The sequence below is a fragment of the Lactuca virosa genome, chromosome 7 (assembly GCF_052849685.1).
Source record: "Lactuca virosa cultivar CGN04683 chromosome 7, Lactuca_virosa_CGN04683_v6, whole genome shotgun sequence".
Lineage (NCBI taxonomy): Eukaryota > Viridiplantae > Streptophyta > Magnoliopsida > Asterales > Asteraceae > Lactuca > Lactuca virosa.
Window position 1 is genome coordinate 280321283 of NC_136432.1, and position 72089 is coordinate 280393371.

The 72089-nt window shown below is 42.9% G+C and overlaps 1 protein-coding gene across 1 annotated transcript; it reads right to left on the reverse strand.

Annotated features, from left to right (window-relative positions):
- Positions 1 to 38530: 38530 nt before the first annotated feature.
- LOC145125937 (LOB domain-containing protein 4-like) lies at positions 38531 to 43824 on the reverse strand. Its single transcript, XM_079061341.1, has 2 exons — positions 43560 to 43824; positions 38531 to 39111 (listed from the first exon to the last, which is right to left on the reverse strand). The coding sequence occupies exons 1-2, from the start codon at positions 43752 to 43754 to the stop codon at positions 38770 to 38772; spliced, it is 537 nt and encodes a 178-aa protein (XP_078917467.1). The 5' UTR covers positions 43755 to 43824; the 3' UTR covers positions 38531 to 38769.
- Positions 43825 to 72089: the final 28265 nt, after the last annotated feature.

Genomic DNA, 72089 nt, shown 5'->3' on the forward strand with positions numbered 1-72089 from the left:
TTTCGTGCCTACCAGCGCATCGAATCACAGAGCGTAGACGATTTAGTTTTGGTACGTTACGCAGATTCAGATTGCCTGTTATCACTTGATAATATCACTTCCCGTCACATCACCTACAAGCAAATCTATTCGCAACATATTTTTGATTTTCTGATTTTTTTTAATGTTTTTGGATTTTTGAAATTTTCAATTTGTTTGGTTTTTGTTTATTTCTCCCCCTAAATTTGTGCATGGGTGAGAATGAAATCACTAAAATGCGCAAATTTAAACTAACCTAACCTAAAACAAAAATTTAATCCTCAAAATGAATCATTTTCAAAAATCCCACAAGCACATCGAATCGAGCTTTGTTAAAAGGCTTGGTGAACAGATCCTCCACATTATTAGCAGAGGGAACCTGTTCCATCCAGATGAGCGAGCGCTCATAACAGTCTGTGATAAAATGAATTTTGATATCAGTGTGCTTGGTTTTGGAATGTTGGACAAGATTTTTAGCAATTTGAATCGCAACCTCATTATCACAGTAGATGGGGGTTTCTAGATAATTCAAACCATAATCCAATAGTTGATGTTGGATCCAGATAACTTGAGAGCAACAAGCAGATGCAGCAACGTATTCCGCTTCTGCTGTTGAGGTTGAGACGGTATGTTGTTTCTTGCACTGCCATGACACCAGCCTGTCTCCAAGGAATTGACACCCTCCTGATGTAGATTTCCTGTCAAGCTCACAGCCTCCATAATTACTGTCAGCAAAAGTATATAAATCAAATTCGGAATTTTTCGGATACCAAAGACCCAATTTTGGGTTGCCTTTAATATACCGAAAAATTCTTTTGACAGCAATAAGATGTGAAAGTTTAGGATTAGCCTGATAACGTGTGCATTGACAAACTGCAAACATGATGTCTGGACGGCTTGCAGTAAGATACATCAACGATCCGATCATCGATCTGTAGTGTGTCTGATCTACGGATTCGCCATCAGTATCTGGATTCAGCAGGGGTCTTTCGGCCATCGGCGTCGATGCAGGTTTTGCATCTTGAAACCCGAACTTCTCAAGAATATCCTCCACATACTTAGCTTGATGGTGCAGGATTCCGGTTGAATTTTGTTTGACCTGAAGCCCCAGAAACATGGTCATTTTACCCAACGAACTCATCTCAAACCTCTTTTTCATAACGCCTTCAAACTCTTTGCATAGCTGTGGACTGGTAGACCCGAAGATAATGTCGTCAACGTAGATCTGGACTAGAATCTAATCATTATCAACATGCTTGATGAATAAAGTTTGATCGATAGTGCCACGAGAGTATCCATGATCGAGGAAGTGCTTTGTGAGAGTCGCATACCACGCTCGAGGAGCTTGATGTAGCCCATACAACACCTTGTCCAACTTGTAGACATGATTAGGAAACTTCGAGTTAACGAACCCAGGGGGCTGATCAACGTAGATTTCTTCCTTCACCTTGGCATACAAGAACGCTGTCTTGACATCCATTTGGTAAACCATGAAGTTCATGTAGGAAGCATATGCAAGGAAGATACGAATAGCCTCCAAGCGAGCCACTGGAGCATAAACCTCAGTATAATCAAGACCCTCGACTTGTCGAAACCCGCGAACCACCAATCCTTCTTTATTGCGCACTATAATGCCAGAATTATCCTGATTATTTCGATAGACCCAGCGTGTGTCAAGAGACTTTTTTCCCTTTGGTAACTCAACCAATTTCCAAACCCCGAGCTTTTCAAATTGATTTAGCTCTTCATGCATAGCATCTACCTAGCTGGGCTCATTCAAATCCATTTCAACATTCTTGGTCTCTATTTAAGATATAAAGCAAGAATAGAGACATGTATTGACATCTCCACTCTGACTTCTGGTTCTAACTCCATCACCCAGCTGACCAATGATGTTTTCGATCGGATGATCGCGTTGAATTCTTGAAGGTATCTCTTGGCTGATATCATTGAGTGAAACAGGAAGATTATGAATGTTGAAACCTCCATCATTTGCTGATTGTTCCACATTAGATGAATCTGCTACAAACTCATTAGCAATTTCTTCAGGAAAGAGTAGTTCCATAAAAGTTGGAGTGACAGCGGAAGCATCTCTAGACATGAACTCTCTTTCAACAGGGGTAAGAGGTGTAGCATCAGCATCTGGAGTATCATTTTGAACTGGAGACTCTGGACTACCAAGTGGAACAGATGACTCCCCCTCAGGTGGAGCAGATGACTCCCCCTCAGGTGGTGAAGAGGATACCGTTGGAGGTCTGTAAACAACTTCTTCATCTTCGTCTTCAGAAACAATCTTCGAACCAGAGGAAGACCCAGATGAACCATCTGAAGACACATTAATGGACTTGAAGAGCGATGTGTAATCAAATAACCAATCAGGGCCCACTCGAGCATCCATCTCATTCTCCTCCAACCAGCGCACGTCGAAGGATTCTACAATCTGCTTCGTCTTCTTATTGTAAACCCTATACGCGGCGCGTGCAGCATATCCTACGAAATAACAATCATCAGCTTTGGCATTGAACTTCGGGTTGGACTCCAGGTGAAGAAGGGTGCAAGGGCAGCCAAATACACGAAAATGACTGAATGAAGGCTTATGACCATATAGAATCTCGTACGGTGTCTTCATCTGAGCTTTGTTGATTAAAACACGATTCTACACGTAGCAAGAAGTGTTAATCGCCTCAGCCCAAAAGAAAACAGGTAACTTGGAGTCACACAGCATCGTCCTTGCAGCGTCTTTTAATGTTCTATTTCTCCTCTCAGCAACACCATTTTGTTGAGGCGTGTGAACAGAGCTGTATTGACGCACAATTCCCTTTTATGCGCAAAAATGATCAAGAACTGCATTCTTGAATTATGTTCCATTATCAGTACGAAGCGCCTTCACCCGGTTATTGGTTTGATTCTCAATCATCACGATGAACTTCTTTATCAGATCAGCAACCCTAGCTTTGTTGGATAAGAAGAAGACCCACGTAAAACGAGAGAAATCATCAATCACAACCAGACAGTATGAACTTCTTTTGATGCTTAGGACGTTGACCGGACCACATAAGTCCATATGCAATAACTGGAGCACCTGACTGATTGAGTTAACTTGTTTTGGTAGGTGTGGTTTTCTATGATGTTTTCCCTAGGCACATGACACACACTTCTCAAAAGTTATAAAGTCTCTGACAGGTAAGCCTCGGACCATCTCATTCTTTGCAAGACAATTTAGGTTCTTAGCGTTAGCATGACCGAGTCTTCGGTGCCACAGCATTGCGTTCTGTTCTGAGACCTTCGAAAAGAGGCAAGTGACTTGTTCAGGAATGTTGCTGTTAATATCAATAATATATGCATTTCCATCCCGCTTTGATTTGACAAGAATCCACTCTTCTGGGATGACAATTCCTGGCTTGAGAATCATGCACTCTTTGTCGGTGAAATGTATAGAGTAACCTTTGTCACAAATCTGGGACACACTCAACAAACTGTGTTTTAACTCGGGAGCAAAGTTGACGTTCTCAAAACTCAGCACTCCATTTGTTACGGTTCCTCTCTGAGTGATCTTGCCACCTTCTCCGCCCGCAAAGGAAACATATCCCCCATTAAAGGATTGAATGTCGCTCAGTTGGGAGATGTCTCCTGTCATATGTCGGGAGCAGCCGTTGTCGACGTACCAAGGTCTGACGACATTCCTCCGCAACTGTCCCTGCAAAATGAGTGGGATCATTTAGATTTGGGAACCCAGGTCATCACTGTCCTGGGTTGGCTCTTCACTTTCTCTGATTGATCTTTCAAAATCTTCAATTCTGAATCATCATTTCTAATATTTTCAGTGGATGCTGATGATTGATTGGAAGTTAATTTAGGCATCCAATGATATTTAGGTTTCCTAACAGTCACAGGTGGTTTTGAAATATGTTTCTTATCAGTTTGCATTGAGCATCTGGATGTTCTACCAGAAGTGGTTGAAGATCCAGAACTGCTCTTTGACGAAACCGATCTTGGCGGAGCCTTGTTCGGTTTTGGCAAACTGTTTGGGACTTTGTTATGAAAAACCCTTTTATTCTTTTGAAAAACCGCCCTTTCTCTACTTCGATCATCCTTCCAATCATCATCCCGAGAACGAGTTCTTGAGGACTTTCTAGTTAAAGACCTTCCTCTAGATTCGTTCTCTCCTCTTGGTGACATATAATGTACAAAAATCCTATTTTGACAATTCCTAGCTATATGACCACCAATACCACAATTAAAACAAATCTGTTTATTATTATTAAAACTGGTACTGCCTTTCTCAGATTTACTTTCTTTACTGACACCCTTACTTTTCCCACAAGAACATGTGTAAGAAACAGGTTGTGAGATAAGTGAGGGTGCATAAGATGGTGTGACATGTGGAATTGGTGTGTTTTCATTAGAAGCATCACAAACATCAGGATTACCAAATAATTCATCAAACACTTCAAAAAAGTTTAATTCAGCAGGAGCTGATGCGGAAGTATCACAAAAAGCATAGTCATTTTTAACATCAGAAACAAAAGGTTTTTCATTGGAAACAAAAACATGAGGTTCAGACTCAGTTTTGTTATCAGAAACAGATCCTTCAACTTCGTGCTTTGACTGATCTAAGGATTGATCTGCAGGGGAAGTAGAAATGTTAGTACTTTCAACATTGATAAATCCTCCTGAAACAAAACTAGATGGCTTGCCATACACCATGAATGGTTCGTTGGCAATCTCCTCTTTAGTCAAAGGGTGATACTGATATGTATGATTAAAAGGAGGAGGTACATTATCGTATCCTAAACCCTTTTGTTGGTTTCGTTTGAACTGCAGGCAATGGTCAATCATGTTGGCAACTACCTCGCTTGATACATCAAACCATTTAAAATCAAAATTTGCAGTTTCAAATTGCCCTTTTAATGTTTCAAGCTCAGTAATTAACTCAGCATTCTGTCTCTTGATATAATCATAATTTTCACATTTGTTACTATAGTCTTCCTGAAGTCTCCTAAAGTCCTTTATTTTTGTTTCTAACTGGGCCTTTAGGGGTTTTTGTTCTTTTCTAAGTTGATAGCCCTCATATATAAGATCCTCTACTTCTGTACGAAATGATTCTATTTCGTCACGAAGAATTTTAACATAATCAACACATGCCTGAGAACAAGAAGGTAAACTTACCTCACTTTTCTTGGGTTCGGAAGTAGAAGATACCATCAGTGCAAACTGCAGCTCCATCATCTTTTCTTCAGGATCAGCTGCAACATTCTTCACGGGAGCATCATCATTGATTTGGACTAGGTGAGCATTTTCAGGTCTTGAAATATTCAGAGCCTGAATCTGGTCCTCCCAGTCAAATGATTGAGCAACCATAGCAGTCTCACCATTGACCATAGCACCTCCACGATTATTTCCCACCGCAACCATCGTCCTGTCATTGTTCAACCTTCGATCCGGTTTCGGGCACTCACGAGCAAAATGACCTGGCTCGTGACAGTTGAAACATCGCAGCTTTCCCTTGTTGAACCCTACCTTTTTATCAGCATTCATCCCCCAGTTATTCTTCCCTGTCTTTTTAGCAAACTGGTTCGCCCTGAATACTGCCATAGCAATTTGCCACGTAATATCCATCTCTTCCACATCTTGTGGATGAATCTGATCCAGATCAACAAATGACAACTGAGGTAGAAGCTCTCTAGCTACAAAAGCATTATAGCAGTTAACAAGTCCTGTGGCAAGAGCAAGATTGTCATCACTTTCCTTTGTGTTTGAGGAAGAGGCTACAACTGGCACATTGGAGGAGGGAACAGCTTGTGGAGTGACAAACGACTGGATTTGAGGATGAGGCATGGATGACGCAGTAGTAAAGGTTTGAATCTGAGGTTGTTGAACAGCAAATGCTTGACCTGAGGAAGAAATGATTGATGAAAGGGCATTGTTAGAAGAAATTCCGAGATTTGCAGTTGAATACGAGTTCACATGGTTAATCTCTCGCTGTTTATCATCAATATCACAAGCTTTGATGATCGCCATTGTTTCAGCAAGAGTGATGCGATTCAGATCCTTGGTCTTCTTAATAACAGCTACATTCATGTCCCATGACTTTGGAAGAGCATTCAATAGCTTTTTATTTATCTCGGACTTGGTTAAGAAGATCCCAGATATGTTCATCTCAGTAGTGAGGGCTGTGAATCGATGCAGCTGTGCCTCCAGGGTTTCTCCGGGAATGTAGTTAAACATGTTGAATTTCTGTCGCAACATATCCTGGTGGCTTTCCTTCATGTCTTCAATTCCTTCATACACCTCAATCAAGGCTTCCCACAAAGCTTTAGCTGAAGTATACTCTCTGAAACCTTGAGCTATATCAGGAGATAAAGCCATAGTCAGAGTGGCCAAAGACCTTTCCTGTTCTTCAACTTTCTCAAAATCTTCATCTCTATAGTTCTCAACTGCTTTGTCAACCAGTTGTCCTGCAACAGTGGTGGTAATTCGGACAGGACCCTTGATGATGCTTCTCGAAACTTTGAAGTCCTTCATTTTAATATACTTCTCAATCCGGTATTTCCATTCAGGAAAACCGTCTGCAGACAGCAGTCTTGGAATACGTGTGGTTGTGCCCATGACAGAATCTAGTCCGTGATGATGTGTTTGACTTTGAGAATCCATTGATTATTAAATTTTAAATCAAAAATTAAAACAAGAAGAATGTCAAAAATGTGTTTCCAGTCAGATAGTTTACGGCCGTAAACTGAGTTTACGGTCGGATTTTCGATCCAGTAGTTTACGGTCAATCAAGATGCACTGATTATGGTCTTTGAAGATGAGTTTTCGGTTATTGAAGATGCTCTGTTTACGGTCCAAGAACAAAGTTTACGGTCTTTGAAGATTCTTGAATTTACGGCTGTAAACTGAGTTTACGGCCGTAATCACTTGGTAGTAAACTCCCAAAAATTTACGTAAACACAAATTTTTATCAGATTCGATCCCTTTTAGCAGTGAAAGTACCAAACCCAATCTCGAACAATGATGAATATTAGTTTAAACGATCCGAAAACTCGATTGAATGATGCTTTGACACCGGTTTTGCTCTGATACCAATTGTAAGGTCCTGAAAACGGATATTACCAGTGATCAAACAATCAAACAATCAAATAGAACAAGAATTGGAGTAGAAGTAGAATAGAAAAAAGTTGAACACGCTTTACAACTGAAAAACGTCGGGTACAACTTGTTTACAGCGACCGTGAACTCTCTAGGATCAACAACTGATAATGACCTACACAACCCCTATTTATAGAAGACTTGGGCCGGAAATTGGGTTTACGGCCGTAAACACACTACAAAGCCGTAAACACCAAAATAACCTACTATTACATCATAAAGACTCAAAAGAACTGTTAAAATTGAAAGCCTAGACCAACCCACTAACTGGACCCTTCAGTTTGAGTCATAAAGACCCATTCTTGGGACCAAAAGTGTAACATCCGGTTTTCCAGGTATATTATTTTAAATATTTATTTTAAGGATTTTTTTTGGGGCGGGGGGACTCGACGAGTTGGTGCCTCAACTCGTCGAGTGGAATCGCGACTTGGTGACGTGTTTAATGAATGGACTCGACGAGTCAGCGCTGCTGAGCAAAACCCTAATTGCTCGGGTTTATGACCTATTTGAAGGCTCTTATGGCCTTCATTTGCGGCCACACATTCCCTTGAGAGACCCTAATCGATCCAGAGAGCTTAGAGAGAAAGAGGGAGCTAATTTCTTCATTTTGGTGCATTCTTGCAAGGAAGATGGAGAGGGTTCAAGCTTAACTGTCTAGAGGGACTCAGATCTTTCACTATATCATTCAAGGCTACTGTTGAAGGTATGAATCCATACCTATTTTCGTATGATTAGTATATCTCATGAATTTAGGGTTTCTTTACCCTTTTTTAAGTTGAGTTATGAAATATGTGAAGTCCCTTTGAGGCTTAGACATCAGATCTGGACCTTGAGAGGTCCAGAGAGTCCCAAGAACCCAGCTTTATGCAGTCACATAAGAATATTGAGCCTAAGACACCATTATGAGGGCTATTTAGTCAAATAGAGCTAGAAGAGTGATGCATGGACATAAAGGTCGAACCTTTACGTGATTAATGAGCCTTGAGTGCATAGATCTGAAGTTTGGGAAAGTATCTTGCACGAAATTGTCTGAATGCAAAAGAGTCTGAATAGACTCGCCGAGTCGAGCCGCTGACTCGGCGAGCAGCCCAGGGTTTTGTCCCGATGAACTGAGTCAAACGGTGTCCCGACGAGTTAGGGGTTAGCTCGTCGAGTTGGAGCTTGGTGGGGTTGCCATAAATCGACTGGACTCGACGAGTCTCCCGAGTGCACTCGGCGAGTCTGGTCAAAGTTGGACTGTTGACTGGAGTTGACTTCTGTTGACTTTAGGGTTTGGTCAAAATGAGTGAAAGGGGTCAGGGAGGGGTAGAATGGTCTTTTACCCACTTTTCAGAGATAAGAGTAGAATATTAATTAGAAATATTAACTTGTGATAGGCAGAGGCTAGATCGAGGATTTCGGGCAAGAGGTTTTTACTAGCTATCTTACGAGGTGAGTCTTCTCACTATACTTTACCTAGAGTGGTAACTATGTGTGACCAGAGGGTCTTATGTGCTTGCTTGAGTTATGAATGATTGTGTGATATGTATTGTATGATATATTATTTGTTGCTTAGACCGGACCGGAGGGTCCAACGAACTATGAGGCCAGAGGGTTCTCAATCAGACCGGACCGGAGGGTCCAACGAGCTAGACCGGACCAGAGGGTCCAACGAGCTACGGGACTGGAGGGTCCCGCTGAGACACATGGACCGGAGGGTCCTACAGAGTATAGCCTCTAGTGGCGAATTTGTTGTATGTGGTATTTTGGGGAACTCACTAAGCATTCGTGCTTACCGTGTTATGTGTTATGTGTTTCAGGTACCTCGGGGGATAGCGGGAAGGCGCCGGTACGATTGTACACACACACACATATAGTTGAGATGGAACATGTTTGAGGATCGTGGATTTCAATAATTGTTTTAAAAACTTGTTGATTGCTTTTGAGAATTAATGATGAGACATATGTTTTATAAGATTTAAAATTGAAAATTTTGGTTTGAAATTTCTGTCGTTACAAGTTGGTATCAGATCCTTGGTTTGAGGGATTCGGATACTCCTACGGGCATATCTGGACTCAAACTGAGGATTTGAGAAAAGTTTTCAAAAAGAGACAATTTTTCTAAAAAGAGTAAAAGATTCCAGAAAAAGCGGAAAAGAGCAGTGTGTACAATCAGCCAGCGCCCGAACGGTGATTTCCCAAAATACCCTTACGTTATGTGTTATGAGATGTGTTATTCATGCTAGAGTAGGCTAGGTATTCATATTTAGGACTAGAGTGGCCTGATTTGTGATGCCTTAGCCTAGGAGTTACTACTACTGTGAATTTCTTCGAGTGTGAGTAGGTAGCACAGAGGAGCTTTTGAGAGGTCTACTGGGTGGTAGCATGCGCTCAGCAAGATAAAGAGTACTTGTGATCTAGAATCCTAGGAGGACTTGGGGTGAATACTGATGTGGTGTGGAAGGTAGTATAGGGCTCGTACTACTGGAAACACTGGATCAGTGAGCAGCCCAAGTAAGAATCCTTAGGGTACTAAGGAACAAGTAGGGTTGAGTGATTGAGTGCGAGAATACTCGAGCGAGTCTCTGATTTCTTTTGTGTTGTGTCTCAGAGACATCATGGTGGGTACGCGCCACAACCCAGAGAGCAGCGGTGTTAGCGATGATGAGATTCGCAGGATGATTCATGATGAGGTGGCTGCAGCCATTCGAGCTGAGATACCAGAGATGTTTGGGTCTATCAAGACCATGCTGATTGAGACATTTGACGAGCGATACGCTTCTCTTACCGAGGCTGCTGCTGCTGCGGCCACCGCAGCCGACGCCGCTGCTAGGCCACAGAGGGTTGACTCGTTGCTGTACCGGGAGTTCAGCAACACGAAGCCGCCAGAGTTTGATGGGACTTAGGATGCGATAGCCGTGATGAGATGAATCTCTGACATTGAGGGATGCTTCTACACATGTTCTTGTCCGGAGCATCTGAGGGTACGGTCCGTGCTCAACCAGCTTCGCTTGGAAGCGAAGGACTGGTGGAAGTTTGTGACAGCTGACTTTACTACTGCAGAGCTTACCGCGGTCACTTGGGAGAGGTTCACCGCTATGTTTCGAGATGAGTACGTTCCCCCTGTGGAGAGGGAACGGTTGGCCCAGGAGTTCTTGTCCCTCAAGCAGGGGACTGAGTCTGTGACTGTGATCACATGAATGTTTCAGGAGAGGGCGTTGTTTTTCCCTGAGCACGTGTCTACTGAGCAGGCACGTATGAGCCGATATCTGAGCATTCTGAGGAGAGAAAATTGTGAGTTCGTGGCAAACTCGACATACCGAACATTTTCCGAGCTCCAGGAAAATGCTCGGAAAAGGGAGATTGAGCTAGAGACTCAGGCCAGGGAGGAGGCGGAGTCTCAAAGGAGGGATAGGCGGCCGACACAGTCTCAGCCGACCACCAAGAGGGCAAAGCCCGCTGATTCGAGATCGGGAGGTCAGAAGGGCCGCACTTGTGGGAAGTGTGGCAAGAGCCATGATGGGGTGTGCAGAGCAGGTGTGTGTTTCAAGTGTGGGAAGGAGGGGCATATCACGAGGGATTGCCCCAAGGGATTTTCGGTTTGCTTCCATTGCAACGAGACTGGCCATAGGAAGGCCGAGTGCCCACAGTTGCTTCAGGGATCAGCGCAGGGATCTACGCCTTCTGCTACTCGAGCTACAGAGGGTCGGCCAGTGAAGGCCGAGGCACCGAAGGCTTGCGGTAGAGCCTTCCAGTTGACAGCGGAGGAGGTCCGCGCAGCACCAGACGTTGTGGCCGGTATATTCTCTTACTTATTCTATTATTGAGATATGTTATGCTTATATTGTGATATCGTAGGTACTTTTCTTGTGAATTCTATGCCTGCTTTGGTGTTATTTGACTCGGGTGCGAGTCGATCTTTCGTATCCCTAACATTTAGTCGTCACATCAGTATCCGACGTGAGGCGTTGAGTCGACCTTTGAGAGTCTCCATAGCTGATGAGCATGCTGTTTTTGCTACTGATGTGATCCGGGGATATGTGCTTGAGATTTTTGGAGTCGAGTTTCCGATAGATTTGGTACCTATCGCGATGGGGGATGTCTGTGTCATCGTGGCCATGGACTGGTTGAGCCGATTCGGGGCCATGATCGACTGTGAGCGTCAACTGGTGACCATCCGAAACCCTAGTGGGGGAGTACATACAGTATTCGGTGAGGGTACCCGATCTGGGTCAGCATTTTGTTCGGTTGCTCGAGCGAGGCAGAGCTTGCAGAAGGGTTGCATGGGTTTTCTGGCATATGTGTCGGATACACGGGATGTTACGGAGAGACCGCGTTCTGTCGCTGAGGTTCCGATAGTGAGTGAGTTTCGTACATTTTCCCCGAGGAGTTACCAGGTGTGCCTCTCGAGAGGCAGGTGGAGTTTCGTATTGATTTATTTCCGGGGGCGGAACCTATCGCAAAGGCGCCCTATCGCCTTGCGCCGCCAAAGATGCAGGAGTTATTCTCGCAGCTTCAGGAGCTGTTGGGGAAGGGATTCATCCGGCCGAGTAGCTCGCCGTGGCGAGCACCGATCCTTTTTGTCAAGAAAAAGGACGGCTCACACTGGATGTGCATTGATTACCGGGAGTTGAACAAGCTGACGGTCATGAACCGTTATCCACTCCCGAGGATCGACGACCTGTTCGATCAGTTGCAGGGTGCATCTTGGTTTTCCAAGATCGATTTAAGGTCTGGTTATCACCAGATGTGGGTTCATTCAGAAGACAGCATTTAGAACTTGTTATGGGCATTACGAGTTCGTGGTGATGCCTTTCGGGCTCACCAATGCACCAGCAGCGTTCATGGATCTCATGAACCGGGTATGCAGGCCCATGTTGGATCATTCAGTGATCGTGTTCATCGATGATATTTTGGTGTATTCGAGGTCTAGAGAGCAGCATGAGGAGCATTTGATAAAGGTCCTCGGAGTACTGAGATCGGATAGGCTTTATGCCAAATTCTCCAAGTGTGATTTCTGGTTACGAGAGGTCCAGTTCTTGGGACACCTCGTTAATCAGAATGGAATTTTGGTCGACCCGGCCAAGATTGAGGCGGTTATGAGTTGGGAGGTGCCGAGATCCCCCACCGAGATCGGGAGTTTTCTGGGGTTGGCCGGCTACTATCGGAGATTTATTAGAGATTTCTCCAAGATCGCCGTTCCTCTCACCAGGTTGACCAGGAAGGGCGTTGCTTTTACTTGGGGTCCCGAGAAGCGGACCTCGTTCGAGACTCTTCGCCAGAGGTTGTGCGAAGCTCCGGTGTTAGTTCTTCCTGAGGGAATGGAGGACTTTGTGGCTTACTGCGATGCATCTATATCGGGGTTTGGAGCGGTGCTTATGTAGAGAGGGCACGTGATAGTATATGCATCGAGGCAACTGAAGCCTCATGAGACGAGGTATCCCACCCACGATTTAGAGTTGGGGGCAATGGTGTTCGCCCTCAAGATCTGGCGCCATTATTTGTACGGGGTTCGGTGTACCATATACACAGACCGCAAGAGCTTGAAGTATCTGATGGATCAGCCCAACCTGAACATGCGCCAGAGAAGGTGGTTGGACGTGGTTAAAGATTACGACTGTGAGATTCTGTATCACCCGGGCAAGGCTAACGTGGTAGCCGATGCCCTGAGTCGCAAGGCGGAGAGTGCCCCGATTCGGGATATATGCATGAGGATGACAGTGATGACTCGGGTATTGGATATCATTCGAGGGCCCAGGCGGAGGCCGTGAGACCAGAAAACCGCAAGAGGGAGCGGGTAATTGGGCAGGTATCCAAGTTCGTGACGGATAGCCGAGGGCTTATGACCTTCCAAGGTCGGTTTTGGGTGCCCTTTTTGGGCGGGGCACGTAGCATACTGATGGAGGAGGCGCATAGATCGAGATTCTCGATCCATCCCGGGGCCACTAAGATGTATTTGGATCTGAAGAGAGACTATTGGTGGCCCTGTATGAAGAGGGATGTTATTTGGGTGGTCGAGAAGTGCTTGACCTGCCGCCGGGTCAAGGCAGAGCACCAACGTCCACATGGTCCATTGCAGCCATTGGAGATTCCCCAGTGGAAGTGGGAGCAGATCTCGATGGACTTTATCACCAAATTACCGAGAACGGCGCAAGGAGTTGACGTGATCTGGGTGATTGTGGATCGGTTGACGAAGAGTGCTCACTTCCTTGATATTAGTGAGAACTCTTCTGCTGAGAGGCTAGCAGAGATTTATGTGCGAGAGGTGGTAGCTCGGCATGGAGTGCCAACATCCATAGTGTCTGATCGGGATGTGCGTTTTACTTCCATATTTTGGAAGAAGTTCCATGAGGAGTTGGGAACGCGATTGCATTTTAGTACCGCCTACCACCTACAGATAGACGGACAGAGCGAGCGGACGATTCAGACGCTCGAGGACATGCTTCGAGCATGTGTTATGGACTTCGGTGGGAGTTGGTACACTTACCTACCCTTGGCTGATTTTTCTTACAACAACAGCCATCACTCGAGCATTGGTATGCCTCCCTTTGAGCTCATGTATGGGAGAAGGTGTCGCACCCCCATCTATTGGGGAGAGGTGGGGCAGAGAGTTATGGGCAGCACTGAGATAGTGCTGAAGACGACTGATCAGATTCAGCAGGTCAGACAGAGGTTACTGACAGCCCAGAGTTGCCAGAAGAGTTATGCAGATAGGCGACGATCCGAGCTCGAGTTCCAGGTCGGAGATTTTATACTCCTGAAGGTTTCCCCATGGAAAGGGGTGATTCGGTTAAGAAAACGAGGAAAGCTGGGACCCCGATACATCGGTCCTTTCAGAGTGACCGCCAGAGTGGGGAAGGTAGCTTACCATTTGGAGCTGCCAGAAGCGTTGAGTCGGATTCATAACACCTTCCACGTGTCCCAGTTGCGGAAGTGTGTGGACGACGAAACTGCAGTGGTACCACTAGAGGACATTCAGGTGGATGCGAGCCTGAATTACATCGAGAGGCCGATCGCGATCATAGATCGGAAGGTGAAGGTTTTGAGGAACAAGGAAGTGCCCCTGGTTCAGGTCCAGTGGCAACATCGGAAGGGGTCCGATCTGACTTGGGAGCCGGAGTTAGAGATGCGAGAGCAGTACCCCGAGCTATTTGCGGAGCAAGACTTCGAGGGCGAAGTCTGATTCTAGTGGGGGAGAATTGTAACATCCGGTTTTCCAGGTATATTATTTTAAATATTTATTTTAAGGATTTTGGGGGCGGACTCGACGAGTTGGTGCCTCAACTCGTCGAGTGGAATCACGACTTGGTGACGTGTTTAATGAATGGACTCGACGAGTCAGGTATCTGACTCGCCGAGTCAGTGCTGCTGAGAAAAACCCTAATTGCCCGGGTTTGTGACCTATTTAAAGGCTCTTATGGCCTTCATTTGCGGCCACACTTTCCCTTGAGAGACCCTAATCGATCCATAGAGCTTAGAGAGAAAGAGGGAGCTAATTTCTTCATTTTGGTGCATTCGTGCAAGGAAGAAGGAGAGGGTTCAAGCTTAACTGTCTAGAGGGGCTCAGATCTTTCACTATTTCACTCAAGGCTACTGTTGAAGGTATGAATCCATACCTGTTTTCGTATGATTAGTATATCTCATTAATTTAGGGTTTCTTTACCCTCTTTTAAGTTGAGTTATGAAATATGTGAAGTCCCTTTGAGGCTTAGACATCAGATCTGGACCTTGAGAGGATCAGAGATTCCCAAGAACCCATCTTTATGCAGTCACATAAGAATATTGAGCCTAAGACACCATTATGAGGCTATTTTGTCAAATAGAGCTAGAAGAGTGATGCATGGACATAAAGGTCGAACCTTTACGTGATTAATGAGCCTTGAGTGCAAAGATCTGAAGTTTGGGAAAGTATCTTGCACGAAATTGTCTGAATGCAAAAGAGTCTGAATAGACTCGCCGAGTCGAGCCGCTGACTCGGTGAGTAGCCCAGGGTTTTTGTGACAACCGTCAATTTTTGGTCAAGTCAAAGTCAAACCGGTCAACTCATCTAACCCTTGTATATTAGGGTTTCCATTATGTTTCTTATTGTACAACTCGCAATCTTAATACAAAATATCACTTAGAGTTTTCACGTGTCCGGAAATTCTAAACCCTAATCAGGGCAAGTGATGAAACTACTCGATAAAACATTATTCCTTAACCCTCGGGGGCATATAACAATCATAATAAGACTTAACGGGCTGTATAAACCTTGCGTTACGAAGCCAAACACTCAAAAAGGTCGCAAACGAGATCTCACACAAATCTCTCCCAAATCTCTCCAAGTATGTGAAATCTCTCCAAGTATGTGAAATCTCTCCCAAATATCTCTCTGTATGAGAAATCTCTCCAAGTATGTGAAATCTCTCCCAAATCTCTCTCTGAATGAGAAATCTCTCCCAAATCTCTCTAAATATGTGAAATCTCTCCCAAATCTCTCTCTGAATGAGAAATCTCTCCAAGTATGTGAAATCTCTCCCAAATCTCTCTCTGAATGAGAAATCTCACCAAGTATGTGAAATCTCTCCCAAATCTCTCTCAAAATCTCTCTCAACTTCTTATAATCACTCGGGGCATCCCGACGCTTAACTTAGTCGAAAATAGCTCGAAAACGGAAGTCTACGCGAAAAACAGCCTTAAGGAGCCGAACTCTCTTAAGGAGCCGAACCCTCTTAAGGAGCCGAACCCACTTAAAGAGCCGAAACCTTTTAAAGAGTCGAACCCTCTTAAGGAGCCGAAATCTCTTAAGGAGCCGAACCTCTTAGGAACCGAACTTGTCAGAAGCGAGGTGTCAGAAGCGAACTACACCCTCTCGGACCGAAGCTCAGCAGACCGAACCGAACCTCGGACCTTCGGTCCCTCCCCCCTGCACCTTCGGTCCCCTTCTCTTCTCTCGGTTCCTTCCTTCCCTTCTCTCGGTTCTCACTCCCTTAGAGTCGAACCTCGCAGGTTCGATCCAGATTGCCGGTTTTTGACCCAAACTTTGTTTTAAGCTCGTTTTTCGTGATTTTAACGCGGGATTTTCACCCAAACTCGTATTTTAACATAATAAACCCTAAATATTCATATTTTAATTATATTTTGGGGAAAATCCTTGCCTAAGAATAAAATCTAGTAGGTAAGATTTATGGGTGAAGTGTTGACTTTACTTTAGTGTATGACACAAGCAACCACCCATGCCCACTCCATGACCAGCCCTTGTCCTTCCACCATACCTAGTCCTTTCATTGTACTCTTTCCATCATTTTTCCAGCCACATCCTTGATCAAAGGCTGGAAAACTCCCCTCTCTCCTCACATTTCTCTCATTTTCCACCAAAGAACAAACTTCATTCTCTCTCACTTTCTCTCTCTAAATTTCTAGATTCAAGGCTATTCTCTAAGTTTTTCTTCTACTTTTGGTAAGTATTATCATCCTCCACATGATTATTTCACTCCTTTCTACTCAAATCATAGGTTTCTTAGACAAACTTCATCATATTTGTGTTAGAACTTCGATTCTTCAAGCAACCTTCTAAGTGTTCTTGAGTTGAACACTTCCTTTCCTCAACATCCATCCACTGAAATCACAAAAGGTGAGTTCATACCCCTACATTTTCATGTTTTCTTCAAGTTTTAGGGGGGGAATACAAGTTAAAACACTAAAAACTTAACTAAACTCAAACAACAGCTTTCATCAGAAAAGTTGAGTCTTTTTCACGGACTGTTTTGGCTATCTTAAACTTAATATCTTTCAAAACTGTTTAATATGCAAATAGTTCCGGCTCATACCTTTAAAATGACTACTTGCACCTCTCCATATGATTTTTCTACGATTTATGGTGATTTTTACAAAACTGCCTATGATTTCAGAAACGAATTCGGACCAGTCTATGAATATGAACATTTTGAAACGAGTTAAAGACTTCTAAAAATCATAATAAAAATTTTGAATAAACTAGACACATTCTATGAACTCTCAGAATTTATGGATTCAGTTTTTGACTTCGTATGATTTTTCTATGATTTTTCTAAAATAGTGTACAAAGGTAAAAATCTAGATAACAACTTATAACTTTCATCACACTTTGTAACATGTTGAGCAAAGTGTTAATCTTTGAGAATTTCATATTTTACATGAGTTTCTCGTTGTGGTATAATTATATAACAGAAAATACTCACTGAATTGTAAGAATCCTCCACCATTACCATTAGTACAAAACAAGGCATGATAAACATAGTTATATTTTTGCTATACATTCGACATACATAGAAAAGGTTCCTTATACACCACAAACAAACATGCTAAAACTATAATAGGTATAGTTAGGTTGCATATACATTACAAACATTTTGATAAACTATAATAGGTATAGGTTATGTTTCATTTACAGTTCAAACTCATTACAAAGGATTTTCATTAACGGGGTACAAGTACAAAGTACCGGGTTCACACAAAAAGAGGTACAAATACAAAGTACCGGGTTCACACAAAAAGTGGTACATATACAAAGTATCGGGTTTACACACAAAAAGGGGTACAAATACAAAGTACCGGGTTTTCATACAAAAAGGGGTACAAATACAAAGTACCAGGTTCACACAAAAAGGGGTACAAATACAAAGTACCAGGTTCACACAAAAAGGGGTACAAATACAAAGTACCAGGCTCATACCAAAAGGGGTACAAATACAAAGTACCGGATTTATACAAAAAGGGGTACAAATAAAAAGTACCGGGTTTACACAAAAATGGTTTTTATGATATTAAAACTACATATCGTTAGAATTGTTAGTTTTCAGCTATAGTTGCTAAGTGTACATGTTAGAGTTATATGAAATTGAATTGAAATCGACTTAGAATTGGTGGGCCCGCCTTTTATCATGTTCCTTGTTTGGTTGTGGACCTAGGGCAGACCTATTATATTCAACGGTTTATTTAACTTAAATTTATATAACTTATATACGTTGGGTAATTATAGAAGGAACCTACAGGTCTTTCTAGGGTTCATTATCGCATAACATAGGAGCATACATTTTACACTTAACAAAGAAAATATTGGATTTTCTGGAATCATACTCTATCGCTTTTACAAGGAAAACGGTTTTCTTTCTCAAACAAAACTCTTATGAACTCACGAACTTAATTATTGACACTTTTTCAAAGCTACTTGTATTCTCAGGAAATCAGTGAAACAGGAAAACATTAGCATTTTGAGGATGGGACGTTAAATCGTCAAACAGTTTATTTTGTCATCATAATGTAATTTATTTTGAAACATGTAAACATATACTATGGTGTAACCTTCTCAATTATATTTATGATGGTTGTATTTACTTTGAGCACTATTATACTCGTTGTTGTGATACTTTACATGAAGTCCTCCACCCCCGGACGTTTCCGCCATCCTTGGTTTGGGGGTGTGACAGTTTTGTCCCGATGAACTGAGTCAGATGGTGACACGACGAGTTAGGGGTTAGCTCGTCGAGTTGGAGCTTGTTGGGGTTGCCATAAATCGACTGGAATCGACGTGTCTCCCGAGTGCACTCGGCGAGTCTGGTCAAATTTGGACTGTTGACTGGAGTTGACTTCTGTTGACTTTAGGTTTTGGTCAAAATGAGTGAAAGGGATCAAGGAGGGGTAGAATGGTCTTGCACCCACTTTTCAGAGATAAGAGTAGAATATTAATTAGAAATATTAACTTGTTATAGGCGGAGGCTAGATCGAGGATTTCGGGCACGAGGTTTTTACTAGCTATCTTACGAGGTGAGTCTGCTCACTATACTTTACCTAGAGTGGTAACTATGTGTGACCAGAGGGTCTTATGTGCTTGCTTGAGTTATGCATGATTGTGTGATATGTATTGTATGTTATATTATTTGTTGCTTAGACCGGACCGGAGGGTCCAACGAACTATGATGCCAGAGGGTTCTCAATCAGACCGGACCGGAGGGTCCAACGAGCTAGACCGGACCAGAGGGTCCAACGAGCTACGGGACTGGAGGGTCCCACTGAGACACATGGACCGGAGGGTCCTATAGAGTATAGCCTCGAGTGGCGAATTTGTTGTGTGTGGTATTTTGGGGAACTCACTAAGCATTTGTGCTTACAGTGTTATGTGTTATGTGTTTCAGGTACCTCGGGGGATAGCGGGAAGGCGTCGGTATGATTGTACACACACACACAGTTGAGATGGAACATGTTTAAGGATCCTGGATTTGAATAATTGTTTTAAAAACTTGTTGATTACTTTTTAGAATTAATGATGAGACATATGTTTTATAAGTTTTAAAATTGAAAATTTTGGTTTGAAATTTCTGTCGTTACAAAAAGAGTCAATACACTCATCCTAAGAGTGATCTAAGAGATTAATCATCAAGCTAATGACTTTATACCTTGAAAAGGTCTGAAGTAAGGCAACAATCCCATATCTGAACCTTCTCTTTTGCACCAACACCTTGCATTGACCTTTGCATCCTTGAAGGGTGGATCCAAAACACCAAAATGCTCTCTCAAATCCTTCCAAGCTCCAAGAACACTCAAAGAAGATTAGGGTTTCGTAAAAACTGTCTAATGGTGAGAAGGAGGCTGACCCTTGAGGGTATAATGTTCTTTATATAGTGGCACACCCTAAAAATTAGGGTTTAGGGACTCTGTGCGTACGTTGGGTGTACTTCTCGTACGATGGGCGTACGTCTCCAACACCCACGACCACTTATCCCATCTACGCTGGGCGTACCCCAGCTTACATTGGGCGTACTCTTGTGTTGGCCACCTTGCATGCATGGGATCTCCTTGTCACTTTTCTCTACTAAGGACCAATAATGCCAATATCTTCAAAGTACTATAACTTCTTCATTCTAAGTTTGTTTCCTACGAACTTCATATCTACGAAAAGGTGATTAGAAACCCTATGGTCCCAGCTCCACACCCGAGCCCTACAACCTTCCGAGTAAGACCCGAGACCCATAAAAGGCCGAATCGACAGATTATGCTTATACCCTTGGCCTCCGAAGTCGCAATCGAACACTTTCAAAACCGGGTGTTACAACTCTCCCCCACTTAAATTAGATTTCGTCCTCGAAATAATTCCTTACCATTCCTCACGCCAAATAACTAGAGCCTCATGGCCACAGCCCCGAGCATCCATAGCCTTTCCAAGGCAACCGAAACCAACCCACGTAGGGTTCTAGAACCCAAAGATGAATAAATTCCTTGCAACCTGATCACATCTGCTCCATCTGAAAACTGAAGTCCCGAGATGGTCTGTCTCCCTGACAGGCTGCCTACATCGAATCACCATCGAACTGATTTCACAAGAGACCGGCCTAGATAGAATACTTCCCATTCGTAATACCTTGAGGCCTCCTAAAGAACAAAATCACCAATCAACTACGACTACCGAATAACATGCAATTCCTCACACAGACCCAAAATCACTGAAGTCGCTCCTACTCCTCTTGCTGCCACATGGCTGCTTTCCTGAAGAACAACCGGGGACCTCCGTGATCCCAACCTGTCTGCCAATTGTCCGGAACACCGACACCTACCCGATTGTTGAGCCAAAAACACACGCGGCAGTCCCCTGCAATCTCCGAAGGATAACTCGTCTAACCATGACTGCCCTATCTCCTTCAATCCATTGATCCCTCCGATCGTGATAGGCTGACAACCTGTCACCACTGAATTCGACACAAAAAGGTGAATACTTCCAGAATAGTTGTAGTCTTACATCATACCCGGTCTCCTTCAACCTACCGTTTTCTGATTCCGACATGTCGTGGCTCTATTGATGGGTTTTCAGCATTCTAACACTCCTATGGTGTACATGCAACCCTAGAAACCTTGGATCTATGTTTGACTAAGATACATGCAAATAATTATTTTTCCAAGGTTCTTATCCTAACTAGCATGGCATGGGGTACTTGAATCAAATAAAACTAGTATAATTACTTACCTTGTAGTAGTAGTTGATTGCTTGGAGTTTGAGAGCCTGGCACCAATAATGTGGATGCCTCAAATGGAAGTCACAAATCACCACAAACTTGGAAACTTGAGAGAATAGTCACAAACTTCTTGAAATCGGCCCTCTTAGTTTACACACATCAACTAGTACCATTTCAAGAACCAAAGCCTCCTTTATATAGTGTGGTGGATTAGGGTTACATCCATGTAAACCCTAATACCCATGTCTTTTCATTTCCATGAGATCCATGGGTTAAAGCTCCATGGAGTATCCATGGACTTTCCATGCAAGCCTAGCCCATTCCAAATAAGCATTAGCCCACACTATATAAATACAAGAGCCCATATTTAATTAGTCATACTTTTGATCTCTAAATTAATTCTAAATTAATTATAGATCAACACTAATTAAATAATATGATTTTATATTAATATATTAGAACTTATAATATATTAATAAATCATAACTTATACTATTCTCAAAAGATTATCCGTAAATTGTTCGGGTGAAGTGCAACCCAAATGGACCATGTCGGGTCGGGTCAAGTACATACCAAATATAGTTATGGACTTAGACACTATCTCCAACAGTCTCCCACTTGGATAAGTCTAATAACTATAGTTGCAAGTATGACTTCAGGAACCGATCAGCAATCGTAGCTCTTAAAACTCTGTTGAACTATGAAGCGCCATTTTAGATAAGTGATCATATAATCCTCTGTTCTAGATATCAGCCGGACAAATACATGGAACATGGTCTTGCTTATTGTCCAGCATTTGTTTCCCGATTTCTAATTTGTTTGACATAGAACTTAACTGAACACATCAATTTAGTTCTGACCGGGCCCCGTACATAGGTCAAAACAAAATCATCGAGGGGCCCAGATATCGCTTCTAATCCTAGAAGGAACAGATAAACTTCGACTCATATGTTTGCTCTACTACTTGTTGAACTACACACAAAGGCACGGTTTATAACATCGAGTTACCAATGCGTTTTCGTGCAATCAATGCATAACCAACTCATAGGCAACAAATCATATCTCTAGGTTTGAAGACTTATATGATATTACCGTCTCACGATCACTCGAGATAAATTCCATGAAGTGATACAAGTGAGCGTGGGTTGAATCCAATACTTAGAACTTATGAGCACTCATGAGTGATGTAGCCCCGCTTTGTCTAACATCTTAGACCTCTACAAGCCAACCCATGACAGTCTTGATTCATATCTGCTTCCAACATATGACCGACTGTGGAGAGTTTGAATAATATGATATAAACCATAACATAATTATTCTGGAAGTCAAAACATGCAAAAAGAAATAATAGTAAACGATTGACAAGAGATAGCAACACTTTACTCATAAATAACAGCTTTTATTTATCATCAAATGTCAATTACATTTTACAAATTTCAAGATTATCTAACTACTAAAACTAATATCATCCTTCAGCCTTATGCTCCGAGCATGCTGGAGATGCTTAGCCCGAGTTAGTCCCTTCGTGAGGGGATCTGCTGGGTTCTCATCCGATGATACCCTCTTTGCCACGAGGATTCCTTCTTCTATTCAATGTCTGATGAAGTGATATTTTCTGTCAATGTGTCTGGATCTCCCATGATCTCTTGGTTCCTTGGCTAAGGCAACCGCACTATTGCTGTCACAAAAAATATCCATTGGCTCCTTTATAGCTGGTACAACTCCAAGGTCTCCGATGAAGTTCTTTAGCCATATAGCCTCCTTTGCTGCCTCGCTTGTTGCTATATACTCTGATTCACAAGTGGAATCAGCCACTGTCTCCTGCTTGGAACTTTTCCAAGTAATTGCCCCTCCATTTAGAGTAAAGACCCAGCCCGACTGAGAGCGGAAATTATCCCTGTCAGTCTGAAAGCTAGCATCACTGTACCCTACAACTCTCAAGTCCTCACTGCCACCGAGGGTAAGGACCCAGTCCTTAGTCCTCCGTAGGTACTTGAGGATATTCTTTACCGCAGTCCAGTGTAACTTGCCAGGGTTCCCCTGATACCTGCTAACCATGCTCAAAGCAAAGGCTACATTAAGTCGAGTACACGTCATAACATACATGATCGATCCTACAGCTGAAGCATAAGGTATTCGACTCATTTCTGCTATCTCAGCCTCAGTACTAGGGCTTTGTGTCTTACTCAATCTGGCGTTACTCTGGATGGGTAACTCTCCTTTCTTGGAGTTATGCATGTTGAACCTTTTCAACATAGGTGCTTTGACTAAGTCCAATTAGTCTTTTACTCCTGTTTCTCAAAATCCTTATCCCTAAGATATAGGCAGCTTCTCCAAGGTCCTTCATAGCGAAACACTTCCCAAGCCAGGACTTTACTTCCTGCAGGGTTGGGATGTCATTTCCTATGAGTAGTATGTCATCCACATATAGTACCAAAAAGCTGACTATACTCCCACTAGCCTTGATATAGACACAAGATTCATCTTCACTCCTTGAAAAGTCAAATTCTTTGACTTTCTCATCAAAGCAAAGATTCCATCTGCGAGGTGCCTGTTTTAATCCATAAATGGATTTCTCGAGCTTACACACTCTACTGGGGTACTCTGTACTGACAAAACCCTCTGGCTGAACCATGTAAACATCTTCAGCCAACTTTCCATTAAGGAGAGCGGTTTTGACATCCATTTTCCATATTTCATAATCATGAAATGCAGCAATGGCTAACAGAACCCTAATAGACTTAATCTTGGCCACTGGTGAAAAGGTCTCATCATAATCAACTCCCGGAGTTTGAGAATAACCCTTTGCAACCAGTCGTGCCTTATAAGTGTGTACATTACCATCCATGTCGGTCTTCTTCTTGAAGATCCATTTTCACCCAACTATCTTACGATCAGGTACATTGTCAACCAAGTTCCAAACTTGATTGTCATACATGGACTGTATCTCGCTATCCATAGCCTCTTTCCATTTAGCAGCCTCAGGGCCTGCCATGGCTTCCGTGTAGCTGTTAGGCTCATCCAGATTTACCAGTGTGTTATCACTGATAAGTGTCTCACCTTCTGCAGTAATATGAAAACCATAATAATGCTCAGGTGCATTCCTAACTCTGGTGGAACGCCTCAGAGGTATAGATTCTTCAGTCGGCTCAATAGGAGTTTCCTCCTCAGGTTGAGGGCTAGGGTTTAAGGTTCCTTCACCACTTGACTCTTGAATTTCCTCAAGGTCAATTTGCCTCCCACTGTCTCCTTGGCTCATGAATTCTCTCTCTCGAAAGAATCCTCTTCTTGCTACAAAGACCACATTATCACTGGGTCTGTAGAAGATGTAACCAAAGGATTTCTGTGGGTAGCCGATGAAAATACACCTTTCGCTTCGGGGTTCGAGCTTATCGTGAGTCCCGCGTCTCACGAAAGCCTCGCAACCCCAAATCTTGATGTGGTCTAGATTGGGAACTTTTCCAGTCCACACCTCGTAAGGTGTTTTGGCAACCTTCTTTGTAGGGACTAGATTAAGGATATGGGCGGCAGTCTCTAAGGCATACCCCCAAAATGAGATTGGTAGTGAAGCTCGACTCATCATGGAACGAACCATGTCCAACAAAGTCCGATTGCGCCTCTTAGCTACACCATTCAACTGTGGTGTCCTAGGAGGTGTCAATTGTGAGACAATCCCACATTCCTTAAGATAGTCAAGGAACTCAGTACTAAGATACTCACAACCACGATCGGATCGAAGCATCTTAATGTTCCTGCCCAACTGATTCTCCACTTCTTGCTTAAACTCTTTGAATTTCTCAAAGGTTTCTGACTTATGCTTGATTAGGTAGACATATCCATATCTACTAAAATCATCAGTAAAAGTCACATAGAACCGATTAGCATCTCTTGTGGCGGTTCTGAAGGGTCCACACACATCCGTGTGTATGAGGTCCAACAAACCTTCACCCCTAGCACAAGTGCCAGTAAAAGGTGACTTTGTCATTTTACCAAGCAAACAAGATTCACAACTATCATCTGACTTTAGGTCAAATGACTCCAAGACTCCATCCTTTTGCAGTTGGCCTATGCGTTTCTTGCTTACATGTCCAAGACGACAATGCCATAAGGATGCTTTATCTAAGCTAGTGGAAGAGTTAATACACAATACATTATTTCCTAGATTATCTATAACAGATACAGTTTCATACACGCCATCACAAGGTAATGCTTTAAAATAAAGAACATTATTAAAGAAAGCATCAATACTACCATTATTATTATCAAAATAAAAGGTGAAACCTTGTTTATACAATGCATGAAAGGAAATAACATTTCTTGCCATTTCTGGCAAATAATAATATTTATTCAAATCTAATGTAAACCCACTATTTAGCACTAAGGAATAAACTCCTATCTTGGTGACAGGTGAAGCTTTCCTGTTTCCCATGATCAAGTTTATCTTTCCCTGCTCCACATTCTCATTTCTTTTTAGTCCCTGCAAATCACAACATATGTGAATACCACAAACTGTATCAAGGACCCAAGACTTAGAATGAGGTGAGTTATTAGACAATATAGTGTATATACCTGCATGGTTGGGTTTTACTTTCCCATCCTTCAAATCTTGCTGGTACTTTGGGCAGTTTCGCTTCCAGTGCGACTTTTCATGGCAATAGAAGCATTCAACCTCATTAGGGTTAGCAGAAGGAGTGACAAAACCTTTCTTGGTTTTGCTTGAAGAGGAGCCTTCAAGGGTCCTACCCTTTGTACCCTTAGAAGGGTTCTTTCTCTTCTTCCCTTTGCCATGCCCGATTGCCAAGACATTGGCCGCAGTTGGAGTAGGAGTAGGAGTAGTAACAACCGACTTACCCTTTAGACCACTTTCGGCGGTCTTTAAGAGTCCTTGAAGATTGCTGAGGGTGACTTCTTCCTTGTTCATGTGATATGTCATGCGGAATTGATCATAACACGATGGCAAGGAGTGCAAAATGATGTCTATTGCTAACTCCTCAGGGAAGTTCACATTCAGCTTCAGTAAACGGTCCACATACCTTTGCATTTTCTGCATGTGGCCCGTGATGGGTTCACCATCCTTCATTCGGGTTGTTATCATGGAGGAGATTATTTCATATCGCTCTTGACGAGCACTTTGATGGTAGCGGTCCATCAAGTCCTGGTGCATCTCAAAAGGATAATAGTCCTCATAGGACTTTTGGAGCTCGGCTGTCATGGTGGCCATCATGATGCATGCCACTTTTGTAGCATATTTTTCATGTACCTCATATTCAGCAAGCTCTTCAGGAGTAGCAGTTGGCTCGGGTACCTTCAGCTCCTTGTCGAGAACATATTCTTTGTTCTCATACCGAGTGACCATCCTGATGTTTCTGATCCAATCTGTAAAGTTGGACCCATCAAAGATGACTCTCCCATAAAGATTCATGAGAGAGAAGGAGCTAGTAGGGTTTGAGCCAGAAGCATTGTTATTGGAAGACATCTGAAAAGAAGAGGGAATAGATTAGATTAGATATAGAGATAGTCCTTAACAAAACACCCAAATGTAATATTAAGGCTAGGACCCAACACGATATTTTATAACTTAGAAGAGGGATGCCGTAATCTAAGCTATAAGATATTTGAAGGTAGGTGAATGACGATTCACCAATTTCCACCATGAAAAACGAAATATTTAATTAGGTTTTAATTGGTTTAGAAACTCCTAGATTCTTTGAGATTCATTGAACTTTCTTCAATGGCATGTTTCAATCTCGAGTGTGCCCTTCAAGTTTTGTGACTGGGATGTCGAGGATCACAAAACAAGGTGTGAAGTAACCATGCAAATTACTTGGTACCCTTAATGTATTACCCCTCAATCGATGTGCCGGTTAACCACACACGCTCCATCGATACTATGATAAATATTAAGTCACCCTTTACCTACCTTGTTAAGTTCAAGTTAATGTGCCGGTTAACCACACACGCTCCACTAACGACTTAAACAAAGTGTAAAGTGTAATTTCATGGATTAGCACCTTATTCACATTTTCCTAAAATAACTAAGATTGGGAATTCAATAAAGTTTAGTTACTTTAGTATTATCATTATACTTTTAATGAGAATTTATAAGTCCTTGTCCTACCCGTTCGGCTAACGACCCTCCACCGATCAAGGAAGCAGTGGGTGAGAGTGGACACTCATTAAGTTGCCATTTTATAGGCAGCAACCTTATACCCCCCTTATAGACCGGCTTCGTGAATGAGGCGTACTAGCGGTAAGACGACTTGATCTTATACATATATAAATATTATTAAACTTATAATATTATAAAGTATAAGGGTTGAATTTTAACTTTTAAAATTCTAGGGGTTGGAACTAAAGTTTTTAATATGACTTTACATGTTCCAAAACTTGAGGGCAAGTTTTGTAAACTTTCAAAACTTTTCATTTCTCATAACTTATGAGTTAATGGTTATTAAAAATGAAGACTCTTCATTTTTTGTAACCTATGTGTTCTTTTAATGGTTATTTATAAATGTGACTTTTGGTATGATCTTCTAAACTCATATGTTTATTAATGTTCATGTCAAAAATTTCAAGAATCGTAAGTACATATACACAACTTGAAATTTTGATACGAGCTTTTGAACAAAACTTCGATTTTCAAGTTTTTTTTTTTTTTTTTTTTTTTTGCATCAAGTATCAAATAAACAAACCAGGCTCTGATACCACTGATGGGTTTTCAGCATTCTAACACTCCTATGGTGTACATGCAACCCTAGAAACCTTGGATCTATGTTTGACTAAGATACATGCAAATAATTATTTTTCCAAGGTTCTTATCCTAACTAGCATGGCATGGGGTACTTGAATCAAATAAAACTAGTAGAATTACTTACCTTGTAGTAGTAGTTGATTGCTTGGAGTTTGAGAGCCTAGCACCAATAATGTGGATGCCTCAAATGGAAGTCACAAATCACCACAAACTTGGAAACTTGAGAGAATAGTCACAAACTTCTTGAAATCGGCCTTCTTAGTTTACACACATCAACTAGTACCATTTCAAGAACCAAAGCCTCCTTTATATAGTGTGGTGGATTAGGGTTACATCCATGTAAACCCTAATACCCATGTCTTTTCATTTCCATGAGATCCATGGGTTAAAGCTCCATGGAGTATCCATGGACTTTCCATGCAAGCCTAGCCCATTCCAAATAAGCATTAGCCCACACTATATAAATACAAGAGCCCATATTTAATTAGTCATACTTTTGATCTCTAAATTAATTCTAAATTAATTATAGATCAACACTAATTAAATAATATGATTTTATATTAATATATTAGAACTTATAATATATTAATAAATCATAACTTATACTATTCTCAAAAGATTATCCGTAAATTGTTCGGGTGAAGTGCAACCCAAATGGACCATGCCAGGTCGGGTCAAGTACATACCAAATATAGTTATGGACTTAGACACTATCTCCAACATCTATTACAGATAGAGCCACCCGAGACACATCACAATGGATTAAACTACCATCAAACCAACCCATTCATCATCCTGGAATTCTGCCCTCGATGCCCTTGGCATAAAGATGCCCTACATCCCATCTCACTTAAACAAAGTCCTGTATGAATTCCGATTCGGGTTCCTATCCAAATCCGAATTGTTACTCCGCTCCTATCCAGAGATCCTCGAATCGGCATTTGCATAATGCACCATGGCTTCCCGTCATCCTTTACTTGACCGATTAATAAATACCCTTATCCGATTCCCTGAAACTACCAGCCTCACATCCGGTCCAACCACCAGGTTCTTATGAGATCCAATATCAGGGCTACCCAACTGTAGCCCTACTGAGACATGCACTACTCATCCACATGATCTTGTATCTCAAGATCCAACCCTTGTCTTAACAGTCTCTACCGGTTCCAACCTGAATTCCCATAATCGTCCGGCTCTCCCACGGATAACTAATCGATCAATCACCCCTGGCCCATATCCTAACTAAGTTGTGGCTCCCCCACAAACTTGCTACACCTATAGCAACCCAGGTCACTGAACAGATTACGACAACGAATCGGAGCAATCATAGTACACGCAGAATCCGCTCCGTGAGATACATCCATCTGTAGATCTCTCAAAGATTCCTCGACATGTTGAATGGCATCTGACAACCCTTGCTAACCCAGACAATAGCAGAATACCGACCCGAGATCCAACTTATCATAATTCCCAAGCGATGCATTTACCCAATATCCACCGGAAATGGCCGAAGATAGCATATCCGCAAACATCTGAAGGAATCCTGACCACCTCCTCATGTGATACCTCGACCACCCTGAGAACAAGATGTAACACCTCATTCCGATCCCAATGACAATCCAAACCCTTGGAACGAAACTTCATCGCGTAGTTTCTGCAAGCGTTGTACTGGATCCGACCCTGCTGGCCTCTCAAAAGCTTATCCAAACTCTTGGGTCTGCGCCCGAGACCCTCCAATAAATTCACCAGACCTGAACCTCTCTCATTGAGGTACTCCTAATCCATCTTCCTTCATCGTCTCTGAGATCCATATCATTCAGGGTCTCACATCCTGACACACTCACCAGCTCAATCGCCAACGGCTGAACTACAGAAACTGGAGTAACCTCTACCCTAAACCGGGCTACAGCTATTCCTGAGACTTGGTCTCCAATCCCAAATGTGCAATAGATCGCACAATCCTTTCCACCTGATCAAAGGCGAACTTAAAATCCTAGCAGTCCTTCTACTAACTGGCTCACCACCGGAGCTGGTACCAAACCCTGGTCCTACCCATGCGTGCTCATCCTCATTGTGCAAAGCAGCTATTCCCACAATCAAGGCATCACCAAGAATTCTCCTTCGCGTAAGCTTCTCATATTCTCCAAGACTCTCACTGATTTGAGTATGGATCCTGTGCTTTCAGTAGTAAGGGCCCAATACTACCTTCCACACCTATCCATACTTTCCTCAACAATCCTCGAATCCTCTAAGTCACTAACTCCACAGGTATACTAAATGTTTGCTAAACAGCAAGACGATCTCTACCATAGCACCTCCTAGGCTTCCCCCTTAGGTTCCCAACTTCACCAAATCACCCTACTAAGCTCACTAGAGAATATCCTAGGCCTTCCTAAGTTCCCACCCTCCCCCTGTCCTCAACTGCTGAAAGATTCCCATTGATGTCAACTAGCTACCTTATGAATATAGCCACATGTAGCAGATATCAGATAATCCTTCAAGTAAAAGACTCATCCCTAGAACGGTTGGACTCATACAAGAGCTGCGCAACAGGGTCAAGTCCATCACTCTGAGATTATCCATTTTGTGCTACATGTGACTTAGCATATTCACTTAATAGCTAACTCACATTAATAAGAGTCCTACAAAGTACAAAGCAAGCAACATTCAGGTAATCGGTAAATCTCACCAGCATACACTAGACAAGTCAATCTATCCACACATACATTCCGCAAGCAGGTAACACCTGTCGCTAACCTCATCCTAGGCACCGTCCCATGAACTATGATAAAACATTCGGCTTACATACCACTACTCGTGTTGTCCCCATCAATCCATCCTCACTGTCGGGTGCCTTATGCATGCAAATTGTACACAGAACATGATCTAATAGACTGTCGAATAATAGACTCTACCCTAGGACCACAACCAGACAAGGAACAAGAAATAAGGCCAAACCAATTATTCTAAGGCTATAAGATCCTAACCGTATACAATTTTAAAAGCATACACATAGCAGTTACTAATACCAATAATCATTCTCATTCTAGCATGACATCCAATTATTCCCAAGGCAACAAGCACCACATATTAGGCCAATCTATTGCTGACTACTCAGCACTAGCATGAAAGTCTACCAGCTCATACAACATATACAGGCATCTCCCCTAGATTTAACTAGCATGCGATTCAAAAATTCATAAACCAAGTCATAACAGACAACATATGTGGGTATTCTGGGGAAACTTACTTGAGCTCGGTTGATTCCATGCACCACACCCTTTCTTGTCTTAGAAAACCTTTTCCTTGAAAAAGTTTTCTTTTGCAAACTTTACAGATCCTCAGTTTGAGTTCAGACACACCCAAAGGTATCCCCGAATCCCTCAAACCAAGGCTCTGATACCAACTTGTAACAACCCAAAAATGAAGAGTAAAAAATTTCATTTTTAGTATAGCTAAAACAATGATACCATTTATCTCAAACATTTCAGATCATCCTTAAGTAATACATTTATCAGAGTTTATCCCAAAATCATTCATTTCGGAAATCATAGGTGTGTGCACTGCGATCAATCCGAGCCCTTCCTTTCCAGAACGATGATACCTGAAACAATAAACAAACTTGTAAGCACGAAGCTTAGTGAGTTTCTCAGAGCATACCCCACACAATCCACATAACACATATCATATTAGCTACAGAGCTACATATACCACATAAGTCATCCATACATAAACCTGTAAGGATGCCATGGGCTCCCCCCAGGGTCTTACACCTTCGTGCCATGGGCTACCCCACATGGTCTTTACCTAGGAATGCCATGGGCTACCCCACATGGTCTTACATCCAATGCCATGGGCTACGCCACATGGTCTTTACCTAGGAATGCCATGGGCTACCACACATGGTCTTAAATCTAATGTCATGGGCTACACTACATGGTCTTTACCTAGGAATGCCATGGGCTACCCCACATGGTCTTACATTCAATGCCACAGGCTCCTTCTGGGGTCTTCCCTGCCAATATCATATATAATCAAATAGCATATCATGTATCATAGAAGTATCTACACATAACACGTACATAAACCTGTAAGGATGTCGTGGGCTCCCCCCAGGGTCTTATATCATTGTGCCATGGGCTACCTCACATGGTCTTCCATGCAAGTATCACAAAGACAACTAGCATACCACATATCATATAACCACTAGCACACCACTTAGCATAAAGCTAACTATGATACCACATATCCCTACTACAGCTAGTGTACCACATAACATAAAATGGGTCGGCCTTGGTGCCTTAGACCCATTGGTATGGTGAGAAGACTCACATCGCACTGCAAAAGCTTCCCGCATGAATTCCTTGGTTGCTGCTTTGTCCCCTTCCTGAGCTATCAATACTGATCAATATACCCAATTAGCAAGTAGGCCCCAATACCATAATCCTTAGTCCGTGCATGGGGTAAAATGACCATTCTACCCCTGACCCAGTATGATGCAAACTTAGGCCCAATCCCAAAATAAAAGCCCAACACTAGGTAGGCTTTCCAAGCCCACTAGTGGCCAACTAATGGCGTAATTTGCAAAATTGGGCCCAACCCCTCTAATGGGCCTTACCTTAAGCCGAAACATATTCCTGGCCCAAAACATCTGACTTCTGATGGTCCACTAAGGCCCAAAGTCCACTACCTGGCCCAACCAAAGGCCCAAAACTCTCCAAGCCTATAACTGATGAGTACGCGGGGCATACTCCCTTGTACGATAAGCGTATTCGCTGAAGATGGTGTACGTTGCGCGTACCTGCATGTACGCCCAGCGTACTCCTCTTTTAAGCGACTTTTCCATTAAGTGCTTAATACTCCATTCCAGTAGCTACAATTACAGATCCAGGTCCTCTTCGACATCTTAATACATAAATTTGATTACTTGATGGCTTGCAATCCACCAAATGAGTCCAAGCTTGAAATGTGACAACAAACTTCCATGAAAAGGTCTAGATCTCATGCATGGCCACAAATGAGCCCTAAAGATTGAGACTTTACTGCTTATGGGACTCACATGATACTAAGGGTGGCAACCCTGGACCTAAAAACGTGTTTGAGTCATAAAGACCCATTCTTGGGACCAAAAGAGTCCATAAACTCATCCTAAGAGACATCTAAGAGATTAATCATTAAGCTCATGACTTTATACCTTGAAAAGGTCTGAAGTAAGGCAACAATCCCAGATCTGAACCTTCTCTTTTGCACCATCACCTTGCCTTGACTTTTGCTTCCTTGAAGGGTGGATCCAAAACACCAAAATGCTCTCACAAAGTCTTCCAAGCTCCAAGAACACTCAAAGAAGATTAGGGTTTCGTGAAAACTGTCTACAGGTGAGAAGGAGGCTGACCCTTGAGGGTATAATGTTCTTTATATAGTGGCACACCCTAAAAATTAGGGTTTAAGGACTCTGAGCGTACGCTGGGCGTATGTCTCCAACACCCGCGACCACTTATCCCATCTACGCTGGGCGTACCCCAGCTTACCCTGGGCGTACTCTTGTGCTGGCCACCTTGCATGCGTGGTACCTCTTTGTAACTTTTCTCTACTAAGGACCAATAATGCCAATGTATTCAAAGTACTATAACTTCTTCATTCTAAGTTCGTTTCCTACAAACTTCATATCCACGAAAATGTGATTAGAAGCCCTACGCTCCCAGCTCCACACCCGAGCCCTACAACCTTTCGAATAAGACCTGACACCCATAAAAGGCCGAATTGACAAATTATGCTTATACCCTTGGCCTCCGAAGTCGCAATCGAACACTTTCAAAATCGGGTGTTACAGAGTTGGAGTTTTCCCGATTCTTCTGAGGAAAGGAGGAACTCGACGAGTCACATCGATGCACTCACCGAGTTGGGTCAACAGGGACTGTTGACTTCTGTTGACTTTTAAGGTTTGGTCAAGACTTGGATTATGGAGACCATGGAGGGGTAAAATGGTCTTTTACCCATTCCAGGAGTTAGAGAGAGAGATTGGCCAAATTTATTTAGAGTTGTGGTTATAAGTGTTAATTAGAGATGATTATGACATGTAGGCGAGGATTAGACCGTTCGAGGGGTACGAGGTTTACTTGCTTGCTTACAAGGTGAGTCTTCTCACTATACTTACCGTGAGTGGTAACTTTGTGTGAGCAGAGGGTCTTGTATGCTATTATTGAGTATTGTGATATCCTGCATTATGTCTTGTGATTTATGATGTATATTATACTGAGCTTCATTGAGTTAGGACCGAAGGGTCCAACCCGAGTTGTGGGACCGGAGGGTCTCCAATGAGACACATTGACCGGAGGGTCTTTATTGAGATATAGTAATGAGAGGCTATTGAGATGTTTGTGGTATTTTGGGGAACTTACTAAGCTTTGTGCTTACCGTGTTATGTGATATGTGTTTCAGGTAGTTCTTAGGATCGCGGGAAGGCGCCGGCTTGATTGTACACACGAGATGGAGTTATGTTTTGAGGATCCTGGATTTGGGTTTTTGATAAATTGACTTTTTTGGGGTTTTTGTGAAATGTGTTAATGCGAATTATGTGATTTAAAAATGAAAATTTTGTTTGAAAATTTACGGTGTTACAACCGGTTTCTTTAGATTTAGCTCACGCCATCATGCCTGACACAATCATTAATGAGGTGTTCTTATACGTGGATCGTCCATCACTTATATCATTAATATAATTCATGAACCGATCAAATAAGGTTGATTCCCTACTTTTCTCCAAGCAGAAAATGTCTTCACCTTTGGTTTCATCCATCTGCATATCAGACAACAAGATTCTTTGTGATTGCTTCCTCCTAATTCAAACTTGCATTTCCAAGACAAAATAATTAAGAAAGACGCGAAAAGAGTTTGCACTTCCAAGACAAAAGAACGCCCCAACAAAAAGTTTCATCTATATCCATAGCATATAACAAGATTCTTTGTGAATATATTATTTAAACATTAGACATTCCCTTTCGAACCGAAAGCACCTGAAACCATAAACATAAAACTGTAAGGACAAAGCTTAGTGAGTTCCCCAAAATACCCCATACCATACATGCATAACAGTCAAAACATAATTGGGTCTATTTCACCGCTTCAGTATCTTTCAACCGGTATTGGGTCTATTTCACCCCCTTTGGTAACTTTCAACCGGTACTGGGTCTATTTCACCCCGCCCCCCCTCGATATCTTTTAACTGGTACTGGGTCAATTTCACCCCCTTTGGTATCTTTCAACCGGTACTAGGTCTATTTTACCCATTTCAGTCTCTTTCAACCAGTATCAGGTCTATTTCACCCCTATAGATAAGCATACATTCATATTAGCAAGAATTACAAAGACAACAATCATATAAACGCATAACAGTAAGTGTCACAAGGACAACTATCATCCTACAAACATAATCCAATGGACCGAAATTGGTGCCTTCGACCCATAAGTACAGTGAAGAGACTCACCTCCCAATTTGAAAGATCGCTGAATAGGACACTGATGAGAATAAAGTGCTATAGATCGATAGATTCTAAACAGAAAAACAATGTTAATCGAGTAAAGAACACAAGAATGGATCAAATGGTGCCGAATGATTAATATCTCGCACCTAAGAAGAGCTCGATGAAGAACTTCGACTGTAGAGGTGTGCTAGGGTTACAATGCCAAACCTATTAATGAGAACGATAACCTTAAAGCTATACATGCATGCATAATATATAATCTAACCCTAATGAAAGACCACGGTTGGACAGGCCCAAACCGGGTAAACAAAATGGAATATTAAACGAGCCCAAAGACGCAACACTTAAACCCAACAGACACTGCTTCAAATATCAGCTCTACTGGTCACCTATTCATTGGAACATGACCAAACTAAACTTATTATCAATATACCCAAAATGCCCCTATGTCAAACTTGGTCAAACACTTGGTAAAAGTCAAAGTCAATGTCAAGCGGGTCAACTCGATAAGTATGTTGGGCGTACTTAACAGGTACGCGGGCGTACTACACGTTTGAACAGAGTCAAGGGGCTGACCACGTACGCGCATCGTAACCTTTAGTATGCCCAGCATATGCGGCTGCCACCCTTTCTTCCCATTAAGAGCTTAATCGTTAAGCGCTTTCGTCCAAAATCCAGATCTAGCCCTTAAATGATATTCTTAATCATAAAGTTTCTAACTTTATGATCTTGCATGACTATTAAGTGCTCAATACCAAAAATCCTAACTTCTTAACTCTTTAAGACATCCTAGCTCATGCATGGAAGGAAACTAAGGTCCAAGATCACATTTTTATGGTTCCTAATAACTCCATAATGGATAAAGTTTCCAACTTTATCCGTTAGAATAGTCCAAACAACCAAGATCTAGTCTTTAAGTCTCAAAGGGACTGAAAGTGCATCTTTTCCAAATTAATCCAATAAGTCCAAGTCTCAATCCTTTAGATATGAATCAATATGATGTTTAGATGGATAAAGTTTCATACTTTATCCATAACAAGGTCATAAACTTTCAAGATCTAAAACTTATGCACTAAAGTGACCAAAAGCTCATAACACCCAAGACTAGCTATATCTTTCAAATGCATCATCAAGATTCAAACTTTATACCTCTAGAAGAAAGACGAAGGTGAACAAAGTTTGGATCTACAAGCTCCAATGCAACCAACACTTCTCCAAAGAGCTCATTCTTCTCCAAGATGCACCAAGAACACTCCAAATCGCTCAAGAACACCTTTTTTTGCTCACAAGGCTCAAACTAGGGTTAGGGTTTTCAAGGGAGGGTGTTGGAGAGGTGGAGGCTGAGAACAGAATGGGTTTGGGGAAGTTAAGGAGCTTAAATAGGGTTCAAACCATAAAAATAAGGTTTGGGTTCTGATCGCATACACCTAGCATACTCCAGATACGCCCAGTGTACTCCAGGTATGCGTAGTACGACCGACGTATATCCTATATGCCCAGCGTACTAGACTAAGCCAAAAACCATCATAACTTCAAACGATCATAACTTCTTCGTTCAAATTCCATTTTTGACGATCTTTATATCCACAGAAAGGTATTGAAGAGCCCCACAATATTCTGTAGATATCTTGGTCTAAAAACTTCCCGAACAAAAATCCATATTTCATGCAAGTCTGAAACATCAATTTTTCCGTTTTACCCTTTGACTCCAACACAAATCAAACTCTTGGATCACATAATCTACATTACCTACATCCAAATGGGTCTAAACCACTCTTTCCCCAAAGCCCGAAGCCTTATGATACTTGATCTTCGGGTCACAACCCCGAATTATGAAACGACTTGAAACAGGGTGTTACATATTTCTTTCTCCCAACTCAAATTTGCACTTCCAAAAGAATCTCGTTGTATATTATGGAGATAGATGAAACCGAAGTCGAAGACATCTTCTGCTTGGAGAAAAACTAATGCACCAACATTATCCCACATTGGATGTCATGAACAAAACCTAAAAAAACCCGATCATAAGGACTAAATATGCACAAATAAATTAATTACTAAATGTGTACAAACTGAAAATTATATTACGCTATTAAGTTATTATGTCAGATTAAACTGGAGTAACCGCTTGTAAGGATTGATTGTGAAAAAAAACAAATTGAATGACGAAATGTAGACAAAAAAAATCATAATTAAAATATATATACAATATAAAAAATACATTAATTATCCCATCAATAATACACAAATGTAAACGACAAAAGATTCATTCTTTGGCAATAAAGACGAGAAGAAAAAGAAAGTAAAGTACACTTGTATTTTCGGAAAGCAAATTTCTAATTGAAGTAGAACCGTCCATGGTACCATACCCTATAGAAATAGGCCACCATGTTTCAAGAGAACCCAAAAGATACAAACAAGAAACAACATATATATACACACATTATGTTGTTTTCTCCATGTGTTTTGTGGACATGATGATGATTGGCCATTAACGTGTCATGGCATGGCATGACTCATCCATTCTTAGTTTTTTGCATCTGCATACATAAAGATGATGATGATGATGTTCTAGAACAATCATAGTGGACCTCATGGTTTGCATATCATATTTTCATGCACGGTCACCATCCATATCATGAAAACTCAACAATAAACCATTATTGTATTTCCCATCAGTTTCAATTTATAATTTATATAAAAATATGTTAAGTTGAATTGCAATTCTCTATAGCATGTTAAATATGCATAATAAATTAAGGATTTGTTACAAATAAATAAGCTAGCTGGGCCGAAAAGATAGAAAGTTGTTAAAGTGTATCTAAATGTTTACAACATTTTAATTGTTTTCTTACTTAATACATTAAATTCTGAAATGATATTTGTTAAAAATAAAATGATCTAAACGTGCGTTTTTACTTGTAATTTGTAATTTATCTTAATACTATACTTTTTTCTACATTTAATTTAATACATTATTTATCAATAATTAAATCGAAGAAAGCAATAATGAATCATTTGGATTCAATTCCATGGGTGATTGTCCAAAGTCCAAACTCACTCGACTACTACCAATCCATCATATATAATTCAGAATTAAGATCTTTGTAACATTCTAGAAAATAATCAATGATAAAGAAAAATCATTATCAACTAAATCGAAACACTATATATAGTATACCATGGAGTGAATCATAATTAAAAATTTACAATATGGTTAATTATATATCATCAATATCGTCATCATCTTCTTCTTGCGGTATGCGAGAGAGAGATATACGTTACATATATTATATATATCTTATATAATAAGGTATAATATATTAAGAAAAAAAACAAAAAAACAAAAAACAAAAAACAAAAAAATTCGAAATGTGACAAACAAGGAATCCCTCAATATAGCAAGTAATAAGGAAAAATATGGTTGCTAGTTACATGAGGACCATAAGGACTCCCCCATGCCCATATTAGTTTGGTCAACCACCATGTCCATGCCAAAAAGGGACCTGGTAGGTGTTCGTGATTGGTGGTGTCGAGATGGTGGCGAGATGTTTTCTGGTGATTGATTGACAGGACTGGAAGAGAAGTGGCGCATCCGCATGTGAACAACTTCAGCCTGTGACACTGCCAATTGTGCTTGAAGTACGTCTATCTGTTGTTGTAGGGATGATATAGCACCCACGCAACCATACACTGGATCCCTGATCCTGGCGTTTGCCTCGTACACCATTGAGCTCACCGCATCTCCTCTGTGGTGCTCAGGTAATTCCTATATTAAAAGTTATGTACAAATAATTTATAAGGATAAAATCAAATATATATTTGTTCTTTTGAAATCCAAGAAATGACCATAAACACACATTCATAATCATTTCATATGATAAAGGGGCACACATAGGGATCCTCGCGGCTTCAAGAAATATCATCCCGTTTGGGGCCCAAAGACTTGAGCTATGATTTCATTATTTTAAATCAAAAGAAAACAAGCTTGTCCATTGTCATCATTACTGATCGATTAGGACAAATATTAAATATGTCATTTAATTTAAAAAGAAAACAATAATTATAATAAAAAATAAATCTAAGCTTGAAGAAAAAGAATAAAGTTCTCATAGCATGAAGTTGCTTTTTCCTTTGGAGATTTTTTTAAGTAAATTGGTAAACATATTTCATTAGTTATAAGGAAAAGGTGGTTGAACCCCTTCCGTGCACAGTACTTTAATTTTTCACACTTCTACCTTAGAATCATTTGACCAAAACACATTATAGACGACTTGTATTCTATTTTTTATTATTGATTAAAACATTTGTGTTTCACACTCCTATTAATTCATTCCAAAAAGCTATACAGCGCAACATGAATATTACTTTTGTTTAAGAACTTAGAGTTAATACTTAATAAGGGTTACAATTTCAACAATTTTCGTAAAATTTAGTGGCAGTGGTAAAGGTGGAAGAGCTGGTGGCAGTGGTATCAGAGATGATTTTGGTGGTTGCAGCGGTGACGGTTGTGAAAATAGGGAAGCGGTGATGCTGAATAGTGATGTGAATATTACATTTTCCGTGACACCGCTATACCAAAATACTTTAGCGGCAATGAAAAGATGTGTAGTCTAGATTTAAACTAATTGTTCTTAGAATGTTTGTTTCATTCTCAAATAGACTTTTATATATATATATATATATATATATATATATATATATATATATATATATATATATATATATAAAATAAAAATGTATGTATATAAGTTTATAAGTAAACTTAGTATCCAAACCAACCATACTAGGTCGTTTTGTATATTATATACATTTTAATTGTTCAAAGTTTTTAAAATTCACCTCTTAACTAGATTTACTTTTAAAGTCTTAGAAATTTCACCATTATCCTCGTTGTACATAATTTCATTTGCAACTAAAATATTTATAGTTTGTTAGGTGTTCAGCGGAAAGATGTGATTTAAAAAGAAGATAATAGTAAAATTTCAAAAAATTTAGAAGTAAATCAAGTTAAGGGTTATATATATATATATATATATATATATATATATATATATATATATATATATATATATATATATATATATATAACTTGCACTGGGGTGAGCATTTGGACTGAACCGGACCAGACCGACTCTTGGATCGGACCGATTATGGAGAATATTGTGGACCAGATGAGTCGTGTCCGTGTCCATGTCTGGGTTCGGGTCCAGGTCCGAGTTTTCCGGTTCTTGGACCCGTTTGAACCGGTACAACTTTAATTGCATAGAGTACAAGTCGTTAAAATAAGTTTTTGAGTTTGATAGAACTCGTTAAAACGAATATATTATTGGTTTGATACAATATAACTTGTAAAAATGATTACGTTTCCGTTCCATGCATAACTAATATATCTTGATGTTATAATATTATAACTTGCAAAATTAATTTTCCAAATAAAATCAACTAACATATAAATCAAGTTCATCAAGATCCCTTTCATATGATTTATCTATCAAAGATACATAAAATTCAGAATTACAATCTAAAATAATAGTTAAAAAGTTGAAATATTTAAGCTTTGATAGCTCAACTTTGAAGGATTGTAACTCACTGAATATAATACCAAAATCAACAAAATATAGTCTAAATTAATCTACAAACTGTAAACTAAATGTTGGAAAAAACCGCAGGTCAATCCGACTTAAAACGAATGAGTTGTGGTTGTTTAAAAATTTTCACAGATTACAAAATTTTAAAAATGTTGTTAAAAAACTGAAATTTTTCAGCTTTGATAGTTCAACTTCGAAAGACTGTAACTCATTGAATATAATACCAAAATCAACAAAATTATAGTCTAAATTCATCTACAAACTGTAAATTAAACAAAAAAAAAAAAACGAGTGTCAATCCAACTTAAAACGAATGAGTTATGGTTGTTTAAAAATTTTCACAGATTACAAAATTTTAAAAATATTGCTGAAAAGCTGAAATTTTTCAACATTGATAACTCAACTTTGAAAGACCGTAACTCATTGAATATAATACGAAAATCAACAAAATTATAGTCTAAGTTCATCTACTAACTGTAAATTAAACGTTGGAAAAAACCGTGTGTCAATCCGACTTAAAACGAATGAGTTATGGTTGTTTAAAAAATTTCACAGAGTACAATTTTTTTTAAAAAGTCGGGTCCAACCGGTTCTAAACCCCGTAAAAACCGGACCGGGTCGGGAAAAAACTGTACCGGTTTTGATGGATTCCTAGAACCGAGAACCGGCCCGGGGGTCCAAAAAGAACGGTCCGGTCTAATCCACCGGTCCATATGCTCACCCCTAACTTGCAGTGTATCAAATACTCGCATCTTACATTACTTTGTTAAAAAGGAGATATTTACATTGAGAAAATAATCTTTATTATCATAATTTGGGTGTTAAAACTAGCTTATGTCATTTTGAAATGATGACCATTCATTTTGACAAACCACATTAAAAAATCGTGTTGATTTCATATTTATCTTGTAGCAACTCCGTTACGGTTGTTTATATATACAAGATAATGTGTTTTTCATACATTATAACAAAAACTCCGATGCAAAAGATTAAAAAACGGGTGGTGGATTGTTTCTTGCGGAAAGTATTTAAACTTGTAGACAGAAAAAAAGGAGGCGAATGAATGAGAAAAAAGTCTAAGGAAATGATGGAAAATCATGATATAAAATAAAAAGAGGAGACAACCTGTCTAATATGACTTGAAATGACAAAAGAATATATATATATATATATATATATATATATATATATATATATATATATATATATATATATATATAAAAGTAGGTTTAATAAAAATATATATAATTAAGATATGGTAAAATGACATGTGTTTATTTTTTTATTCATAAATAATATATTATAAAATGTATTTATGTAGTTTATTCTAAAATTATGAGTTTATATATATATATATATATATATATATATATATGTATATATATATATATATATATTGAAGTACTTGAAAGTACTTCATAACCAATCCTTGACTGTAAATTAACGTTGGCCCCATTCATTTTCAACAGTTAAATAACCGAAGTCGTTGCAAAAAAGCCCGTTCGAATATTTGTCGCAAAACTTGTATTATAAAAACGACATAAAAGCGGATGTACCCGCATCCTCTCAATGTGGTTCTAAATTGTTTATTTGTAGTTGTATTATAAATGGTTAATTTGATGTTTCAAAGAAATTTGATTGTTTGGTTATTAAACATTAATATTATTTATATAGAAAAGACTCCAAAACCCGTACAGAAATCTAGTCTCGAAACATAAATGCAGACGAAATTCGCTGGTTGAAGTTACAATTATTGCTAAATCCTCATACATCTAGTTTAACCACATAAATTAGTAAAAGGGGACGAATGCAGCTGTAAGTGAGTATCAAAAAACTACTATTCAAAGAATTGACATGAGGATTTTGTTGAAGATCGAGAATCCACAAGATAGTGATATAGTGCACTATTTGCCATGTTGCTCAAATATTAAATACAAAAACAAAAAAGTTAAAAAAATGCTCTTAACATGACAAAAGATGGAAGTGGAACCAAGGGTTTCCAATAACGATTGCTAGTTGCTACGTTTTATTAAAAAGATTTCCATACCACCAAACTATTGATTTGCAAAATCCGTCATAATTTCTGTATTTAGTAAAACGGTTACAGATGTGAATAAGTGACAAAACACTAGGGTTTACGGTCAATGCCCCGACATAAGTCTTAATGTAGCCACTCTTATAACAAACGCATTAAAAGTTGTACATTTGGTAAGAACAAAATGTCAAAGTCGAGATGTAGTGGTTTTATATAATTCTCTTGTCCCACAACAAATTCAATGACTTTTGTTGCATTTTGACTTTTACCAAATCTGATTTTAACTCAACATCTTTAACAAATCTAAATTTAGATTTGATTGGACATATTCAAGTGACTTAATGTTATGCTAAACGGGTACCCGAGTTTGTGGTTGAGTTAGCGTTATTTGGTCGGTTGATTGAACTCAATTGTTTCAACTTTTTAATGGTTAAAAGAAAGTAAGACTGTTTAACGGTTTAACCGTTCCAAGTCTTTTGATTTGCTAAGCAAGAAAGAATGCAGTGCGCGGTGGAGGTGGTGGTGGTGGTGATGATGATGAAGGAGGAGGAGGAGGAGGAGGAGGAAGAAAAGGGAGATGCAACGGCTAACCTGGAGCATTTTGTTGACATTGCTAGCACCGAACACCTTATGAACACTGGCGAACTTGTGAGGCTCGTCGGCTGGGAAATAGGGAGCAAAAACACAGTCATGAGAGCATCTCCTCCGCAGAAGCTTGCAAGCGGCACAAGGTGAGGCCGCCCCTTGTTTTCTTCCGGCGCCACCACTGGTACTGCTCTCTTTCATTGAATTAACAGCGTGTGATCAAATTTCCGACTGCATGCAAATATATCGGACCAATGAAGAAAAAAGCAAAAGAAATGAGGGGTCATGGAAAGAAAGGAGATTGTGGTGATATATAGACAAAACTGGATAGCAGAAGATCTATAGTGGGACCAAGACTTCCAGAATCTTTGATTTCACTAAAAAACAGAAGAAAAAAAAACCCACCATCTAGTTTTTTTAAAGGATTATGTTCTAAAATAAGAGAAATGGAGGGGACTATAGGAATAATCACAAATTTTATAAGATTGTATATGGGAAATGTTTTTTAATATTTGGTAAATTACTCTACGAATAATGCCTAGTAGGCTAATACAAAAAGCTTTTATTTGTTAATTATAGAAACACAAATTCGCAAAATAAGAAAGGCATTTCGTAAATTAACAATAACAAAAGTAAATTTGTTAAGTTAAAGGCATTTCATAATTCAAATAAGTTTACTAGGTAAAGGAGTATGAAAAAACATATGGTTATCTAAGCGTGGACAAAAACCAAAGTTCATTGCACGTTTTAGTAATATTAAGTTCTTTATGCTAAGTGCAAGTAGTCATAACACCAACTGATGTGACATGGAATCAGACTATTGGGGCTTGGTGTCAAATGTGGAATATGTGTCGTTAGTGGGCTCCCGATTTGATTCCTAGTTGTCTATGAGGAGATGGTTTCTCCTAGATGGAGAACCATCTTAGTGGGAAGAGTGTATGTATACATTGGAGGCTCATGTTAGAGAATGAGATGTCATCTTTATGGAGGATGAGGTGTTTTATTTATAAATTTAGGTCAATGGACAATTAGGTTAAGTTTGGGCAAACCCAGTTTAGGCCCAGCTAGTCGTGTGCTGCAAGGCCTCTAAAGTGCACATAGCCTAGTCCCTTAAGTGCACACAACCTACCCCCTGAATAGTTGGGCCTAAACTGGATTGGACCAAGACCTGACCATCTCCTCGTACACATTGATCTAACTTAATCGCCGAAGCCTTCTCCCGAGTTACAGTCCATGTGTAACACCGTAAATTTTCAAACAAAATTTTCATTTTTAAAAATCACATAATTCTCATAAACATAGTTCACAAATCTCCCAAATGTCAAGTTATCAAAAACACATGTTCATAAATTGTTTAAACACAATCCAGGATCCTCAAAACATAACTCCGCCTCATGTGTACAATCAAGTCGGTGCCTTCCCGTGATCCTGAGAAGTACCCGAAACACATAACACATAACACGTTAAGCACGAAGCTTAGTGAGTTCCCCAAAATACCACACACATCTCATTAGCCTCTCATGACCATACCCAAATAAGACCCTCCGGTCAATGTGTCTCAGTGGAACCCTCCGATCCCACAACTCGGGTGGACCCTCCGGTCCTAACTCAGTAAGCTCAGAATAATACACAACATAAATCACAAGGACATAATGCAGGATATCACAATAATCAATATAAGCACATAAGACCCTCCGGTCACACAAAGATTACCACTCTAGGTAAGTATAGTGAGAAGACTCACCTCGTAAGCAAGCAAATAAACCTCGTACATGAATCACCGATCTAGCCTCCGTCTAACACATATGATAATTATCTCTAATAAACACTCCATTCACAACTCTAAATAACCAAAGAGTACTCTCTCTCCCTAACTCTTGGAATGGGTAAAAGACCATTCTACCCCTCCATGGTCTCCGTACACCCTGTCTTGACCAAACCCTAAAGTTAACTGAAGTCAACACTCGAGTCAACAGTCAATGTTGACCCGACTCGTCGAGTGCATCTATGTGACTCCTCGAGTCCCCTTGTTCCTTCAGAAAAGTCGCAAAAAACCCAACTTAACTCGTCGAGTTTTCTCATCAACTCGCCGAGTTACTTATGTCCAGACTCATCGGGGAAAACCCGAGCCGACTCGTCGAGTTGGCTCATCAACTCGGTGAGTCCCTTAAGTCTCATTTCTCATTCAGACGTTTAAAGCAGATTTACAACCCCAAATTCTAGATCTAGCCTCCCAAGGCTGAAATACCACATAAAGCTACAATCTTTACATCCATACATGGCACTTAGGGCTTGAAATGCCAAAACAAACTCTATTTAGGGTCTTAAGCATAAAAGCTACTCAATAGCTAGATAAAGCTGGGACCTTTGGACTCTAGGGACCTCACAAGGTCCAGATCGGAAGTCTCAAACTCTTGGTGAGTTCAAAACACTCAAAGCCTCAAGGAAAGATGGAATAAGCCCTAAAACTCCATAAAATGAGATCTAACCAAACTAATGAGCAAGGTGGAGACTTTTTACCTTCAACAGAATCTCTAGATGAATTAACACCAGATCCAATAGTCTCTTCTCGATCCTTGCTTTGATACTCCACTCTTCTCTTCAAAAAATGCACTAAAATGCCCAAAGATTAGCTCTCTTTCTCTCTTAGCTCACTATAGACGATTAGGGTTTCACACAGGGGAGTAAGGTGCTGGTGAGGCGGAAATGAGGGCTTAAGGTCCTTTAAATAGGATCCAACCCAGAGAATTAGGGTTTCCTCTCACAGCGCCAACTCGCCGAGTTGGTCTCTCCGGATCGTCGAGTTGGTCATAAAATCCACCTGGTCAATCCGCCTCTACTCGACGAGTTGGGGCATCCAACTTGCCGAGTTGCTCAAACAACACAAAAATAAATGCATAAATAATATACCTGGGAGTCGGGATGTTACAATTCTCCCCCACTAGAATCAGACTTCGCCCTCGAATTCATGCTCCAGAAACAACTTTGGGTACTGCTTGCGCATCTCGTACTCCTACTCCCAAGTCCACTTGAACCCCCTACGGTGCTCCCACTGCACCTTAACCAGTCGAACCTCCTTGTTCCTCAGGGTCTTAACTTTACTATCCAAAATTGCTATCGGTTTCTCAATGTAATTCAGGCTAGCATCAACCTGAATGTCCTCTAAGGGTACCACTACCATCTCATCGGTTACAGACTTCCTCAACTGAGACACGTGGAAGGTGTTATGAATCTGGCTCAACTCTGCAGGTAGCTCCAACCAATTAAGCTACCTTCCCCACTCTGGCAGTCACTCTGAAAGGACTTATATATCTAGGACCCAAATTTTCCTGCTTCCTGAATCGGATCACCCCTTTCCACGGGGATACCTTTAGGAGGACAAAATCTCCAACCTGAAACTCAAGCTCGGATCGTCGCCAATCTGTGTAACTCTTCTGGTGACTCTGAGTTGTCAGTAACCTCTGTCTAACCTGCCGAATCTGCTCAATTTTCTTGAGCACTATCTTAGTGCTACCTATCACTCTCTGCCCTACCTCTCCCCAACAGATGGGAGTCCGAAACCTCCTCCCATATAAGAGCTCAAAGGGAGGCATACCAATACTGGAATGGTGGCTGTTGTTATAAGAAAACTCAACCAAGGGCAAATAGGTGTCCCAACTTCCTCCGAAGTCCATAACACATGCTTGCAGCATGTCCTCAAGCGTCTGAATCGTCCGCTCACTCTGCTTGTCAGTCTGTGGGTATTATACGGTATTGAAGTGAAATCGGGTACCCAACTCCTCTTGAAACCTCTTCCAGAATCTGGAAGTAAAACGCACATCCCGATCTGACACTATCGATGTCGGCACTCCATGTCGTGCCACCACCTCTCTCATATAAATCTCGGCCAATCTCTCTACAGAAGAGCTCTCACTGATAGCAAGGAAATGAGCACTCTTCGTCAACCGGTCCACAATCACCCATATCGCGTCGACACCTTGCGCGGTTCTTGGTAATTTGGTGATAAAATCCATGGAAATCTGCTCCCACTTCCACTGGGGAATCTCTAGAGGGTGTAACGGGCCATGTGGGTGCTGGTGCTCCGCCTTAACCCAGTGACAAGTCAAGCACCACTCAACTACCCATGCCACATCCCTCTTCATACACAGCCACCAGTAATCTATCTTCAGATCCAAATACATCTTAGTGGCTCCTGGATGGATCGAGAATCTCGATCTATGTGCCTCCTCCATCAGTATGCACCGAGCTCCACCTGTATAGGGCACCCAAATCCGCCCACGGAAAGTCATAAGCCCCCGACTATCCATCTCAAACTCGGAAACATGTCCGATCACTCGCTCCCTCTTGAGGTTCTCTAGCCTCACAACCTCCACATGAGCCTCTCGGATGGTATCTAGGACTGGATTCATCACCGTCATCCTCATACACACGTCTCGAATCGGATCAGTCTCTGCTCTATGGCTCAAGGCATCGGCTACCACATTAGCCTTGCCTGGAAGATATAAGATCTCGCAGTCGTAGTCTTTCACTACATCCAACCACCTCCTCTGTCTCATATTCAGGTTGGGCTGATCCATGAGGTACTTCAGACTCTTATGGTCTGTGTATATGGTGCACCAGACTCCATACAGATAGTGGTGCCAGATCTTGAGGTCGAACACCACCGCCCCCAACTCTAAATCGTGGGTTGGATACCTCGTCTCATGAGGCTTCAACTGCCTCGATGCATATGCTATCACATGCCCCCTCTGCATCAACATCACACCCAACCCCAATATAGATGCATCACAGTAAACTACAAAGTCCTCTACTCCCTCGGGAAGGGCTAACACTAGAGCTTCGCACAATCTCTGGAAAACAGACTCGAATGAGGCCTGCTGCTCGGGCCCCCAGGCAAAAGTAACACCCTTCCGGGTCAATCTGGTAAGAGCAACAATAATCTTGGAGAAATATCTGATAAATCTTCGATAGAAGCCGACCAAACCCAAAAAACTCCTGATCTCAGACGGGGATCTCGGCACCTCCCACCGCATAAATTCCTCAATCTTGGTCGGGTCGACAACTATCCCATTTTGATTAACGAGATGTCCCAGAAACTGGACCTCTCGTAACCAGAAATCACACTTGGAGAATTTGGTGTAAAGCCTCTCAGCCCTCAATACTCTAAGAATCTCTCGCAGATGCTCCTCGTGCTTCTCTCTGGACCTCGAGTACACCAAAATATCATCGATGAACATGATCACCGATCAATCCAACATGGGCCTGCACACCCGGTTCATGAGATCCATGAACGCCGTCGGTGCGTTGGTGAGCCCGAAAGGCATCACTACAAACTCGTAATGCCCATAACGAGTTATGAAGGCCATCTTCTGGATATCCTCCTCGCAAACTCTCATCTAATGATATCTAGATCTCAAATCAATCTTGGAGAAACAAGATGCTCCCTGCAACTAAGCGAATAAATCGTCGATCCTCGGTAGTGGATAATGGTTCTTGACTGTCAGCTTGTTCAACTCTCGGTAATCGATGCACATCCGGTGTGAACCATCCTTTTTCTTAACAAAAAGGATAGGTGCTCCCCACGGTGAGCTACTCGGTCTGATAAAACCCTTCCCCAACAGCTCCTGGAGCTATGAGGATAACTCCTGCATCTTTGGCGGCGTAAGGCGATAAGGTGCCTTGGCAATAGGCGCTGTACCCGGGACCAAATCAATTCTGAACTCCACCTGCCTCTCGGGAGGCACACCCGGAAACTCCTCGGGGAAAACATCCGGGAACTCGCACACTATCGGAACCTCAGAGATAGAACTCGGTCTCTCCATAGCAAACCGCGTGTCCATCACGTACGCCAAAAAGCCCATTCAACCCTGCTATAGACTCTGTCTCGCTCTGGCAGCGGAGCAGAAAGCTTCCAGATCTGGTACCCTCACCATACACCGTAAGCACTCCCCACTAAGATCTTGTATGGTCACCATCTGACACTCACAGTCGATCATAGCTCCAAACCTATAACATCCCAAAAACTAGACCCAAATTTTTTTCCATAATTATATTACTTATGAAAACCGTTTACGAAAAACATCATTGTTATCATTTCAAACATCAAGTCACAAATCACAAGTCTAAAAAACCATATCATCAAATAGTAAATATCATAGTACAATCCCAGGGTTCTCAAAGCGGAAATCATATGTGTGCGATGCGCTGCTACCCTGCCGGCTCCTTCCCCTTAGCTGAAGAGGTACCTGAAACCAAAACTAAAAACTGTAAGCACGAAGCTTAGTGAGTTCCCCCAACATACCACATACCATACAATCATACATACTGTCGGGCAATTCTGGGGTGCCCGACCTACCCATGTCAAGCCATTCTGGGGTGCTGACCTACCCATGTCAAGCCATTCTGGGGTGCTGACCTACCCGTGTCAGGCCATTCTGGGGTGCCTGCTTACCCTTCGGTCTATCTCACCCGGTCACGGGAACTATTTCACCCCCTACTACTATCACATAATAACATATCATAAACATGTTGTCAGACATATCTGGGGTGTCCGTCCTACCCTTCGGTCCTAACGACCGAATCGGGGGACTATTCCCCTCCTACTACCTCTATCACATAGAACATATCATACTGGCACATAAAACTCATCAAGTAATAGCAAACCAGACAATTATCACAAAGACAATCATCTCAACTGTAATCAACTACTAGTGGGTCGACCTTGGTGCCTTAGACCTACTTCTACTGAAGGGTAACTCACCTCAACGTCGTGTAGTGTCTGCATTGCCCTCGGTGTGAAAATCGACTTTTCCCGACTCCTCAATCCCTACACGACAACTTTTCTAAGTTATCAACTCATACTCATAACCCTCACAAGAGTTACTCAATTCCAAGTCAAAGTCAAAGTCAAATCCTTGGTCAAAGCCAACTTTTGGTCAAAGTCAACATCTGGTTGACTCAACTCGCCGAGTTGGCCCGCCAACTCGTCTAGTCCCCATATCCATAAAATGACATAATTCCGTCCCTACTCGTCGAGTCTAGTAAGAGCTCGACGAGTTCGCCTTCAACAACACATCAGACTATCTTCAGCCGACTCGCCGAGTTCGCCCTTGAACTCGCCGAGTTCATCTTCATCCATAAGAAGGTGTTCAGTCTATGACTCGCTGAGTTCCCCTCGAACTCGCCGAGCCCGTCTTCATGTGGCTAGGACATTGCCTTGAACTCGCTGAGTCTGTTCATCCACTCGCCGAGTCCTCTAATTTCCAGGTCCCTAGTGAACCTAAACAACTGGGGAACCTTCGATCCTAACATCTGGTCCATAAACAGAAAGGATTTGGTGGAAAATACACCCCGACTCGACCGAGTCCCAAGAACAATTCGTTGAGTCCCTCTTTGTCCAAAACTATACAGTCGATTATAATGGGTCTTAACGCATCAAAACCATACATCTGGCCTCGTAGGGTCCATTTTATACGTAAAGGTACAAACTTGATGTACATGCATGGGGCCTTTGGCTCAAAAAGCCATAAAAGGAGGTCTACAAGATTCATGGGGTGTTTATGGAAACAAAGTTGGCACCTTTATGCCATAAAGACCCCCAATAGCCCCAAATCCGAAGTGCAACTCTAATCACACCCACAAAATCCGATTTTTGCTTCTCTATACTCATTAAAAGGGTAGAAATAGCCCCAAATCAAAATCTAAGAGATAGATGGTCAAAGTTCCAGCTTTTTACCTTGAATGAGCTAAGAATGAAGTAAAACTTCTGGATCTCCTTGCTTCTACTTGAACTTCCAAGCTTCCTTCTTCTTCTCCAACTTCAAACACACACAAAAAGCACCAAAAAGGCTTAAGAACACTCAATAAGGGTTTAGGGTTTCAATCTAGGTTTTCTCTGAGTTGGGAGGGTGATGGAGGCTGGTTTGGGACGAGATAAAGTGTTTAAATAGGGTGCAAACCCTAAACATTATGGTTTTGTCCAGACAAATCCTACTCGCCGAGTCGGTCTCCCGACCCGTCGAGTAGATCATTAAAACCCCTGCATAATGTCGAGTCTACTCGACGAGTTGGGCCTCCAACTCGCTGAGTCCCAGAGTAAATTAAAACAATACTTGAATTTAAATACGTACCAGGAACCTGGTGTTACAAATCTCCCCCACTTATTTTAGACTTCGTCGTCGAAGTCTGTTGCTGATCCCTGAAAAAGCTCGGGGTAGTACTCTCTCATCTCGTCCTCCGGCTCCGAAGTCCATTCCGAGCCCTTGTGGTGCTGCCATTGCACCTTCACCAGTTCGACCCTCTTGTTCCTCAGATACTTTGACTTCCTGTCGAGGATAACTGCTGGTCGCTCGATATAATCCAGCCTGTCATCCACCTGAATGTCCTCAAAAGGCACCACCACCGAATCGTCCACCAGACACTTCCGTAACTGGGAGACGTGAAAAGTGATATGAATATGACTGATTTCGGCTGGTAGGTCCAGCCTATACGCCACCTTGCCCACCCGGGCTGCAACCCTGAAAGGTCCAATGTATTTGGGGCCCAACTTGCCCCGCTTCCTAAACCGGATGACACCTTTCCAAGGTGACACCTTTAGGAGCACCATATCCCCGACCTAGAATTCCAGGTCTGAACGACGCTTGTCAGGATAACTTTTCTGCCGACTCTGAGCAGTCTGAAGCCTGATCCGCACCTGCTGGATCCTATCCGTAGTCTTGAGTACCACTTCGGTACTCCCCATGACCCTCTGGCCAACCTCACCCCAACATATAGGGGTCCTACACTTCCTCCCATACAACATCTCAAAGGGAGGGCGGTCAATACTCACATGATAGCTGTTGTTATAGGAAAACTCACCCAAAGGAAGGTAAGTATCCCAACTACCTCCGAAGTCTAAAACACATGCCCGCAGCATATCGTCCAGAGTCTGGATGGTCTGCTCACTCTGACCATCCGTCTGCGGGTGAAAAGTAGTGCTGAAGTGCAGACGAGTACCCAACTCGTCGTGAAACTTCTTCCAGAATCTAGAAGTAAACTGCACGTCTCGGTCCGAAATCACTGAGACTGGCACTCCGTGCCGAGCTACTACCTCTCGGATGTAGATATCGGCCAACTTCTCGGCCGAGATGCTCTCCTGGATTGGTATGAAATAGGCACACTTGGTTAACCGATCCACGATGACCCAAATCGAATCCACTCACCGTGCAGTCCTGGGAAGCTTGGTGATGAAATCCATTGTGATATCTTCCCATTTCAACAACAGAATATCCAATGGCTGGGTCTTGCCGTGAGGCCTCTGGTGCTCGGCCTTTACATTCCTGCAGGTCAGGAATCTCTCAACGAACCATGCTACATCCCTCTTCATGCAGGGCCACCAATAATCAAGACGAAGATCCCTGTACATCTTCGTCGCCCCGGGATGGATAGAAAACCTGGATTTATGCGCCTCCTCCATCAATATCTAGTGCACACCTCCATGATATGGGACCCACACTCTACGGTGTAGAGTCAACAATCTACGGCTGTCATAATCGAAGGAGGAATATTGGCCCAGAATACACTCACTCTTACGATGTTCCTCCTTCATAGCCTCCTGCTGGGCCTCTCGAATCTGCTCCAACAGCCGAGTCACCACGGTCATCCTCAAGCAGATGTCTCTGATCGGCACTGCCTTGCGGCTAAGTGCATCGACCACGACATTGGCCTTCCCCGGGTGGTAGAGGATCTCACAATCGTAATCCTTCACCACATCAAGCCACCGATGCTGCCTCATGTGCAGATTCGGCTGATCCATAAGGTACCTCAAACTCTTATGGTCCGTGTAAATGGTACAACGGACCCCATAAAGATAATGACGCCAAATCTTAAGGGCGAAAACAATTGCCCCCAACTCCAAATCATGCGTCGGATAGTTCGCCTCATGAGACTTCAGCTGCCTCGAAGCGTAGGCGATAACATGCCCCCTTTGCATCAAACCCGAGATGGACGCATCGCAATATACCACAAAATCATCCATGCCCTCTGGCAGGGCTAACATTGGCGCCCTGCACAATCTCTGTCTTAGAGTCTCGAATGCAGCCTGCTGCTCTGACCCCCAACAAAAGACCACGACTTTCCTTGTCAACAGGGTTAAAGGCACGGCTATCTTGGAGAAGTCATGAATGAATCTCCGATAGTACCCTGCCAATACCAGGTGGCTCCAAATCTCAGATGGAGACTTCGGGACCTCCCACCTCATCACGGTCTCCACTTTGGCCGGATCGACTGAAATCCCATCCTGGTTGACAAGGTGCCCAAGAAACTGCACCTCGCGCAACCAGAACTCACACTTGGAGAACTTGGCATACAAGCTCTCCCTCCTAGGAGTATCCAATACTTCCTGCAAGTGCTCCTCATGCTGCTCTCGAGTCTTGGAATAGACCAAGATGTCATCAATGAAAACTATCACAGAACGATCCAACATCGGTCTACACACGCGTTTCATGAGATCCATGAACGCGGCAGGAGCATTGGTGAGCCCAAACGGTATCACCACAAACTCATAATGACCGTATCGGATCCGAAACGCAGTCTTCTGCACATCCTCCTCTCGGACCCTCATTTGATGGTAACCGAACGCAGATCGATCTTGGAGAACCAAGATTCTCCCTGAAGCTGGTCAAAGAGGTCATCAATCCTCGGGAGTGGGTAACGGTTCTTCACCGTTACCTTATTCAGCTCCCGGTAGTCTATACACATCCGATGCGACCCGTCCTTCTTTTTCACGAATAATATCAGGGCTCCCTAAGGCGAACAGCTCGGTCTAATGAATCCCTTGTCTAACAGCTCCTGCAGCTGTGTAGACAACTCCTGCATCTCAGGAGGAGCCAACCGATGTGGTGCCTTGGCTATCAGAGCCGTACCAGGGACCAGGTCAATCCTGAACTCCACCTGCCTCTCCGGAGGTATCCCAGGTAGCTCCTCTGGAAATACATCCGCGTACTCTCGTACCACTGGCACATCACTCACCGTCGCCTAACCTACCTCTCGGGTATCCAAAACATAGGCGACATACCCCGCACAACCCTGCTGGAGGTAGCGCCTAGCCCTCGCTGCTGAACATAAAGCTGATCCACGTTGTGGCCTCTCGCCCTGAATCACCAACTCTCCCCCACCTGGGGTCCTGATCCGAACTAACTGATGCGCACAGTCGATCACTGCCCCATTGGCGCTCAAACAATCCATCCCTATGATGACCTTGTTCCCCCGCAATGGTATGGGAACCAAATCTACCAAGTAGCGCTCATCGTACAACTTCAGAACGCAATCTATGAAAACCTCTGATGCTCGTACTGACCGATCGTCTGCAATCTCAACCTCTAGAGGGAAATCTAACATGCCCGAAGAATCAAGAAACCTCTTGCTAAGTGCAAGAGAGACAAATGATCGGGTAGCACCCGAATCAAACAACACCTGGACCGGGATACCGTTCACATGGAATGATCCTAAACAAAACATATAGCATAATACATCAATATCACAAGCGACATATAATAAAAGTTAGAGAGAAGAAACCATACCCATCACCACATCGGGTGCGGCACGTGCCTCCTCGGTTGTCAACTGAAATGCTCGGCTCCTCACCACTGGAGCCTATGACTTGATCTTGCGGTCACCCGTAACTCGCGCTGTCGCTCGAGTCGGCGCCACCACTAGCGCTGCTGCTGCTGTCAATCTAGGGTAGTTGGCCTTTTATGGCCTCTCTGATTGCAATGAAAGCAAATCAGATCCGAAGTCTGAACAGTGGGGCAGGAGCAATAAAATCCCTGCCAAAATGCCCGGTCTTGCCGCACTTGTAGTAGCCTGATGATCCCGCTCTACAAGCTCCCTCATGCGGCCTGCCGCATTTCCTGCAGCGGCATTGGCTTGGCTGGCCCTTCGTCCTAGCGTTAGATCCCTTAGGTTTCTTCCCCGAAACCCCAATACTCTGCTCGGTCTCTGCCTTCCTCTTCCTAAGGTGCTCCAAGTCAATCTCTCTCTCCCTCGCCCTGGAAATCATGGACTCCAGGGTCGAACAGGCTGAGAAGCTGACATGCTCCCGGATACCAGCCGTCAACATGTCGTGATAGCGGGTCCTCCGTATGTCCTCATCTCCTGCATACTGAGGTACAAACAAGGCCCTCTCCCAAAACTTGGCGGTGATCTCTGCCACTGACTCCGTAGTCTGTCTCATATCAAGGAACTCCCTGGCCAACTGCTGAAGCTCCACAACTGGCGCAAAATCAGCCCTGAACCTGGTCACAAAGTCTGACCAAGTCATAGCCTCAATGATTGGGGCTCCCAGTGAGTCACCGACTGAGTCCCACCAATCCCTAGCTCTGTCCCTCAAACATCCCGCAACAAAGAGGACCTTCGACCCGTCCAAGCAGAAGCTCGTCAACTGTGCAGACTCGATGTCTGCGATCCATCTCCTAGCAACAATGGGGTCCTTCGCCCCGTGAATGTCTAGCGCACCACTCCCCCGGAAGTCCTTGAAGGACAGTGTGCACGTACCTGACTGGCTGTATGCCAAGTCACTCCTGAATGTTCGGAGGCGATCCTCCATCAGCTTAATAATCCCCTCCTTGATCGACCCGAAAATAACCGGGGTCGCCTCAAGGATACCTCTCGTGATCTCAGACGCGATGAACTCGCGTAGCCCGTCATCAACCTGCTCGGATCCCGCACCCGAGCCTGACTCTGATCCTGACCCAGATCCTGCTCCATGTCGCGTAATCGCCATACTGAAAATAAACACAAAGATGTCAGGGTCATACATACTCTCGAGAGGTCTCACACACTCTCCAAGTTTCCTGGTTCTATCTCAGCCCTCCTTGATTCGAGTACGTATCCTCTGATTCCAGTAGTACGGGCCCATACTACCTTCCACATCTATCCATACTTTCCTCAAGAACTGCCTTGACTTCACCAAGTCCCTTTTTACTTTCCAACTAATCTCATCCTAGGCTTGTCTTAGGGCACTCTCCGACCTACTCTCCACCATCAGCTGCACGAGGAGTCCCTACCATCTTTCCCTAACTAGCTTGCCGATGCTATTACATGTCCACTCACTATTTACTTAAAGCTAGACGGAACCCCTATTAGCACAAAGCAAGCAACATTCGTGCATTGAGTAACCAATACCCTACCATCGAACCGTCTGCCTAACCCCACTAGACATCGGAACCCAAACCCGACCATATCGGGTCAATAGTCCCCAACTATCCTGCACGAACCGGGTATTCTCAACGTTGATCCTCTCCAGCTTCCAATTCTCCGGTCGCATGCCCTCTACCTGGGCATATCTGATCAAACTCACAAGCGGAGACTCCACCGCTATCCTCATACATACCGCAGGGGTGGAAGACCCATCTGACTTGCGACTCAAGGCATCCGCAACCACATTCGCTTTACCAGGATGGTAAAGGATCTCGCAATCGTAGTCCTTGACTACATCCAGCAACTTGCGCTGCCTCATGTTCAGGTTTGGCTGATCCATGATATGTCTCAAGCTCTTGTGATCCGTGTAAATGGTACAGCGGACCCGATAGAGGTAATGTCTCCATATCTTGAGGGCGAACACCACCGCCCCCAGCTCCAAGTCATGCGTAGGGTATCTCGTCTCATGCGGCTTCAGCTGCCATGATGTGTAGGCTATCACTCGTCCTCTCTGCATGAGGACCGCCCCTAAACCTGTGATGGATGCATCACAGAACACCACAAAATCCTCAACTCCCTCAGGGAGTGTCAAGACTGGTGCCTCACACAAACGCTGACGGAGGGTCTCAAATGCCCTCTGCTACTCGGGGCCCCACCGGAAATCCACCCCCTTCCTCGTCAGACGAGTGACGGGTACTGCAATCTTGGAGAAATCCCGTATGAACCTCCTGTAGTACCCTGCCAATCCCAGAAAACTCCTAATATCTGAGGGAGATTTCGGAATCTCCCACTGCATAACCGCCTCAATTTTGGTCGGATCAACCAAAATCCCCTCCTGGTTAACGAGATGTCCGAGGAACTGGACCTCTCGTAACCAAAACTCACACTTCGAGAACTTAGCGTACAACCGTTCTCATCTCAGAACTCCCAACAGCTCTTGCAGATGCTCCTCATGCTGCTCTCGGGTCTTGGAATACACCAAGATATCATCTATAAACACTATGACCGAGCAATCAAGCATCGGTCTGCAGACCCGATTCATCAGGTCCATGAACACTGCTGGCACGTTGGTGAGCCCAAACGGCATCACCACGAACTCGTAATGTCCATAACGAGTTCGGAACGCGGTCTTCTCCACGTCCTCCTCTCTGACCCTGACCTGATGATACCCAGACTTCAAGTCTATCTTGGAAAACCAAGATGCGCCCTGCAACTGATCGAAGAGATCGTCTATCCTCGGGAGTGGGTAACGGTTCTTCACTGTTAACTTATTCAACTCCCGGTAATCAATACGCATCCGGTGTGAACCGTCCTTCTTCCGGACAAAAAGAATCGGCGCTCCCCATGGAGAACTGCTAGGTCGAATGAACTGCTTGCCCAGCAGTTCCTGTAGCTGCGACGACAACTCCTGCATCTCTGGTGGTGCCAATCGGTACGACGCCTTAGTGATAGGGGCCGTACCTGGCACCAGGTCGATCCTGAGGTATCCCTGGCAACTCCTCTGGAAACACATCCGCAAACTCCCTGACCACCGGTACATCGAAAACCGAAATCTGATCCCTGACTCACGTATCTACCACATATGCTAGATAACCCGCACACCCGTGCTGAATGTACTGCCGAGCCCTAGCAGCTGAACAAAACCCTGATCCTACTCTGGTGCCCTCGCCATATACAATCAGTTCTCCCCCACTTGGGGTTCGAACTACCACTCGCTGGCCCTCGCAATCAATCATAGCACCGAACCGACTGAGCCAATCCATGCCCACAATCACGCACACCTCCCCCATGGGGATCGGAATCAAATCTATCAGGAAGGACACCCCAAAAATCTCCAAGTCACACCCTCGATAAACTGAAGAAGCAGAAACCCCGTGTTCGTTGGCGATATACACTCGCAACGGACACTCGAACTCGCCCACTGGCGCACTAAACTCCCTACTAAATGACTGAGATACGAAGGACTGACTCGCCCCCGAGTCAAATAAGACCAAAGCAGGCAAAGAGTTCACTAAAAACGTACCTAATCACAGGTACAACAGATATGCATACAACAGATATAGAAAACGAGATAAAGGACAGAAACATACCAGCAACCACATCTGGTGCTGCTCTGGCCTCCTCCGCTGTAAGCTGGAAAGCATGACCCTGAGCCTTCGGAGGCTCTGCCCTGACTGGTCTCCCATTAATGATCCTCAAAGTAGTCGGCGCTGGAGCCTGCGCCGGTTTGGCGGCGAGTAACGGGCAGTTGGCCTTCAAATGGCCAACCTGATCACAATGGTAACATAACTTCATACTCGGTATCGGAGTGGCCTGGCGACAATCCTTCGCATAGTGCCCCTCCTTGCCACACCTGTGGCACCCACTACTGGCTCGACAAATCCCGGAATGAACCCTGCCGCACTTTCCACAAGAGCGACGCTGCTGACTCCCAGTCCTCAAATCAGCGGTCTTAGACCGCTTCGGCGCCGGCTGCGACTGTGCCGGGGACGGCCGCTTCTCCCTCAGCTGCAACTCAATCTCTAACTCCCGCCGTCTGGCGGCCTCCTGTAACTCTAGAAGAGTATCACATTGCTGGGTAGATATAAACTGTCGGATATCAGTCTTGAGCATACTCAGATAACAGGTCATCTGAGACTGCTCGGGAGCAAACTTTGGGCAGAACATCGCCCGCTTAGTAAACATACGGGTGATCTCCGTCACCGACTCCCCATCCTGTCTCAAACTCAGAAACTCCTGTGCCAACCGCTCCCGCTCAACCCGCAGAATGTAACGGGCGCGGAAGATGTCCCTGAACTGCTCCCAAGTAATAGCAGCTCTCTGATCATCAGCGTACGACCCATTCGCAAGTCTCCACTAGTCCTTGGCCCCAGACCTAAGCAGGTCCAGAGCACACCTGACCTTCTGGTCAGCAGGACGCGAGCAGGTGAAGAAACACCCCTCCACATCTGAAATCCATCTCATAACCTTGATGGGATCCTGCGTCCCATCAAAAGTAGGGGGCTTCGTGTTATCGAAGTCCCTGTACTGAAAACCTCTACCAACTCCTCCCCCTGCCGCTGATACAACTGATGTAGCTGTTGTGGCGGCTATCTCTGCAAGGGCTGTGTAGCGCTCATCAAAATACTCCACCATGGCGGTCTTAATCGACCCGAACATCTCCAGTAACTGAGCCCGGAATGCAGCAGAAACCTCATCATGCAGGATCTCTCGAATCCTGGCATCCAACTCCTCTGTACCCATCTGCACCACCGGCTCAGGTGCTGTTGGCCCCTCTTGGCCTCTGTCCCCTGATCCTGATCCCGAACCGGATCCAGCCACGAAGCGCCTCGTCATCACCATTCTGAAACATACGACAAGATATCAGATAATACATAGAAGTAACTGGGAGCCAACTCCCTACTAACCCTAGGGATTGTGACTTACTTGACACGCGTATAGGTCCTATGCTTTCAGTAGTACGGGCCCATACTACCTTCCACACCTACCCATATTTGTCTCAAGCATCATCACAATGCCCTAACTGAATACACAACATGACGAGCGCTCAATTCTCACCCTAGAGGAATGATAAACATCTCATAACTGGCCTCCCGGCCTCACTCAACCGACCTATCCATGAAACTTCCACCAACCCTGTAGCACTAGTGTATGATAGCCATACATAACGCTGGACCCTATAGACTTTCGAATATCCAATCCTACCCTATGCTCCCAATCAAACAAGAACAGTTAATAAGGCCACATCAAACATTCTCAGGCTATAAGATCTTAATTATATATAACTGTGATGCATACACTAAGCAACTACAGTAATGATGTCAATTTCATATAAAGGAAACCCTAGGCTAGCAGGCATCATGAAATCAGACAATTCTATCGTGTAATTTCTGAAGATCCCTAGCCTAGTACTAACATGCTGTTCTAACATATCACATAATCAAATAACTTGTATGGTATTTTGGGGTCTACTTACTGGCTCTGGCTGATCGTACACCCTGCATCCTCCTTTATTTATTTTGAAAACCTTATTGAAAAAATCATTTTGGAAATCCTTTCCTTGATTTGAGACTGGAGTTACACGAGTGTTCCTCCAATTCACTCAAACCAAGGCTCTGATACCAACTTGTAACACCCAAAAATTTCAAACCAATTTAAACTTTTAAAACATGTCAAGTTCATCAAAACATTACAACTTTGTTTTCAAAATATTATTTATCAGAGTATTCCCAGAAACATAAACATAATATGAGGAGCTGTACGATGATGCCTTCGCCTTGCCGCGATCCCCTGATGTACCTGAAACAATAAACTGAAACTGTAAGCCCGAAAGCTTAGTGAGTTACCCCCAAAATACTGATACACATACAGTCCACATAACCATGTCAGCAATAACATATCATAACAAACTTAACGGAACAACACATAACAGGTCCACAGCCCTACAGACTGTAATACCCACGAGCCCACAGTACGAGTCTCCCTTAGCCCGTAACTGGAATGTTCCCGAGCCCACAGTACGAGTCTCCCTTAGCCCGTAACTGGAATGCTCCTAGGGTTTGTTGGCTACCGCACGAAGCAGTACAACCTCAACCCATCCTATATAACAAACACATAACATAACCACTGAGCATGCAATAATCACATAACATCACAGGTAGTCCTACAGATCCACCTAACTGGCATAACCACTAGCATGCAACACTAACTCGTACTCAACCTCTAACACTGCTAGGATAGTATATCCAATGGGCCGGCCTTGGTACCTTAGACCCCTTAGTATAGTGAGGATAACTCACCTTGCAACTGTCGTCTGCAACTAGAAAACTCAACTCCTGGATCACCAACACGAACTCCACCACCTATAGTTACCATAAAACCCTTTTTCATAAATCTCCAAATTACCAGAATAACCTCAGAAGTCAACTGGTCAACCCTTGGTCCAAGTCAAAGTCCACAGTCAAAGTCAACAGTCCATGTTGGCTCGACTCGTCGAGTGCAGTTCACCGACTCGTCGAGTCCTTCCTGAACTCGAGACGTCGTGAAATCCTTGATTGGCTCGTCGAGTTCCCCTTTAACTCACCGAGTTCATACGTGTCCAAGAATTGGGAGAAACCTTAGCCGACTCGCCGAGTCTTCGAACGACTCGCCGAGTTCAAGGCAATCTTCAACGGACTCGCCGAGTTGTTCATCCAACTCGTCGAGTTCATGGCCATCTTCAACGGGCTTGCCGAGTTGTTCCTCCAACTCGTCGAGTCCTTGCAGACCTTCATCCATGCAGACGCTTTTTAAGCCATGGCAAGGTTCCAGATTACAGATCCAAGCTCCTAAGGCATGTTTATCACGTAAAGTTGCAAACTTTACGCACATGCAAGGCTCTAATGGCCCTAAATGATCAATCTAAGCTTCCAATGGAGCTTTGCACATTGGGAGAGTCTCATTCTTGCACAAGCTGGAAACTTTATGGACTAAGAAGTCCAAGGGAGCTCAGTTCTGAACTTACAACTTCAGATCTGAGTTTGCACACAAGAAAAGCTTCCAATCATACCATGAAAACCCTAGAATTGTCCAAAGAGGGGATCTAGAATGAAATGAGGTCAGGGTAACGATTATACCTTCCAGAAGATGCCCAATAAGGTAGATTTCAGATCCCACAAGCTCCTTGCTTCTGAATACTTGCTCTCTAAGCTCCCTTCTCTACAAAATCCTCTTCCAAGCTCAAAATACACGAATGGAACACACACACTCGATTAGGGTTTGAGAGGGACAAGAAACAGTAAAAGGGGAGGCTGGGGGAGGCCAATGATCCTTTAAATAGGGTGCAAAACCCCGAGATTTAGGGTTTCATCTGCCAGCTCCTACTCGTCGAGTCCCTTCTTGGACTCGGCGAGTAGGTCATTAAAATACGTGGACCAACCTGCTGCTACTCGACGAGTAGGGCAATCAACTCGTCGAGTAGCCCTTGAAATCAAGAAACTCACACATTAAATCAATACCTGAGAATCAGGGCGTTACAATATGCCTCCATTCGAGCTCCTTTATGGGAGGAGGTGTCGGACTCCTATTGGTTGGGGAGAGGTGGGACAGAGAGTTATGGGCGGCACTGAGATAGTGTTAAAGACGACCGAGCAGATTCAGCAGGTCAGACAGAGGTTGCAAACAGCCCAGAGTCGTCAGAAGAGTTACACGGACAGACGGCGATCCGAGCTTGAGTTCCAGGTCGGAGACCTTTATGCTCCTGAAAGTTTCCCCATGGAAAGGAGTGATCTGGTTCAGGAAGCGGGCCAAGTTGGGGCCTCGATACATTGGACCTTTCAGGGTGATTGCCAGGGTAGGCAAGGTAGCATATCAGCTGGAGCTACCTGAGGAGTTGAGCCAGATCCATAGCACCTTCCACGTGTCCCAGCTGTAGAAGTGTGTGGCGGATGAGACGACAATAGTACCATTAGAGGACATTCAGGTGGATGCGAGCCTGAATTACATCGAGAGGCCGATTGCGATCCTAGATCGGAAAGTGAAGGTTCTAAGGAACAAGGAAGTGCCCCTGGTTCAGGTCCAGAGGCAGCATCGGAGAGGGTCCGATTTGACTTGGGAGTTGGAGTCAGAGACGCGAGAGCAGCATCCAGAGCTGTTTGCGGAGCATGACTTCTAGGGCGAAGTCTAATTCTAGTGGGGGAGAATTGTAACATCCGGATTCCCAAGTATAATATTTTAAGTATTTATTTTTTAGGATCATTCACCTACTCGACGAGTTGGTGTTATAACTCGCCGAGTAGAGACGGTATGGCCACGTGGATTTAATGATCTACTCGACGAGTCCGGGAGCAGACTCGCCGAGTAGGCGCTGGGAGTGAAAAACCTAGATCCCCGGTTTGAGACCTATTTAAAGGCACTTATAGCCTCCCTTTGCGGCCACCTTCCCCAGAGAGAAACCCTAACCTGCCCTTTTCGTGCATAGAAAGAGAGAGAAGCCATTTGGTGAATTCTTGAGCTTTTTAGAGGAAAGATTGGAAGTGTTGGTGAACCTAATCAAGAGGAGGCTGTGGATCTTGCATTCTTCTGTCATTTGCTGCTATCCAGAGGTATAAAGCTCTCATCTTGACCTCTTGTTTGTTAGATCCCATTTTGGGAGCTTTTAGGGTTTTCTTCCAATCATTTTGTGTCCTTGAGTTATTTGAGCATGGTTTGAGGTTAGGACCTCAGATCTGGACTATAGGAGGCCTTGAGAGCCCAAAGAGTCAAGCTTTATTGAGCTAGAGGCAAACCCATGTGCTTTCAACCTTCTTTGGAGCTTATAATGGCATATTGGAGCAAATATGCCATGCATGAACGTAAAGATCGATGCTTTACGTGACATTCGAGCCTATGGAGCCTAGATCTAGAGTTTGGAGTGGTAGATCTGCCCTAAAACGTCTGAATGGGAATATAGACTGGATGCACTCGCCGAATCCATGAGCTGACTCGACGAGTCGCTTGGGGTTTGTCCCGATAAGTATGAGCATGCTGTGACTCGACGCGTAGGCGGGCCTACTAGACGTGTAAATTTGGTCTTCATAGGGTCCCTGAGGGAACCAGGGAAGCAGGCGAGTCTCCCTAGTGCACTCGACGAGTTTGGTCAAAGTTGGACCGTTAACTGGAGTTGACTTCTGTTGACTTTAGGGCTTGGTCAAATGAGTAAAAGAGGTCAGGAAGGGTATGATGGTCTTCTACCCACTTTTCAGAGATAAGAGTAGAATATTAATTAGAATATTATTTCGTGATAGGCGGAGCCTAGACCGAGGATTTCGGGCACGAGATTTTTACTAGCTATCTTACCAGGTGAGTCTTCTCAGTATACCTACCTTGGGTGGTAACTTATGTGGGACCAGTGGGTCTTATGTGTATGTGTTGTGTATCAAGAGTTCCTGCTATATGTTTGTGATATGCTTGCTATGTATTATATTAAGATGCTGAGTTGAGGGACCAGAGGCTCCATCAGAGTCGTGGGGCCGGAGGGTCCCACTGAGACACATTGACCAGAGGGTCTTTTGAGCATAGCCTCGAGTGGCTGTTGTTTGTGTGTAGTATTTTGGGGAACTCACTAAGCTTTATGCTTACCGTGTTATGTGATATGTGTTTCAGGTAGTTCCGAGGATCGCGGCAAGGCACTAGCATGATTCTACACACTGAAGGGAGATTGTTTTTATGATTCTGGGATTGTGTTTACTTGTTGACATTTGAGACATATGTGATTTGGCAAATTATGAAATGAGTTTTTAATTGTGTTAAAAATGAAAATTTTGTTAGGAAATTTACGTTGTTACACATTCCCCGGAGGAAGAGGTCGCCACACTTCGGCAACAGCTGTTTGCTATGGAGGCACGAGCCGTGCAAGCTGAGCAGGAGAAGGATGAGGTTATCAGAGAAATGACTGAGATGGCTCAGTTATTGGTATAGAATTTTGTGATATTATTTCGCTACTACCTTTAGACATTTCTCAGGATTAGTGTACCATTAGTATTAGGTTTCTCTTAGGCATTCTATGCCATGTACTACCGACTCTATGTTTAAGTGATCACACTACTCATAGAGCCGTTATGCTGCCGGATTTTTATTTTCCTTATGCACTGTATGCCTTCTGGAAAATTTTCATGTATCAAAACTATTAGTATTAATGAAAATGCTTTATGTTTTATCATGACATTGTTGTCTGCTATGTGTTTTACTTTCTTGTTTTATGTTAGTGCATGAAATTACCCGAATACACACACTATATGCCTAGTTTATAGGATCACAGACTCGCAAAAACGATAGGCACTCAACATCTTTCCATTCCATGACAAAAGATGCCTCAAAGACCCAACCGTGGAAACAACACAACACCGACCCCACCTGAGATAAACTCGGTTGCATTCCAGGCAGCAGTGTCCGCTGCGGTCACTGCAGCACTTGTGTAGATTCGCTATGGAAACAACGGAGAAGGCAATGGGCAGGGAGCCGGAAGCACCAATCAAGGGACAAACCACGGAGCCGCACGAGCATGCACGTGCAAAGATTTCGCCAACGCCAAACCTCAGACCTTTAATGGGACAGGAGGCGTAATAGCCCTGAAGAGATGGATCGAGAAGGTAGAATCCGTCTTCGAAATCTGCGGATGTCTGGATGAGTGTAAGGTCAAGTTCGCAGCCTGCACGTTCATCGACCAAGCTCTCTCCTGGTGGAATAGCCACGTAGAGGCCATGACACTCCCGGTGGCGAACGCGATGCCCTGGGAAGAGCTGAAGGAGATGTTGTTAGCAGAATATTGTCCTAGAGGTGAGATTCAGAAGATGGAACAAGAGTTGTGGAACCTCACAGTTCAAAACTCCAACATCGACGCATACATATCCCGGTTTTATCGAGCTATCTTTTATGTGTCCGGGGATGATCACCTCAGAAGGGAAAAAGATTGAGAGGTTTATCTGGGGTTTGACTGCACCTATCCAAGGGAATATCATTGTGGCAAACCCTGAGACGTTTGATAGCGCCAAGAGACCTGCCAAGAAACTGTATGATCAAGGCAATAAGAAGGGTGCCAAAACAGTGGAAGCGGAGGTTAAGAAGGAAGAATATAACAAGAAGGGGAGAAACAACAGGAGAAAGGGAAGGCAATACTCGGAATCATCTAAGAAGCAACAAAACGGTGTCTGTTCATGCTGCAACACAAGCTACCACCACACCACATGCTCCAGCCTCATCCACGCTAAATGCTTCAAAGCAATATTCAAGAATTCTTCCCAAGTGTAACAAATGCAACTTCCACCATCATGGAGAGTGCAGAGAAATGAGTTGCACAAGGTGCAACCAGAAGGGCCATACAATAAAGTATTGTAAGACTCAGCTCCCACAGAACCAGATGACAAACAACAATAATAACAACAACACCAATGCTGGAGCCAGCTATACCTGTTACGGATGTGGGAAGACCGGGCATTTCAGGCGAAACTGCCCCAACGCGAACAATCAAGGGGCAGGAGCAGTAGGGAGAGTGCTGACAGTGGGTCAGGGTGAAGCAGTACAGGACCCAACCGTTGTCACCGGTACGTTCCTACTTAACAACTCGTATGCATGCATCCTATTTGATAGTGGGGCGGAGCGAAGATTTATTAGTAATAAATTTAAACACTTACTAAATCAACAACCACGGAAGCTCAACGAAGCCTTTACGGTGGAAATGGCTAATGGGAAATCAGAAAGAACAGAAGATATCTATATAGGATGTACGTTAGCACTAAAAAATTACACCTTCCAAATAAACTTAATGCCTGTAAATATTAGTAGTTTTGATGTGATCATCAGCATAGATTGGTTAAGCCCCCATCATGCCGATATTATGTGTCACGAGAAGGCCGTTCGCCTTCATCTTCCTAATCACGAAAGCCTAATAATCTACGGAGATAAACCCGGCGCACACCTTCGCCTTATCTCATGTATCAAGGCACAAAAGTGTCTACAAAAGAAGAAATACGCATTCCTTGCTCACGTGGTGGACAAAACCAAAGAGGAAGCAAGCATTCGCAACATCCCAGTGGTGTGTGATTTCCCGGACGTGTTTCCAGAAGATCTTCCGGGAATACCCCCAGAGCGACAAATTGAATTCGGAATCGACCTAGTGCCTGGAGCCACTCCAATAGCCAAATCACCCTATAGGTTGGCCCCTGCTGAAATGCAAGAATTATCAAGCCAACTGGGCGAACTCCTGGAGAAAGGATTCATCAGACCCAACTTCTCGCCGTGGGGAGCTCCGATTCTTTTCGTTAAAAAGAAAGACGGATCCTTCAGGATGTGCATCGACTATAGGGAATTAAACAAACTCACCATCAAAAACCGGTATCCACTTCCACAAATTGATGATCTATTTCACCAACTTCTAGGAGCTAGTTACTTTTCAAAAATAGATCTGAGATCCGGTTATCATCAACTCAAAGTCCGAGATGAGGAGATTTCTAAAACTGCTTTCCGAACTCGATACGGTCACTATGAATTCGTCGTAATGCCCTTCGATCTAACAAATTCCCTTGCTTCATTTATAGACCTCATGAATCGAATATGCCACCCATTTCTTGACAAATTCGTCATCGTTTTCATCGACGATATTCTCGTGTATTCTCGAAGTGAAGAAGATCATAGCCAACACCTTCGATAGATTTTAGAAACCCTACGGGCTGAAAAGTTGTATGCGAAACTCTCCAAGTGCGAGTTCTGGCTCCACAGTGTAAACTTCCTGGGCCATGTAGTCAGTCAGGAAGGAATACATGTGGACCCCTACAAAATCAAAGCAATCGAAAGTTGGGCAGCTCCGACAACGCCAACGGAAATTCGTCAATTCTTAGGTCTCGTAGGCTACTACCGAAGATTCATTCAAAACTTTTCCAAGATAACCAAACCCCTCACCATGTTAAACCGAAAAGCAAGAGCATGCCTTCTAAACCTTGAAGCAAGCCCTCTGTAGTGCTCCAGTGCTATCCTTACCGGAGGGAACCGAAGACTTCATAGTTTACTGTGATGCTTCAAATCAGGGTTTAGGTTGTGTCCTAATGCAACGAGAGAAAGTAATTGCTTATGCATCCAGAAAACTGAAAACGCATGAAGTAAATTACACCACGCATGATCTAGAACTGGGGGCGATGGTCTTCGCCTTAAAAATTTAGAGGCACTACCTATATGGTACCAAGTGAACCATCTTTACAGACCACAAGAGCATCCAGCACATTCAAAATCAAAAGGAGCTAAACATGAGGCATCGAAGATGGGTTGAGCTGTTAAACGATTACGAATGTGAGATCAAATATCATCCCGGCAAGGCTAACGTGGTAGCCGATGCCCTGAGCAGAAAGGAGAATGCAAATAGTCGTGTGAAGACTTTGTCTATCACCATCCAATCTCATCTGGCTTCACAGATCAAGGAAGCTCAATTGGACGCATTGAAGCCAGAGAATGTCGCTAGTGAATCGCTACGAGGAATGGAGAAGGAGCTTGAAGTTAAAAACGATGGAACCCACTACTTCATGAATAGAATCTGGGTTCCCAAAATTGGGGGATTCAGAGAGATAGTCATGCATGAAGCCCACAAGACGTGTTATTCTATTCATCCGGGGTCAGATAAAATGTATTTGGATATCAAGCAGCTATATTGGTGGCCTAATATGAAGGCAGAGATAGCTACTTTCGTGGGCAAGTGCCTTACTTGCGCCAATGTGAAAGTAGAATATCAAAAGCCCTCGGGACTATTGCAACAAATAGTGATACCCAAGTGGAAATGGGAAAGGATTACTATTGACTTCGTGACCAAATTGCCAAAGACAGCGGACGTATTGGATGCTATCTGGGTAATCGTCGATAGATTGACAAAATCCGCTCATTTCCTGCCAATAAAGGAATAATACAAGATGCAAAAGATGACCCGAATCTACATCAAGGAGGTCGTGAAACTCCATGGAGTGCCAGTATCTACTATCTCGGATCGAGATAGCAGATTTACTTCAAGATTCTGGCAATCTCTTCAGAAGGCAATGGGAAGACAGCTAGATATGAGCACCGCCTACCACCCGTATACGGATGGTCAGAGTGAGCGTACCATCCAGACACTCAAGGATATGCTCCGAGCTTGCGTGATTGACTTCGGCAAATCATGGGATGCCCACTTGCCTCTGATCGAATTCTCTTATAACAACAGTTACCATACGAGCATCAAGGTTGCTCCCTTCGAGGCTCTCTATGGCCGTAAATGTAGATCGCCCCTATGTTGGGCGAGGTGGGTGGCACTCAACTAGCAAAAGGGAAATCTCCAGCCAGTGCTCTTACAGGACCCGAAATCATTCGTGAAACAACCGAGAAGATAGTCCAAATCAAAGCTCGACTTCAAGCATCACAAGACCGACAAAAGAGCTATGCTGACAAGCGACGAAAGCCACTAGAGTTTCAAGTCGGGGATCGCATGCTATTAATTGTCTCTCCTTGGAAAGGAATGATTTGATTTGGGAAAAAAGGAAAATTGAACCCATGGTATATTGGACCGTTCGAGATTCTTGCCCGAATTGGTCCAGTGGCTTACAAGCTGCAACTACCCGTCGAGCTCAACAATATACACCCAGTGTTCCACATCTCAAATCTGAAAAAGTATCTATCAGATGAAACCCAGGTCGTCCCTTTCGAAGAGTTTGAGCTAAACGAGAACCTCCTGTTCGTCGAAGCGTACAAAGCAAAGTCGCATCCCGATCATGAAGGTTCGATGGAGCGCAAAGCGCGGACCAGAATTCACGTGGGAACGTGAAGACCAGATGAAGCAAAAGTACCCTCACTTATTCCTTCCTTCACGATCCAAGTTTTCAAAAGAATTTCGGGACGAAATTCCCTCTAACGGGGGGATGATGTCACAACTGGCATTTTAGCTAGGAAATTCTATTCCTGTGTAACCATTCAACTATTGTAAAACTTATATTCTAAGTAAATCTCACTCAATGCACATTTAGACTCACCATTCATGTTCATCAAAGAGTCTGAACCCCTAAGATCCATGGTTTAAGTCCATATTGGACTAGGAGTTCCTTATTGGGCCTAATGGACCAATAAGCACCCAATTAAACTTTATTGGACTTAGAAGCCCTAATTGGACCCTAATTGGACCCAATTCACAAATTTAAAACAATTTGGACCATTTGGGCCTAGAATGATTCATTCTAATCCTAATGGGCCTTATTGGGCCATAACGAATCCAATTAACCTTAGTGAGCCATAAGCCCATTCTTTTACTCTAATTGGGTCGTGAATGCTTCCAAGAGCCCAATGGGCCGAAAAACCTTATGTTTAGGATCCAAATGTCCTAGCTAAAGTTAACGGGCCCAATCTACTCCAACTCTTTCTTCTTGGCCCAAACTCTCGGCCCATGTATAAAACAAAAAAAGGAAAAGAAGAGATTAAGGGGGGGGGGGTGGGTTGACTTTGAGTGCCACCTCCATTTTATACACCATATATCCATGCAAAGACCAACATGAATCCATACTAGTCACTTCATCTCTCTCTCTCTCTCCCCTCTATTCTTCTTCTCGGCCGAATGCAACACACACACACACACTCCACCAAATTCTCTCAATTCTCTCAAAGATCATCCATCTTCTTCCTCCAAAATTGTCAAGATTTAGCTTAGGTTTCAAGAGGATTTTCACAAGATAATCATCATTCTTGGTAAGCCTTTACACACTCAAGTTTTATAACTCCATCTTCATGATAGATCACTCTTTTAAACAATGTTTTTGGTGATCATACTCCTAGAAATCTTCTTAAGTTCGAGATCTACTTCAAGGTGTTGCTAGGACCAAATCTTCTTCATTTCTTCTTCAAAACCGAAACATCAAAGAAAAGGTGAGTTCATACCCCCTTCTTTTCGGTTTTCATATGATTTTTGGGGGAGAATACAAGTAAAATGTGTAGATCTATGTGTTATATGCATGTTTTGTGTGAATTCTTAGTTTATTTGGCAAAAATATGTTAGATCTTAGTGAATCTCGAAATTTTAAGTATTATGTAGCAAAGATCTAAGAACTACAACACTACATATATATCATATTACCAAGACAAAGGAGAACACATGTTTTAGATGCAAAAGAATTAAACAAAAACCTTGTTAAAGGTCAAAATTGTCAAGAAAATAAAAGATAAGGGTAAAAAGTGAAAATTATGTTTTAAAGGGGGCCAAACAGGTCTTACATGTATAAAAAGGTATTTTTATGATAAACATACTTTCACAAAGGTCAAAAATGCAAATTTAAGCTTATTGGGCCAAACATTTGGGCCTCACGGCCTTTGGGCCCATTTTGCGAAAAAATGAAGCTTTAAGGTTTAAAAATGTTATTTGGTAAAAGTTTGAGTCATAAATGTAAATAAACCAAATTTAGAGGTGAAAATATCATTTATTTTCAAATTGGACCAAAAATGTAAAGTTTTTCAAAACTGGGCCGAAAATGTAAACTTTTACCAATAAGGGGCTAAAAATGTAATTTTCTGCGAAACAGGGTTTTAAATGTGAAAAGATAACATTTTGGGTCAAAACTGTAAATTTATCGACATTTGGGACAAAATTGCAAACTTTTATAAATTATGGACTAAAGCGTCATTTTTACAAAACTTTGGGCCTTAATTAAAGATTTGAGTATTATTGGCCAAAATGTCATTTTCACAAAATGAAAGCCTTTTATCATTAATCTATTAAGCCGCGAACTAAAACAAACAACCGAATCAAACGAACGAACGAATTACGTCAAAAACTATTTATTGGGCCCAATATTCACATTTCTTGGCCATTAGGCCCTAAGGGCCCAATTAAGTGTGTATTGAGCCCAATGT

Coding starts and splice junctions, on each gene's coding strand:
- LOC145125937 (XM_079061341.1), bottom strand. CDS start 43,754: ATGAAAGAGAGCAGTACCAGTGGTGGCGCCGGAAGAAAACAAGGGGCG. Junction 39,112..43,559: donor ATGTCAACAAAATGCTCCAG/GTTAGCCGTTGC, acceptor CTTTTAATATAG/GAATTACCTGAGCACCACAG.